This window comes from Raphanus sativus, chromosome 6 (genome assembly GCF_000801105.2).
Source record: "Raphanus sativus cultivar WK10039 chromosome 6, ASM80110v3, whole genome shotgun sequence".
Taxonomy (NCBI): Eukaryota; Viridiplantae; Streptophyta; class Magnoliopsida; order Brassicales; family Brassicaceae; genus Raphanus; species Raphanus sativus.
In genome coordinates, this window is record NC_079516.1 from 4,978,483 (window position 1) to 5,046,051 (window position 67,569).

Here is a 67,569-nt window from a genome sequence, read left to right on the forward strand (position 1 = left end):
AATCAATGATTGGCTCGATATAGACGAGATGAATTAAAAAAATAATAATGATTGAGCTTACCGGTGAGAAGATCAGTGTACACCAACATGGTCGCTTTATTGAATTATTCTCTCTCTCTCCGATCGATGGGGGAAAGAAACGAATCTGTAAGGTTGCGGGAGAGAGACGCAGCGACGAGGGGATTAGCAATAGGACGTAACTTCGTTATTTATACTCGAGCGTAACGAGGGTTTCCGATTCAGAGATAAAAGGCGATATTAAAATTACTTTTCTACCCTTCTCTTTTTATTGAAAAAGGATTGAAATATTAACCGCCCCGATCACTTTACGGGTGGGGGATCCCAGAGTTAGTTAACGTGTAAATAAGGATCCGATTCCATCTTTGGGTCAGATAAATTAATTTCCCTCTCTTTTTGAATTAGCATAAACGTTTTGTTAATGATAGATTCAAGTTGCCATACGTAAGGCTGACCATAACAATGAGCAGATAGCTCCCATCCAATGCCCTTGGCCTTCCAGGTGAGAACGTTTCCACCTTTCTAGTTTTGTTTTAATCTTGTATCATCGAAGGTGATAATGGAAGCTTATGGTTCGGGGTTTGGAAGAGTGGTGAGGTCATAGTTTCCAACAGGCAGACCTCATACTGTTTCTTGAGTTTATAGGGAACTAAGGAAGCTCTCGAGTATGAAGTAGGAATCTGAGTCGTTTTATTATTTACGTTTGGTAGGTTCGCTGGAGAGTGAAGCTGGTATATATGCAGCGTGTTACGATCAGACGGGTTCAAGACTGGTAACGTGTGAGGCAGACAAGACCATAAAGATGTGGAAGAAGACGAGAACGCAACTCCTGAAACTCATCCTCTCAGCTTCAGACCTTCAAATAGATCAGACGCTTCTGATGTCTCTCTCTCGCACACACCTCTCTAGTTATCTCAAACTCAAGTCAGAGGAAGATGCTTTTACCAGTTTCTTCCCCAAGAATCCAAGATAAAGTAATTCATAATTGTAGTTTTACAAAAGTGTTGAAGCCATTATTGTCGACGAGGGCATATCTCAGTATGAAGAATTTCTCCAATAAATATTAATAAATATATCCCATGTTTATGAATTATGATAGGCATCATATGAAATTAATGGCCATAGATGAGTTTGAAAGATCACAGGAATTTTTTTGTTGTTTATGGGAACTAATTCTTTGATTTATAAGTTAAACTAGACCTTGACCCGTCCGACCGGACGGGTGTTTATTTTATATTTTTAGTTTTTTTGTTTATATTAAATGATGAATTTACGATATTTTAAACATAAATTTTAGACTAAAAATAAATTTTGGTAGTAATAATAAAAAGTTAAAATTAAAAATTTAATTAAATATTCAGATATATAATTTAAATTTTCTAACTAAAATAATATAAAAGCGGGTCATATTTTTTTTTAATTCTAAAATCTTAGCATCTCTTATAAACAAATAAAATAAATTTATAAAAATATAAAATATATAAACATATTTAGAACTATAATTTCTATTAAAATAAATTTATTAAAGAAAATAATCTTGCGCTGTTGTTATTTATTTATAGATTCGACCCGTAACTGTATAAATATTTTTTTCACTTTAATTTTTTCTGTGTACTAATGATATAATATATATATGTACATTAAACTCTATAACATTATTGTTAATATTACATTTTTAAAAAATATTTTTTTAATTTATTATGTTAAATAATTATATTTTATGATTTTAATTGTCTGTTATATCACAGTATATCATATAAACAAATCTAATACTTATAACTAATTGAACTTATATTTTGAAACCATTATACTAATAATATATGAATAAATTATTTTATATTATATTTATATGTTATATAAATTGATTATGTTATGTGATTTTAATATTTAATAAGTTAATACAAAATATATAGAGAAATCGATTTTGGTTAATATATGATTAAGGAAATTTATTATTTAAATTAGAAAAAATATTAAATGTTTAAATCTGTTATTTAAATTCAAATTAGGAAAATACATTTATTAATCAGAAAAGACAACAATAATTAAGGAATCTAAATCAGAAAAGACAACAATAATTTTGGAAAACACATTAAATAAACTGAAAAAAACAAGCATTAAAATAGGAAACTTAGTTAATTCTCAGTGGCATGCCATTGTAAATAAAACTGAAAATTAATGGGTATTTTTTATTGGTACTTCTCTTTTAATAAGATAGATGATTAAAGATAAAAGAGTAGTTTAATCTTCTGAGATTTATGAAACAAGATTCTAATCGTTTATAAACTTTCAGCAAGGTAAGGTAAGTTTAAATCAATTCTTTCATTATCGAATTGGTTTGGTAATTTATCCCAGAAATAGAACTTGATGTTTGATTTAATTTGTGTTCAACGTAAACTCATAAATCTCTTGTTTTATAGAGAACATCTCACGTATATATTTATGTTTTGTAATTTACTTATAAAGTAGATTACATCATTTTATAATATAGGTGTTTGTAATAACTTTTTAGTACATAATATTGTATTAAAAAATTTATAACTTCATGTAATTTGATGTAACTATACTGTTCAGATATTAACATATTGTTTTTTTGTTAAATTATTTTAAAATAAAACAACATACTAAAATTTTAATTTTTTGCATTAGTTTTCTATGAGTTATTATTAATTTTATGATATTTGTTTTCTTGAAAACTGAACTCTTGAAATTTTTATATTTGACTAAACTAAATAAGATAATACTATATCTAAAATTGTTTTATATAATATATACTATATATTCAGTTTATATTTTTATTTTATCCATAAAAAACAACAATCATTGTAATTATTTAATTTAAATTGATTTTAAATGCAGTGGTAGAATTTGTAAATAAATAAAAATACAAAAATGAAGTACTTAATTTTTGTAAATGTAATGACTAAATGTGTAAATAAAAGAAATACTTAATTTGCTATTTGATGTTTCCAAATAATTTTCATTTATTTTGTTTTGATGTTTTCAAACATTACCAAAAGATACTTCAGTTTTAATAATAGAGATACCAAATCGTATATATTTATGTATATATATACAAGAGCATGATTTCACAAGAGAAAGAATATAAGATGAACAATTGATTAACTAAAGTTACAAGGGAGGCTATGACGAGCGTAAGAATGTGAAGCAAACGCTCTGAAATATCCTAGCCATGCATAATGCACTTAACCAGCAGCGACACGTGAGAACAAGTTCAAAAATATACTTGCAGTACTATGTTGATGAAAACCTCACGTTTCCAAGACTCTTGTCTAATCGTTACTGTCTACTTGAGTTTCTTGGTTACTATCAGTATACTCTAGAATGACTTTCTTACGGTTTCGTGGTGTCTATCAAACGATTATTCTGAACATTTACCGTGCCCAAGAGGGCAAGCAACTTGATATACGACTAATCCCTTGGATGGATCTATCCTGGTCCCCTGGAGTTAACGTTGAATTCACTGCTAACATACATTTACATTTACCTCTTAAGTGATAACTCTTTGCTATGGCTATAAAACGCGCGATCCAACACAAAGTTGAAGATTAATAATAGGTTCAGTGGACCAATCTATATAACAGAAGTGATGGGTGGTGGATTTTCCCTTATCTCATTATATCAAGAGCTACTTGTGTAAGTTTGATTTGTTTTTATATATAAGAAAATATTTAAGCAGGAAAAAAGAGCCAAATCTATAGGAGAGCCCTCCTATGATTTGGAGTTTAGGAGTTAAGACCACTCAATGATGCAAATGGTTAGATTTCGAACTTTGACAAAACTGAACTCACCATATCTTTCTTGACCCAATACTTTAGGATACACTTAAAGACAAAACTGTATTCCAATATTCTGTCTTTCTTTCTTGATCTGTCTCTTTACCTTGTGGGTTCCGATATCTTGACTAGTTATTAAAAGGAATAAAACAATCGACATGTTAAATTTTTTTTTTTGCAGGAGAATGAGTTTTCTTTTTGTTTCTTTATTTTTTCACTCAATTAAGTTTTTAAAAAACTTTTGTTGTCATACAATAGGAAACATTCTTTTGTTATTATTGTGTTGATCTATTTAGTAGTTAAGAAACTTCATCCCATTAAATATTTTTAGTATTGAAGAAACTTCACTAACTCAAGTCAGACGAATCACTAGTCTCACAATAATAAACTTTTGTTGTCATACAATAGGAAACTTCATGCCATCAAATATTTTTCTTACCGATTGTGAGATTTAAAATTCTGGTACGTTCGCAAAAGTTTGAACACCAGATTTATTTTAATATATTGTGGAAGTAACAAGTTGTATTACGATACTGAATTATTTATGATGCTAGTTTCTGTCTGGATGCTGATTAGTAAATAGGGATGTATAGTTCATAATCATAATTGATTATACCATGTTATACCTTTCGTCCGACTACTTATATATATATATATATATATATATACATATAAGGAATTTCTCAATACAAGTTATACAATAAGGTCGAGTTTTGAAACTAATATATACCTCACGCATGCATGGTTTGAATGCAAGCAAAAACGACCTGTGCAGTTTTAAATTTCAAAATATTATAACTTACCGAGAATGGCATGATTGAACTCATGCGATTAGTTAATTATCGTACTATTATCACCTCGGTTAGTTTTCAATTAAACCCTTCTAATCTCTAATTCCTGAAAATACTAAAAAATGCATGGATTCTATGATAAACTAATACAATGTCTAGGAAAGATAATAATAATTGATTGCTTGTGCATAGCTTGTAACTAAATTTTAGGATTCTGGTTTATGAAACCTATGGACGTATTTCACTTAAAATATGATAAAATTACATAATTAAAACATCAGTGACATCATCACCGACTCGTTCTATAAATAGAACTGCATGGGAAGACACTTTATCACATCCAAAACCAAAAGCAACACAGAAGAAAAACATTTCTTTACTGTCTACTCTGTAATTTCATACACAGTTGTTCCAAGAACATATGACAATGCTTAAGAACAAACGCATAACCTTTTCACTGATCTTCGTGTGTCTCGTGATGGTGTCTCCAATGGCTAAGGCTCAGCTGCTTGGTGGTCTAGGTGGCCTTCTCGGTGGTGGTGGTGGTGGTGGTGGTGGTGGCCTTCTTGGTGGGGTGGCCTAGGGGGCCTTCTTGTAACGGTGGTCTTGGGGGCCTTCTTGGTGGTGGTGGTGGTGGTGGTGGCCTAGGGGGCTTCTTGGTGGTGGAGGTGGTGGTGGTGTCCTTGGAGGATTTTAGGTCTCATCAATATTCAAGGCGTACTTCGTTGCTCTGCCAATGGCAATGTCTCCGCTCCTGCTTTCGTTAGTAAGCTTTCCAGACTTCTCCTGTTACCTATATGAATCAATCATTTGAAATTAATAACGGCCAGGCAACAATATTTGTACCGGTTCCGTAAACCAACACAAATTGGCGAGGCTGATTTTGTTACAAATGGTATAAGAAAGCGACATGTTAAAGATTTTGTGTAAAATAAATATGGTATAATTATACACGCCTGTAAGTTCAGCAGTATTGTGAAAATGCGATATGAAATATATATATTTCGACTGATTCCTAAAGGTATTTGTATATGTTACATATTTATTCATGTACGGATCTATAAATCCACCACTTATTCACGTTATTTCATAAATTTTACAGTTCACAACAATCATTAGTTTTTAAATTGCACAGATGCCGGCGTTCAGCTCCAGTGCGGAGGACAGAACAACGTCGTTTCAACGGCGACTACAAACGGTGCCGGATTATTCTCGATGCTTGTAAACCCAATACAGCTTGTGCTTTCTCAACTCCTCTCCGATTGTCAGGTCGCAGTCACAACCCCTCTCGCCACCTGCAACGCCGCACTTCCTACCGGCCAACTCCTCTCATCACCGTTGGCCCTCGTCGGAGAAACCGTCTCTGGTCTCCTCCGCGTCGCCAACCTCCGCCCCACTGGCTTTACCCTCGCTAATTAGTGACTCCAAATTATACTTTAAGTTTGGTGACTGTACGTGTTGTTTTATTTTGTGTCGTGACCAGTTTATGTTTGCTTGCGTGTGGGTTACCCGTATGCATGAATAAGGTCTAGGTTTGTGTCTCAATCTTCAAAGTCGTGCACCTGTTGTCGCTTGTATCTCCAATGTTTGATATGTATAATGCTGTTATGAAATGTAAGAAATAATTTTCCGTCTTTAATTATGTGTCTTTGTATAATAATACATGTACGTGTATTAGATATTTTCTTTCTTGCTCTTATAACCTAGATATCTAGGAAAGCACTTTTTAAATCATTTAAAAGTTGAAACCCAATGTTTCAAACATTTCTAATAACAATGAACTTGAAGTTGTGTTTAAAAGTCATTAGCTCAGTTGGTTTAAGCGGAGACATTAGTGTTGTTGCGCTTCTGGATTCGATCTACCGTGGAAGGGATACTTTACGTCATGGCCTTGTTTCCATGGTATTAGTACCTGCCGAATTCCGGATCTGGAGGATTATGGGTGTTATCCCCAGAACCTCCAGATAGTTAAAAGAAAAATATTTAGATTCAATAGGCATTTATAAAAACCAAGTAATAACACTGATCATAGAAAACTTGTTGACATTCATCATTAAATATATGAGATTTGTTGTTTTAACACAATCTTTAAAAAAAATTGATTGGTTAAGAAATTTTGGACAATTTAACAACAATCTCTAGATTCATTTATATCTTCCAAAAACATATTTATAATCAAATCATTCAATGTCACACTCGGGATGAGAAAAAAAAAAAAAAATTAGATACTATCAAAATGAACACTCGCCAAAAGAAAAAAAAATATTTTTTATTCATTCATACAATTTATATATTAAAATGGTTAAGTGAGGAGAGGTTGGCTTGGTGCGAGGGCTTCCTCTTCATCTTTTACGTTAGGCTTGGCATTTCTGTAAAACGCATAAATTAGGAGTTGCATTGTCCCAAAGAAGAAGCCCATTCCATTGGGCACCTACACACACCAAAATATTAATCAGTTTACTCTCTCATATAATTAATACAATTTTTGTTATGTTTCCTAAAAAAGTTGTATATATCAAAACAATGATACTTACTAGTAGAAAAACATCGTGTACGAGTAAAGCGTAGAAACCCCAAATCGCGCCGTTTAGGAAGAGGAAAAACGATAGCCAAAACGGCATGTACTGCACACTCTTCGTTGTCACAACTGTTTTCTGATCAGATCAATAATTTAAGTGATTTGGATTAGAACGACACTACGTGTATATCAAAAGGGCCATCTAATGAAAAGACATCAAATGATTTGTTTCTTTGTGGTGGTTCATTTGATAGGTTTATTGTCGAATGGGGACATAAGATTTCTATTAAATAGTCATGAAAATTTTAAAATGAAAGAACAAAAACTAAAGTTATTGGTGTCCTATGTTTTTGTTTTGTTTTGCTTAAGGTGTCCTATGTGAATATCATTTGTTTGTAGCAAATTTGTATAATTAATAATTTAATATAGTTTGATAAAAAGAAAGTAGAGAGACTTACAATAGCGGAAAGAGGAGAACCATACATGATAATGTTGAGAGTAGCACAAATGAAACCCATTGAGTTAGAACGCGTTTTTGCATCTCCAAACGCAGTTCTTGTTCCCGCAATTGCTATAGCTGGGAAAAGAATGTTCAGAGCTAGAACCAAAGTAATTGTTTTTAACTGCAAAAACGTATAATTGAAAAGATGAGAGAAATCAATTAGTTATAAGTTATAAATGCGTACGAGTGGACTATATATATTATAGTTTATATGACAAATCAACTTATTGATCAAATGTCACAATAAAATGTTTATATATACATATCTGCTGATCAGATCTGAAACTGAGTCAGACCAATGATTTCCCTTATCTGTCCATTAATTAAAAATGCAGATTTCAACTAGTAACCAAAAGAAAACACATAAGATCTCACTATCAAAATACAATTAAAGATGTCAAATGGATTGTCCACTTTGTAAGGAAAATAAAATGGGTCGAACCAGTTGGTCATTAGACGGTCCAAGTAACTTATAACTAGATCATGACCCGCGCGACCGCGCGGGTTTTTTTTTTTTTTTTTTTTTAACATATAACATATATTCTATAATAGTTGATACAATTTGGAATTTGTCATTTTCACATAATGTGGTTTTATATAATTTTGAGTTTGTCTAAAACATATTGTTTAAGAACAATGTTAAAACTGTTTTTCCTATTAATAATTTTTCATTGGTGTATTAGAGATATAAAGTGAAACCTCTATAAATTAATAATGTTGGGACTATACCAAAACTATAATTTTTTATTAATTTATAGAGATTATTAATTTATCTAGATACTAATTGAACCAAAAACTCAATTTGAGACTATGGAATTATACTAATTTATAGAGATATTAATTTATAGATTATTAATTTAAAGATGTTATACTGTAACTGTATAGTGAAAACACTAATATAATATCAACCAATACGATTTGGTTTTGACATTGTGCTTTTTGGGATTTTTTTCTAAAATTTTTGTGAATGTCCAATGATGAATACGAAGACAAGTACTTGTACACACATTTTAGTGGGAGAAAATGAATATTTTCTAACCTATTAAGTCAGATATAATAAATACAAAATCTCTTGACATCGAGATTTTATGTATAGTAGAATAAACTTGGAGAAGAGGGTTTTCCATATTCATGATTTTTCAAATCTGACAATTTGATTGTGAATATTTGATTGTAGCCGAGATTTTAGGCATAGTAGACTCAACTTGGTGAAGAGGTTTTCCAATAATCGTTTTTTTAAGTATAAATTGATGTTTTTGTTATTTAAGTAAGAATATACGTTAGTATATTCTATTTAGTGTATATTCAAAGCAAACCTCGATTATTTGAACATCTAAGAAAATTTGTTCTGATATCTTTATTATTGAGTTTCAAAAATTATATATCAAGCTATTTAAAATTTTAAGATTCATCAGTATTTGATTCCAAATAATTGTTTTTTAATTAAAAGGGGTTTTGTGTTTAAGATAATTATAGTTTAATAATGGGAGGAAACGTGTTCTTAAGTTATTTGGTTAATTGAATCAATTGTTTAGGAAATAACCAGACCAAAAAAGTCAAAATTGTATAATGACTGGTTAAGGATTCGTGTAAAAAAAAGGATTCATATAATATTTGTATCTTTTTGTCAACCTACTCACTTTAAGTTTGTATAAGTTGATGGAAAAAAAAGGATTAGCGTAATATTTGTATTTTTTGTCAACCTATTCGTGTAATATTTATATTTTTAATAACATGTGTAATATTTATTTTTGTTTCTATCTATTTATATTTTTATTTTTAAGAATTTAGACTCGTGTTATATTTATATTGGAGACATTTATTGTATTCATTTGACTATAATAAAGGAGAGGGATTATTATATTTTACTATGATATATTATAAATATGATAATGTGAGTATACTCTAACGAAAAGAACATATATTTTGTTTAATAGATGCATAGACATAGATCTTATAGTGAAGTTAAATGATAGATAGTTGATATTAAGCTATTTAAGGAAATATTTAAATGAAAGATTAGACTAAGAATAATAATGTGATGTCCAATTTAAAAATCTACCTAGAAGAAGTTATAATGTTTCTGTTTTAATAAGATAGATTTTAAGTCAAAATCGACTTGGGGGAAACATTATCAATTCTAGTCAAAATGATAACTTCGTATATAGACTTATCCATAACCGACCCATTATGTTTTAGAGCGGAGTCACCCATGGACAAGACCTTTAAATACAAGGCAAATTAAGAAAACTATATTATTGAAATACGTGAATGAAAATTAAAAACTTACGAATCTAGGTTTTGGAACAAAGAAGAGGAAAATGAGAACATAGGTGGATTCAGCAAGAACTCCAAATCCATTGACCGTCGAAACCAAGTATTCTCCAGGGGTCACTATTCCATAATATGTCCATAACGACGAACTCAACAACGTACAAATGTACGGCAGACACTCATACTCCTCCGTTGATCTCCGATTCACTATCTTCAAAAACGCCTCCCTATTAACAATTTTGATGTAGTACACAACCCACTTCTTATAATTCAGTCATTTGTTATTAGATTAGTCAAGATTAGCTAAAAAATCATGTAGAGAAGAGATAACTTACACAGGAGAGAGGAAAACAAGCACTGATATTACATTTCCTGCATCGATCATATATACGTAAAACTACTCAGCTATATAATATATAGATACAACTATGGATATGAATGAATAATATGATCATTTGATCTAGATTGATAAGTTAAATCACGTGCAAAGAAGATGATAAGGTTACCTATGACTCCAACATAAAAACTTAGTTCTGCCATATCTCTGGGGATGAGTTTTTGAATAAGATAGCGAAGGAAATACTAGTCAAAGAGAGGAGGCGACTTTGTGTTTATCTATCACATGATGGATATATATATATATATATATATATATATATATACACACATATATATATATATATACATACAGGATATATGTGAGTTTGTGGTAAAGTATTAATCAAATATAAATTCTCTTTCAGACAGCAAAACACGTATATGACAGGACGCTAATGTGAAAATAAAAGGGCTCATGTATCTCGTGAATATTTGATTAAGGATAAGAGTAGTATCGTGCATACCATATTCTTCACGCTGATCTCTTTTTCAGGTTGAATAGTTCCTTTCCTCCTATTATAATCTTTTTATACCCTTGTTGTAATTGAATTAAGTGATTTACTAAAGATTTGAAATGGATGTAATAGCATTGACTAAATCAATTTAGTGTAAAACTAATACAAATACAAATACAAATACATCTATCTATCTTATTAAAGTTGAAGTACCCATTGAAAGTGTTTGGAAACAAGGATATGAGAATTAATGAGATATGTGTTTGGAAACAAGGATAAGTGAATTAATGAAATATGTTTGGAAACATGGATAGTAGAGATATGTATTTTTTTTATTTACACATTTAGTCATTGTATTTCCAGTAAATTAATAACAAATAAGAATTGTTTAGCAACATGAATAACATATTTAATACTTCTTTTTAGTTAAACATTTAGCCACTGTTTTACAATAAATTAAACAACATTCTTACTATATTTTCTTTTATTTACAATTCTGTCACTATATTTACAATTCTTTTTATTTACAATTCTTTATGGTGAAAATAAAAACACAAACTGAAATATAAATAGTATATTATATAAAACAATTTAAAAACACAATATTATTACCTTATTTAGCTTAGTCAAATATAAAAATTTCAAGAGTTCAATTTTCAAAAAAATATATCATAAAATTAATAATAATTCATAAAAAACTAATGCAAAAAAATTAAAAATTTAAAACATGGATAAAAGTATGTCAAGAAGAAAAAAGTAATTGCTTATGTTATTAAAAAAATTGGAAATCCATTATATCAGTTTAAAAATATACAAAATTGACTAATCTAATTACCTAAAAACATTGTTTTTCTAAAATAATCATAAAACAAAATTTAATGGTATATATACATATTTAAAATCAAAATAATAATTTAAAATTGATTTATATCAAAAATTAATCTAAAATATGCATATATTCAAAAATTTATCTTTACTAAAATATTTTCCAATAACCATTATTAAAAAATATTTTCAATATATACAAGAAAAATTCAACAAAAAGATTAATTTCATATACCAACTTAAATTATGGTTTTATATTTCACATTAAAATTTAAGAATATAATATATGTGATTATTTATAAGATGGTACATATAAAATACTATTAATTATATGACTATTTATATGATGGACCAATACAATTAGTTACATGATGACATATATATATATATATAATACATAATAGTGACTAGGGCTAGGTGTTCATGTATCCATTCCGGTTAGTTTCAGTTCTGTTTGGGTTTCGGGTTTCCGGGATCAAAGATTTTAGTCTCATTCATATATTTCTAAATTTCAAATCGAATTATGACTAGGCTGGGCGTTCAGGTATCCATTCGGGTTCGTTTCAGATCTGTTTGAGTTTTGGGTTTTAATGGTCAAAAATTTCAGCTCCATACAAATATTTCTAAATTCCAGTTCAAATTATATTCGGATCTTTGCGGGTTTAGTTCGGGTTCGGATAACCCATTTAAATTATTTTTTAAAATTCATTATATATTTAAAATTTCTTAAAATCTATAAATAAAATAATATATTGTATATATATCTGAATAACATATGTGGGAATACCTAAACTTAACATATAAATTGGTTTGGTTTAAAGTTTGGATCAAAAATCAATAATTATTTTAAATATTTTTGGTGTTTTGAGTGTACTTCCACTATGTTAGATATTTGTATTTGACTATTTATATATAATATTTATATATAAATATATATATATATTTCAAGTATTTAAACCAACCTAAAAGTATCATATATATTCTGAATTTTTATATACATTAAAAATAAAAATAATTAATATATAAGTATATAAATAATTTTCAGATACATTTTGATATCCAATTCGAATTGGTTATGGTTTCGGTTGTCTAAATATCAAAATTTGGAATAATTTGGATATTTAATCAACTTTGATTTGGGTTTGGTATTACTCTTTCGGATCGTGATCGGTTCGGTTCTTCAGATTTTAATTTTTTATCCAGCTTTGATATTGACATAAAAAAAAAATAGCAATATATTTTTAAAATATATACCCGCACAGGCGTGCGGGTCAAAATCTAGTATATTATTAAAAGAGAAGTACTCATATAAAATACCCCTTATTTTCACTTTTATTTACAATGGTATGCCACTGACATTAAATAATATTTCCTATTTTAATGCTGTCTTTTCCACTTCAATTAATGTGTTTTCCAAATTAAATTTAAACTAAATACAAAATTAAATAATCCTTCATATTTTAATGCTTTGTCTTTTCCACTTATATTAATGTGTTTTCCAAAATTAAATTTGAATTAAATACACTTCATTAAATTCTCCATTAAATCAATGTCAAATTCAAAAAAAATATATTTTTATTAGACAAACGATTCTGGAAATTATAATATCAACTCTTCATTTAAAAATTTGAACAAAAAAGTATTAGCAAATTTGAACCGAAATTAGATAATATCCAAACGGATTTACCATTTTGGTATCTAGAGAACCATAACCAAACTTCATCCGAACGAAATATTTCGGATATTCAAATGTATTTAAATCATATTTATATACTTCGATATGTTAGCTATTTTTCGAATTAATATCCAAGATATAAGCTATTTTAAGTTGGTTAAAATATTTGAAATATAAAAAATAATCAAAAGTAAACATTTTAAAGTAGATAAACAACAATCAAAACTCCAAAAATATTTAAAATATATATTTATTCTTCATCCAAATATTCAAGTTAAATCTATTTTAATTTTTAATTTAGGTACTTTGGCTTACATTACTCAAATTTACATGTTATATTATTTTTATTTTTAGATTTAGGGAAATTTAATGATATATAAATTTTGAAAATTCAAAAATAGTTTAAACGGGTTATTAAACCCGCAAAGATCTGAATCAAACCGGAACCAAAATTTATAAATACCCGAATAGAGCTAGAATCTTTAAACTCAAAAAACTCAAATCCGAATAGATTTTAACCGAATTCGAGTGGATACCCAAATACCCACCCCTAACTTAGTCAATATAAAACGATTAAATATTATAAATATATTATTTAGTATAAAAAAAACTAAAACTGAAAATTAATACCCGTGCGGTCGCACGGGTCAAGATCTAGTTAGGAGTATTTCTTAAGAAAACATTTGACAATAGCATTCTTGAGCACGTAATTGATGTTTAGTTCAAGTCTAGTCCAAAACAGCTCAACATCGGCTTTTAGACCCAACTCAGGGCTACACTCATTAAAAGAACCAAAAGAAAATAACTTCAACGAAAAGTAGCACATACTTCTGATTTTATACTTTGAGAGATATGAGTGTTTCAAAAAAAATTGTGCAGCAAGATTTTGTTATCCTTCAACTTTTCTAAAATATTTGACAAAGACATTTTAAATCTTATGCATACATTTTTCATTTTAGAAAGATTGTTTTTACATATTAATTGTGTTTTGGTGAGTGATTACGTTTGTTCTAAAAACTCTGTGCTAAATTTACTTTAAATGAGATATTTGACCGAGCATTTAGTTCAATAAGAATTATATATGCATTTCTCATTTTGGATAAGTTGTTTTCTTTATTGGATTAAATAAACATATTTTAATAATTAATGAAGTTGTTTAAAAAAAGAAGTTTATTTAAAAAAACGTGCGATACATTTAAATTTAAACTTTAGGCTAAATGTTTGACGTGGACATTTAAGTCAGTGAAAGTTGGATATGCATCTCTCATCTTAGATAAATTGTTTATTTTACGGATTAAACATGTTTTGGTAATTCATAATAGTTACTTTAAAAAATATATGCTAATTCTAAAATGTGAAAAATGCTCAGTTTATCTGCCTTCATAGAAAAGAAATCTGTAGATCTGCAAAAATGATTTTGACTGAGGATATAGACAATTTCCAACGTCTGTTCATTATTCGAGATTTTGATTAATCATGTTGACACGTTTTCAAAAAAAAAGAAGCTCGTTATTTGATAATTGATCATGTGAGTTGCGAGGTCAAGTTAATTAATCTTTTTTTTTGAAAACAAAGTCAAATTAATCTTTAAAGATAATTTAAATAATAAAAAAAATTTGTACATGTGCAGACCAGCTACAATTGAGTCTTGACTAGAAATTCCACGTCGTCATGTGATGTCGTCTTAATTTGCGAATCATAGCTATTTGCAGTATTAGGTCCATACATTATACGTCTGTTACACTTTTAGCCACTTACTTTTAGAGCTCCACACTTTGACCCTTAGTCTAGGAGACATCATCTCCATTACCCTTGAAAGGGAAATTTAAATCACTTATATCCCTTACTAATCTTCATATCCTTCATATTCATTAAACCATATAAAATTACGAAATTAGCCTCAGAATAAAGAAAACATCAAAATTAGAAAAAAAAAAAATCAAACCGACGAAATGAGATGGAGATATCGATCTCCTATACCGACCGTACGGACAGCAGCTCGATTGCACGATTGCGGTTTGAGGAGATTGCGTTTTGGAAAAGGGAACCCGATCGCTCGATTGATTGCTACTCCGGCAAACTCCGGCCTCACTCTGATTCGGTCCTCCGTCGTCTTCCGGCGCTGTTTAAGGGTCGAAGAGGTAGGTTTTAGAGGAGAACGAGGCTCTCGGTTTTAGGGTTCCAAAGCTCCTCTCTTGAATGAGCTTAGAAACCAGATTGAAATGGATTTAGATGTTGCATCCTGGTATCTATTATTATACGATTCCATTATTAGTTGAATTGAGTAGGAGAATGGTTGTATTGTTTGATTCTAGTGCGCTGAATGTATATTCAACCTCAAATTCAAAACGGGTACGACAGTAGAACTAGAAAAAACTAGTATTACTGATGATTATTGTAGAACTAGTAAAACAGGTATAACTTCGAATGTATAATGGATGGTATTGAATGGTTTTGGCAGGCTACAATGAGCCACAACGTCATCATACACTTCAGATGCGAAGGTCGCATGTATTGTTTAGTGTTGAAGCATGCTGTGGAGGAGATAGATCTTTCAATGGTAGAAGCACGCATATGCAAAAAGGTGGGGCTTGATGAATGTAATGTGAAGTTGAAATTGAGTTACATTCCACTGCTGGTTGGGAGTGACGAGAAATTCGTCATTTGTGATGAGGAGGATCTTTGTGGTTATCTTTTGTCCCTTGATAAAAACAACCGTAGGTGCATTTTGTTGGTGGAGGTCATCGAAAGGTTGGAACTCTCGAGCAACTTTCAAGAGCGGGCAAACCAAGTTCAAAACGAAGTTCAAAAGCGGGGAAACGAAATTCTGTAGGTATGAACTATGAGGTGTGTCATTCGAATGATGATGAAATCGGAGATAAAGCCATAACTCGATATGGTAGCGACAATCAAGTTAATAAACAATATGAGTAGAGGATTGTGGCGATTGAAGATGGAACCTCCTGTTTTATTGAAAAGTTTTACTTTGTTTTATTTGACTTTACTTTATTTGTCCTTTAATACCATATAAATTTTTTTTATCAAAGACTTAAAAATAGATACATTGAAAAATTTTACTTTGTTTTATTTTACTTTGTTTTATTTGACTTTGCTTTATTTGTCATTTAGTATAAATACTAGTTTCTAGAATAAAAAAATTAAGAAAAAATACAAATACTAATTTCTAGAATAAAAAATAAATACATAAAAATAAATATAAATACTAGTTTCTAGAATAAAAATACAAATATACTACTGTGGATAACTGTTTTCTGATTTTGTATTACTAGTATGACTTTCTTTAATCGAATTTCGAAATCAAAATGTTTGAAATTGGAAATCAGAATAAGAAATATTATCTTTAGTAGTCGAAAAATGTTATATTCAACATGAAAAAAATATATTATACTCTGCAATCAAAAAAACAACCCATCACACTACATACACTTTCATAGACATTTTGTAAAATATGTGATTACTCAATATTAGATTCCATTATAAAATATGTTTTCACACTTTTATTACGTAAAACACCAATATTCATCTTTTCGAATCTTATATTTTATTGTACAACTAAAAAAATGTTTTATAATTACATGTAATACTAAAATTATTGAAAATCACCGAAAGTACAACTATTTGGTAATTTTGTACAACTACTATCTTGAGTAGAACTACGTGTATATATTAGGCGGGATTTCGAAAAAATTTAGAATTTTTGGCAGACTTTTATGAGTCAAGGCGGGATTTTCGAGGGGAAAATAGATTCCCACTTCCCTCTCTCTTCTCTCTCTCCTCTCTTCTCTCTCTCTTTTCCTCGATTCCTCTCCTTCCTTCTCCTCTCCCAGAGAATCCCCTCGTCTCTCTATCACCTTTTGCGAACAAATGGATCCATGGGTTGAGAATCAGGAAAGGAAGGAGATGAAGAAGATGAAGAAACATTTTGACATGCTTCAGTTTATTTGCGATGTTGAACACGGGATTCCAACTTCGTGCCCATGTGGGGGACGAATCGTCGACGAGGTTTCTACTAATCCAACATATAAGGATTTTCTACCAGGCCGAAGATACTTCACTTGTAATGAGTACAAGGTAATTTACATTTTTTCTACTTCCTTAACTTATGCAAAATGTCAAACTGAGTGCAACCATGTGAAACTTGCATAATGATGGGTTCCACTTCCGTCAACCATGGGTTCTCGGGGTTGAGGAAGAGGTTCGCTCCTTAAGGCAGGATGTGGACAAAATGGCTGAAGAGATGCACAAAATGGCTGAAGAAATTGCTCAGCTTAAGGACCTTCTTACCCGTAAATGAGAAGCCTTATGTTGTTTGGATTTGTGTCTTTAGTTTGAGATCTCCTTTAGTTTCTGCAATAAGCCTTATGTTTGGATTTGTGGAATTGTGTGATGTTGTGTTAAAGACTATCTCCTAATTAATGTGATGTTGTGTTAAGATTACTGGTTTTCCGTAGTAATACCAAGATTTTCCGTAGTAATACCAAGGTTTTCCGTAGTCCAAGGTTTTCCGTAGTAATACCAAAGTTTTCCGTAGTAATACCAAAGTTTTCTGTAGTCATACCAAGGTTTTCCGTAGTAATACCAAAGTTTTCCGTAGTAATCCATAGTTCTCGAACAAAACACTTAAAGTTAAAATACAACAAAATAAAGTTTTCCGAAGCATACAACACGATAAAGTAGCTAAATTCATCACTCCAAATTCATCACTTCAAATTCATCCAACTCTTTTCCTTCCCTTCCTCCTGATGCGATCCGGAGGTATGATCTTCACCTCCTTAATCTGATCTGGTACATTCCAAGAAGATATGTCGGGCACAACACAAAGTGTCCTGTCATACGCCAAAGCTCACAATTCCGTCCAGTAGTATTTTGAGCACAACTCATGGATATTAAGGCCGCCATCAACATTCGTAGTGAAATAGATGTAAGCTGCCAGTCCGTGCAGGCAAGGAAACTTTTCATAATCCCACACCTTGCAAGTACAAGATTTTTCAACCAAGCTCGCCCAAAACATCTTTCCAGCAGTGTCAGTGATCTTGTACTTAAGCTCATAACTATTAATCTCCCGTACAGATAGCTTTTGTGCAACACCCCATAGACCGTGCAAGTAGTTCTCAACCAGAGGCACCATGCTTGTATCGATTGATCTAGAAACAACTTACTTCCGTTGAGTGAACCAATCAGAGAATTTCCTGACGATACAATCCAACATTGGTATTAATGCCCACGTCGTTGCCTCTTTAAACACGCTCTTCATTGATTCCACATTGTTGATTGTATCGAAGTTGTACCTGTCACGTGGGAAAAAAACTCTTGCCCATTTGTCCTTTTCAGTATGTTCCTGCACATACTTGTACACAGCAGGATATCTTTTTTCAAATGAGTCGTAAGCAGAGTTGAAGTCATCCACCGTGTAATATCTGCCCAACTCCATAAATGTATGCCCGACTATAACCTTGTTGACGTTACCAGCATGCCATTTCACCTTTTCCTTCAAATGCCATAAACAATGCCCATGGTGAGCCTCTGGAAACACGCTTCCTATAGCGAAGATCAGACTCTGATTTCTTTCACTCATGAAAACCAGTTCAGAAGAGTCTGGTATAACACTTTTAAGCATCTCGAAAAACCAAGTCCAACTAGTAAGATTCTCACTATCTAGTACTGCAAACGCAAGTGGATAACTTTGACCATTAGGATCTTGAGCTTCCGCGAAAACTAGAACACCACCATATTTGTTCTTCAGCGATGTCGCATCCACATCTATCATTTTCCTCATAAATGCAAACCCTTCAATGCAAGCTCCCAAAGCTATGAACATGTACTTGAATTTACTTGCATCATTCAATTTCACACAAGTTTTTGTTCCTGGATTCACTTGCTTTAACATGTACAAATAACTATACATCATCATGTAGCTCTCTTCCGGACTACCAGGTATACCACTTACATGATTGCTCATTGTATCCTGCCCAAACCAGAACAAACCAAGTTATCCACAGTTCTATTAGTTGTCCCGAGTTATACATTTATACTACAATTATCATGAACAAGGTCGATCTAAGTCCAATGAGAAACGAGATGCCTATACATTCTCCAATTCTACTGCCTATACATTCTAATTCAACCATTGGAATGCATTATATACCAATGCATTTCAATTGCAAATCCATTAGAACCTACTTCCAAAAGAAAGCTCAAAGCGGAGATCTGAAACCACAACTTACGGATACGTCAGGTGATTGGTTTAAGCAGACAACGGCGGCGGTAGAGAAGCGGCAGGAGAGAAGAGTGGAGGTCGAGCTGAGCTGGGGGAGAGGCGAAGGAGGAGGAATCGTCTTAGCCTCTTGTCATAGTTTCTCTTTCGCGATAGAGATAAGGAGGAAAAGAAAAAAAGAGGTGAGATAAGCGATTTCGATCAGAAATCGCGTTTGCTTTTAGGGATTTTATTGGTTTAGTTGGTTTAGTTGGTTTACCCATATAAATCGGACGGATCATTGGATGAGTGGGTCTCGGGTGGATTTGACCCTGATTTCCTTTGTAAATATCATCACTTCTGTTGGCTTATTAGTATTTCACTCATTTTTCGATTTAAATTTAATTGTAAAATGAAATCTCGTTATATCAAGGATATCATGGCTTTGAATTTTTCTTCCACGGGCATTGGAGACGATTTCTCCTTAGTCTAGTCTCACCTAGTGGACTCGGAAACTCGGTCAACAACGAATCTTTCCCAGACGACGACGACTTAGATGGCGAGTTCGATGATCCAGAGGATGTTCAAGCAAGGCACGAAGATCGTAGGCGTTGGTCTCAATTACGCTTCACACGCCAAAGAACTTGGCAACGCACTCCCGAAGGTAGTACACACACTTTGTTGCAATCTTCACTTCCTCTTCTTTGATCTTGATTTCTTGTTACTTTTGTCTGTTTGTGATCCGACTGGAAGTAGGATCCGATTGTGTTCTTGAAGCCAACATCTTCGTATTTAGAAAACGGTGGAACGATAGAGATCCCTCATCCTCTGGATTCACTTCACCACGAGGTTGAACTCGCTGTAGTGATTGGACACAAGGCTAGAGATGTCCCTGAACGGTTAGCCATGGATTACATCGGAGGTACTTTAAACACACAAACACATTTGTCTGCATTAAGGTTCTTGATGGTTATAAAAGTATGTGATGATTCTTGTGTTTGTAGGTTTGGTATGTATAGTTGTTTGTGACATTGTTCTTCATCTTAGTATCTATTTATATCATTACTAATGTGTATATATGTTATCATTTTGGTAGGATATGCGCTTGCTCTTGATATGACTGCTAAGGAATACCACGCTACTGCCATGGTACAAACAGCTTATGTGATTCTTTACTTAGTTATCATACATCGTTTTATCATGAGGGTTGTTTAAACTATCGTTTTCTCTAGGCATCTGGTCTGCCATGTACACTTGCTAAAGCACAGGATACCTTCACTCCCATCAGCTCTGTTGTAAGTCATTATCTGGAACTTGTTACCCATATGTACAGAACAAACATAACCTATTACTATTAGCTTAACTAATAGCAAACAGTTTGGCGTCTAATCTTGAGTTTTGTTTCCTTTGTTGGGTTTAAGCTACCAAAGGCAATGGTGGTCGATCCAAATAACCTGGAACTCTGGCTAAAGGTTTGGTTCTTCTACTCTGTTGTCACTATGAAGTGATGTTTAATCCCTTTTTATATGATTCCAATCTCTGTGATAGGTTGATGATGAGATAAGACAAAAAGGTTGGACAAAGGACATGATCTACAAGGTCCCATATCTCATCAGCTACATAAGTTCTGTAATGACCCTTTTCAGAGGAGATGTCATCTTGACAGGTAATAATAGATGGAACCCAACACTTGTAACATCGGAGTCAGTGTTTGATTTCACTGTATCTGAGAACCGAGAACATTCAGGATAGTATTGTGAAGAAAGTTGGTGAATTATGTATGTGTAGGTACACCAGAAGGTATTGGACCTGTAAAGATTGGTCAGAAGATAAACGCTGGAATCACCGGTCTTTCTGAAGTTCAGTTCGATGTCGGTAGGCGTGTAAGGCCATTGTTGAGCTCCTAGTGTTTGTTTGTGAATCTTTTACAGTGATTTGTTATTGTATAATCTTCAGTGATAGAGCATTCAACTTGATTTCTTCTCTGGCTATTGATCATGTCTTGTTAACTTGTTGATCACTAAGAATGATGTATATCAATATTCTTTAATCAAAGTATAAACAGTACACCAAGAAATGGATTCATCAACTAAAGGTCTTACAACTACTTTGGAGTTTGGAAGAAGATTGGTTGGTCAAAAGAGCCTTAATATCTACCTATCACAGGTAAACTTTTTTAATCAATCAAATATTTAGAGTTTTGTGGTACTCAGACATCAGTATTTTAACAGCAAAAAAAAAAGTATAATACGGAATTTAGAACTCAAAATTCCAAATAATACGATTTAGTATCAATTATGCAAAGTAGTAAAAAATTACAGAAACTTTAGTATAAATATTTATAAGATATTTTCATAAAATAAAAATAGAATTTTTAGACATGAGTTCTCACAACCTTAAATTGAAATTATTGAATTGTTGTAGTTGATAAAAAAAAAATTGTTGTAAAATGATGATGTAATAAATCTCATTTGTAATAAAATAATAAATAGTATTAAATTTGAAAAGAAAAAAAGAAAAAGAAAAATTTAGACGCCTCTCTTCCCACTAGGGAGTTAGGTTTATCGTCTTCTTCCAGCTTTCTCCCTCTCCCTCAGAGAACGATTTAACTGTAGGGTTTAGGGTTTTACAGCGAAATGACTTCTGAGTCATAGCTAGTGAATGCGTAGTTCCATTGCGAAAAGGTTCCTTCTTCTTCCTCTTCATAAACATCGCCTGCATACAGGAGCTCCTCCCTCCACTAGACTCTGCGCTTCACGAGCTTTCTCCAATCACCGACAAACTCTGAGAACCGATCTCAACAATCTCCACAATCTCAACGAAGCTCTCGATCTATTCACTCGAATGTCTCTCTCCCGCCCCCTCCCTTCCCTCGGCGATTTCACCAGACTCCTCACCGCAATCGCCGCAATGGAGGACGACGAAGAAGACAGAAACGACGTCGTGATCTCCCTCTTCGACCAAATGCGAAACCTCGGAGTCTCCCCTCTTCTCTACACCTGCAACATCGTAATCAACTCTCTATCCAAATCCTCTCTCCCTCACCACACTCCCTTCGCCTTTCTCGGCAAAATGACCAAGCTCGGGTTCGAACCCGACGTCTTCACCTTCACTTCTCTCCTCACCGGCCTCTGTTACAGGAACAGACTCGACGATGCAGTAGCTTTGTTTGTTAAGATGGTGGAGATCGGGTGTTGTTGTAAGCCTAACGTCGTTACCTACACCACTCTGATCCACTGCCTTTGCAAGAACAGACACGTGGATCACGCGCTTGACCTTTTTAACCAGATGGAAACTAACGGTGTTAGAGCGAATGTTGTTACTTTTAACGCTTTAGTAACAGGACTTTGCGATTGTGGTAGATGGGGAGACTTAGCTCTGCTTCTGAGAGAGATGATTGAGAGGAGAGTTAGACCGAACGTGGTCACTTTCACTGCGTTGATCGACGCGTTTGCGAAAGCTGGGAAGGTTTTAGATGCTGTGGAACTGTTCCAGGGGATGTCTGTAGAACCTAATGTGGTCACTTACAACTCGCTAATCAACGGGTTTTGCAAGCACGGTCGGTTAGATGAGGGTATGAAGATGTTGGATTTGATGGAGAGGAAGGGCTGTGTCCCGGATATGGTGACTTATACTACTCTCATACATGGATTCTGCAAGTCCAAGAGGGTAGAGGACGGCGTGAGGCTCTTTAACGAGATGTCTCTGAAAGGATTAGCTGCCAACACGGTCACTTACACGGTCTTTATCCAGGGTTATTGTCTAGTGGGCAAACCCGATGTTGCGCAAGAAGTGTTTAACCAGATGGGTTCTTCTCGCGATATCAGGACCTACAACGTTCTGCTAGATGGGCTGTGTTGTAACGGGAAGGTGGAGAAGGCGTTGATGATATTTGAGGAGATGCGGGAGAGAGAAATGGATGTTAGTATTGTTACGTATACTATTGTTATTCAAGGGATGTGCAAGGTTGGTAAGGTGGAAGATGCTTTTGATTTGTTTTGTAGCCTTTTCTCCAAGGGGATGAGGCCTAATGTTGTGACGTACACTGCAATGATAACGGGGTTTTGTAGGCGAGGGCTAATTCATGAAGCTGATGCGTTGTTTAGGAAAATGAAAGAAGATGGGTTCTTACCAAATGAGCGTGTGTCTTGAGTAGGTGACATCGGGAGTTGAACTCATGAGGAGTTAGAGATACTTTGATGCTTTTGATCTCAAGCATATGTGATGGTACAGTTGCAGTTTGGGGAGAGGACACACAGCTAATAGCATATTACAGGTTACAAACTCATTGCTTCAGGATAATGTATGTTGTATTGGTTATAGTTAAATAGTAAACCTCCAATATTGTTGTGGATTTGTAACTTTGCAGGTGCAATTAAGATTTTGCCATACCTTCGTCAGCTACATGAGTTCTGTAATGATTCATGTACAAGGAGATGGCATCTGGACAGTTTTTTTTTTTCCCTTGAAGACTGGTAATTTCTATCTTTAAGATTATGCATTGAAGCAGACTTGTACATTGGAGTATTGAAGTGGAATAGTATTCTTAAGAAATATAATCAATTTATAGATAGATAGTCTGAGAATGTATGTGTGTAGGACATGTAAAGATTGGTCAAGAAGCTTGTTGAGCTTTGTGTCTTATGAATCTCTACTTGTGTAAAGGGATCTAGATTTTGTGAAGAAATTATCTGATTTAAACCAAAAAAAACCCGGTTTGATCCCAATTTCTTAATAATGTGGCTTTAATATGCTAAGAAATCTCTGTTCTTTCATCAAATCTATGATTTAGCCATAAAAGGGAGGTATATATTTATTTTTCTAATAAAAAAGGAATATTTTTGGTGAATATAATTATGAATACAATTATTAGCGTTTTTCCTTGAATTTGAGTTTGTTTGTAACTTTGTACAAACTAAGTATTGATGAAACAAAATAAATAAATAAATCACAAAAGGAAGTCAATTTCGCAGTCATCTGTCTCATGAAACTCTCTCTCACGACAGTATAAAAACACGAACTGTCTTCACACTTCTTCCTTCGCTATTTAACTCTCTCTCTCTCTCTCTCTCTCTCGGAAGCTCTCAGTTGCGGCCAGAATCATGAACTCCGACGAGCATAACCCGATGGAAAACTGGCCCGGGGAAGACATCTCTGACTCTCAGACCTACGACGCGAACGTCAGACTCACGCTACTCGCCATTGTAACCCTCTCCACCTTAGGCATAATAATGGCCTTCTCCTATCTCTACGATCGCTACTCCAGGAGTCGTCACCACGCTCGCCATAACCACCAACGCCGCCGCACAATGTTTCTCTTTGCCGCCGATCCTTCTCCTCCCGCTTCCGTAACCCCTTCAACCGGCCTCGATCCCGCCGTCTTGAAATCTCTCCCCGTTTTCGCTTTCTCCGCCGCGAAGGATCCGATCGAATGCGCCGTTTGTCTCTCGGAGTTCGAGGAGGGCGAGACGGGTCGGGTTTTGCCCGGTTGTAAACACGCGTTTCACGTTGAGTGTATTGATATGTGGTTTCATTCTCACTCGACTTGTCCTCTCTGCCGCTCCCTCGTTGAGCTTCCTCCCGCGGCGACGATGACGACGGTGGAGGAGAAGGGAGTCACGGTCATCATGATTTCTCGTGAACCGGTATCGGGTCGGATATAAAGCGGGGAGGAGAAGAACTTAAGTGATTTCCGCCACGTGGATGTTTTTAGTGGTGTTGATCATTGATATATTAACATAAAGGATAACCATGATTTGTAGTTTCTTTGTTTTTTGGACAACAAGAGATGCACTGATGTATAGCATTTTTATTGCTAAGAAATCAAATTAAATATATTAACAATTCAGTTGCAACTCACTGATCAACGGGTTCTGCATTTACGGTTTCGCCTATATGAAGCTATGAGAATGTTTTATTTCATGGAGACTTACCAAATGTTTAGTGACTTATACTACCTCTCATGCATGGATTTTGCAAGTCCAAGAGGGCAGATGACGGTGTGAGGCTCTTTAACGAGATGTCCCAGAAAGGATTGGCTGCCAACGCAGTCACTTACACCGTTTTTATCCAGGGTTATTGTCTAGTGTGCAAACCCAATGTTGCACAAGAAGTGTTCAACCATATGGGTTCTCACAATGAGCCTCGCCTCCCGATATCAGGACCTACAACGTTCTGCTAGATGGTCTGTGTTATAACCGGAAAGTAGAGAAAGCACTGATGAAATTTGAGTACATGCGGAAGAGAAAAATGGATGTTAGTATTGTAACATACACTACAATGATACAGTACAAGGTTGGTGGAAGATGCTTTTGATTTAATTTGTAGCTTTTTCTCCAAGGGAATGAAGCCTAATGTTACAATGATATCGGGATTTTGTAGGCGAGGCCTAATTCATGAAGCTGATGCGTTGTTTAGGAGAATGAAAGAAGATGGGTTCTTACAAAACGAGCGTAGGTGAGAGAATCATGAGGAGTTGGAGATACTTTGATCTCAGAGCATATGATGGCGCAGTTGCAGTTAGGGGCAGAGTATACACGGGTTACTTAGAAACTGATATTGCTTCAGGGTGATGTATGTTTAGTGGATAAACTAATATTAAATCTATGGTATTGTTGTGGATTGTAACTTTTCAGGTGCAATATAATTAAGTTTTGCTATACCTCGTCAGCTACATAAGTTGTGTAATGATTTATGTCCAAGGACATGTCTTCTTGACAGGCATTTTTTTTTTGCGTTGAAGACTTGTTTCTATCTTCAAGATACTGCATTGAAGCAGAGTTGTACATTGGCGTATTGAACTGGAATAGTATTCTCTAGAAATAGAATCAATGTATAGATAGATAGTCGAGAAGGTATATGTGTATAGAACTTATAAAGATTGGTCAAGAAGCTTGTTGAGCTTTGTGTCTTATGAATCTTTATTTGTCTAAGGGGATTTTAGATTTTGTGAAGAAATCCTTTTGGACTTCACTGAATGTTAATCTACATCAAGAGGGGATACGATAAAATGAATTATCCGATTTAAACCAAACTAAACCCGGTTCATTCATAATTCTTTTTCTTTAATGCTGATTAATGTATATGATAAAAAAATAAGAACAATTACATAAATGATATTACATCCAACAATTCTATGTGTTTTATTAGGATTCATGTTTAGGTGCATCAGTTTGAACTTTTTCTTAAGCTTGTTTTCCAATATTATGCATAATTTTTTATTTTTCAGATTCGAAATTCATTCGTAATGTAGAAACATTAATAAACTATTAGTCAAACAAATAAATTAGATGGACTTCCAGGTCCTAGTTTCCTTATAATGTAACATTAAAAATGATAAGAAATCTATAATTTAGTCATAGAAGGATTTATAAAATTATTTATTTTAATAAAATAGTATATTTTTGGTGAAGATAAGAATACAGTTATTTCGTCAAAAAGAAGATGAAATTTTATTTGGAATTTTGGCAAAAGGGAGTGTTTTTGTAGTATTTTCCCTTGAATTTGAGTACCTCTAAATTAAATATCGAAGTAACAAAAGGAAAAAAAAGTACAAATGGTCAAAGAGAACATTTACGTGTCAACTGTGACGCCATCTTTCTCATGAACCTTTTTTACGTCATGATAATGTACTATAAAAACCACACTTCTTGTTCCTTCACATGTTCTCTGAATCTCTCATTCGCCGTCAGAATCATGCTGGCCATCGAGCATGACATATTCACGACAATCTCCATTGCATTCTCCCTCTTATTCCTCATATATTTCACCATCCACTCTCTTTGCGATCTCTGGTGTCTCCGCCGTTCTAGGAGTCACCACATTCGCCGTACAATGTTTTTCTTCGCCGCCACCGATCCTTCTCCTGCTTCTTGTGGCCTCGATCCCGCCGTCTTGAAATCTCTCCCCGTTTTCACTTTCTCCGACGCGACGCACAAGAACCCGATCGAATGCGCCGTTTGTCTCTCGGAGTTCGAGGAGGGCGAGACGGGTCGGGTTTTGCCCGGTTGTAAACACGCTTTTCACGTTGAGTGTATTGATATGTGGTTTCACTCTCATTCGACTTGTCCTCTTTGTCGCTCTCTCGTCGAGATTGCGACGATGGTGGAGGAGGAGGAGGAGGAGCAAATCGTGATCGCGATTTCTCATGGACCGGTTTCTGCAACTGAACCGGACTCGACCTCAGGGACTGGATCTTCTTTTGCTGGAGCTCCGTCTCAGTCGCGGTCGTCAAGCTGCCAGATAGTGATGAACGAGTCTGATATTGAGCGGGGAAGAGAAGAGATTAAATGACTTCTGCTACGTGGATGTTCCTTAGTGGTCTTGATTGTTGATATTTATTTACAGCGAATATAAACAATATTTAGATCATTTTCATTGCTAAAATATATTAACAATTCAATATCAAAACTTTAATATAGTTATTTATATAACTAGTTTTAAATTTTAAAAAGGACGGAATCATTTAGAAAATAGTACTCAAATAGACAAATGGGATAAGAATTTTGTTTCTATTGTTCTAATATAATTTATTTCTAGTTATTTCTATTTTTTTCTCCATTTCTACAAAAACTTTATATAATACTAATTCAACGATTGACAGTCTGTTCGTTAATTTGAAAATGGCGTAATTTTTTTTATTGATTTTACAATCACTATATGAGATTTTTTTTGTATTTTAGCTTTATTCAACTATCGCAAATCTGTTTTTGCTAGATCATAATTTTTTTTAACTATTTCAGGTCAAATGGGTTTAGTTTTTTTTGATGTGTGAGCATAAAAATAAATACAATTTAATAATGTAGGTAATTTAATCAATTCTCTAAATTTTGGACGTATAGTGAAATCTAAATATTACAAAATCGTAGTATAAACTTCACGTAAGTTTATTTGAATTATCCAGTTTAAACCAAAACCAATTTAAAATTATTTATTTGAATAGCAAGGTATATTTTTGGTGAAGATAAAAATACAGTTGGTCAAACGGAAGGTGATATTTTGTTTGGAATTTTGGCAAAACAGAGTATTTTTGTAGCATTTTCCCTTGAATTTGAGTATATCCAAATTAAATAGGGAGAATTACCAATTGTGACTCAAAACTTGGAGTCAAACCCAAAAGAGTACCCCAACTTGGGTCAAAGGCAAAAGTAACTTAAAAGGCTATTGAAATTACAACTATCTCCTTGTGAACAAACAAAAAAACGGATTTTTTTTACGTTTCTACCCCTCGCAAGTCGTCTGTAAACAGACGACTTGAAAATAAGTCGTCCAGACGACTTTAAGTTAAGTCGTCTGGACAGTTATTCTTAAACATAATTTAAAAATTTTGTAGAAAATATTTTGATAAGTGAAAAATTGGAATTATGTAATTAACATATGTCTTAAGAGATATAAATTAATATATAACAAATTTCAATTGTTTTCAGCCCAGATGAGTGAAAGTAGTGAGTCATGATATTCTTTAGTTTATGTTTCATCAACATATGTTGTAGTATTGTATGTGTTCTTAGGGTTAGATTTTGGAAAGCATTAAAACCGTTTTTGAAAATTTTTAAAATTACCTAGGCGTGTTCGTTTCTGTGTATAGTAAACACTATTGAAGTATAATTTGATTTTATAACGTGGTTAGTAAGTTAATTTAGTCATTTTAGTTTAGGGGTTCATTTTAGGGTATTGGACGACTTAATATTTAGTCTTCTGTTCCCAGACGACTAAATATTAGGTCGTCTGATGTACATTATCAGCCAGAATAAGTCGTCTAAACCGGACCAAACCTTAAAGTTTACCAATGTACTTTTAAAGCTAACCGGATTATTTACCCAATATATAAGGTGATTTTTTTTTTTTTTTTTTTCATTTTCCGCGAACAGAAACCCTAACAGTTCTCTCTCACCGGCGATATCAAAGGCGATTCGAATTCCCACTATTTCCGAACAACCATCGTTCTCAACGTCGGCTATCTATCTCACTTCATTCTCACCGTTGTCGCCGCAGCTTCTTCTAACCCTAGCGCCGCCGATTCCTCTAAACCCTAGCGCCCCCGCTTCCACTATTTCCGAACAAACCGTCGCCCTCGCCACCGTGCTCACCAACGTTCTCACCGCCGCTTACTCTAAACACTAGCTAGCACCGCCGTTTCTTCTAAACCCTAGCGCCGCCGCTTCTTCTAAACCCTAGCGCCGCCGCTTCTTCTCTGTAAACCGTAGCGCCGTTTCTCTGTAAACCCTAACGCCGGTAAGTCATCAAACTCGTGGAAAAGATGAACATAAAACGTTGTCTCTTTCAATTTACTCATTCTCACCGTTTCACGTTTATTTTTTCAGATCTATAACCACAATGACGAGTACTCGAACTCCTTCTGCGACTAATCAGGTCCGCTTGAAATTTTTCTACTGGAAGACTTGTAAGTAAGTCGTCTGGAAAGTCTTCAACCTGGACGACTTAGTACGTCCATTTGGAAGACTTTCCAGACGACTTAAATATAAGTCGTCAACTAAGTCGTCCAGTTGGACGACTTTCTAGACGACTTATATTTAAGTCGTCTACTAAGTCGTCTGGAGTAACAATTAAGGCGTGATTGATTTAGCTTGTGTTCTGACTTCTATTGTTGTCTTTGATTATTTTGCAGACAAAAAGGATGGATATTCCAGAACTCCCCCGTAGGTTATACACATTAGGGGAAGAGCCAGAACCCCACAATAGCATTTCGTATCATACGGATAACACGAAGTTGCATACTGCTCTTAGGGAAGCTCTCACTGATGCTGAATTTGAAGAGCTCAAGGAGTCGAGATTGGGAGTTTTCATCAAGTTCAAGGAGCAGGGATTTGGTTGGGCTTCAAGGCTGGTTCACCACTTGCTCGGTTTAAAGCTGGACATTAAGAAGAAGTACGAGATGTGGTGTCTCGTTGGTCCAGAACCTGCGAGGTTTTCACTGTTAGAGTTTGAAAACATCACTGGTCTAAACTGCGACTACATCGAGGACCTTGAGACACCAGAATGTGAAGTTACCCCACAGATGGTTTCTTTCTGGGAGATGATGGGAGTTCATCGGGAAGCTGGGCCAAGTACTGATCAGATAATAGCAGCACTGAAGAGATGCGGGGATTGGTCCAGGGAAGATCGCAAGCGACTCGCGTACCTTTCCATCTTCACTGGATTCATTGAAGGGAAAAAGTTCTCAAGCGCTACACGAGCTACTCTCGCAAGGCTAGTGATGGATTTAGAAAGGTTTGAGAATTATCCATGGGGGAGAGTCGCGTTTAAGGTGCTGATGGACTCTTTGTGGAACAAAGATATTACTGGCTGTTACACCGTGGATGGCTTTATACAAGTTCTTCAGGTCTGGGCGTACGAAGCTATTCGGGATTGGGTGCTAGTATTGGTCTACCCAGAGCAAACAGTCCGTCTCCACCGATTCTGGCTTACGACGGCAGCAGAGGCCGCAGATTCATGAAAGCTGCTATCTTGAGTCAGGTACCTTTCCATCTTCACTTAATTAAGTCGTCCGGAAGGTCTTCCAGCTGGACGACTTAGTAGACGACTTATTATAAGTCGTCTGGAAGGTCTTCCAGCTGGACGACTTAGTAGACGACTTATTATAAGTCGTCTGGAAGGTCTTCCAGCTGGACGACTTAGTAGACGACTTATTATAAGTCGTCTGGAAGGTCTTCCAGCTGGACGACTTAGTAGACGACTTATTATAAGTCGTCTGGAAGGTCTTCCAGCTGGACGACTTAGTAGACGACTTATTATAAGTCGTCTGGAAGGTCGTCCAGCTGGACGACTTAGTAGACGACTTATAATAAGTCGTCTGGAAGGTCGTCCAGCTGGACGACTTAGTTGACGACTTATAATTAAGTCGTCTATTTAGTTATTTTGTTTCAAATATCTAACTCGATTCTTCTTCTATTTACTGCAGACCCGCGTGATCAACTTTGTTGAGAAGGACATTAGTGAAATGTGGCCAAATGGGACTCTGAGGTTGATGACGTGCCCGCGGAGAACATCATTAAAGTGATGTATGATCGGAGACCGTGGAAGGTTTTCCAGCTGGACGACTTACAAATAAGTCGTCTGGAAGGTTTTCGAGCTGGAAAACCTTCCAGACGACTTATTTGTAAGTCGTCCAGCTGGAAAACCTTCCAGACGACTTATTTGTAAGTCGTCTGGAAGGTTCTAACTGTATTATTTTATATGCAGCATATAGATGCTTGGATGAATGTGCTGAGGCAGAGGTATAAGGAGAACCCACAATGTTTCCGGAGCGAGCGAATGTGCTTCCTGGATCACAACTTTACCCAGTCTTGGAGAGAACAGTATCTGGTCTTCAAAACATCGTCGTCTGATCACAATGGTTTAGGAAAAATGCTACCTAGTGGGGCGGCGAGTTTGTATGACGGATCAATGCCTTCATTTTGCCAATCAAACAAGAAGTGGGGGAGGACATTGATGATATCTATGCGCCACTGAACTTGGACAACAAACATTGGGTGGCTATTTGGATATCGATCCCTAAGAGGCACATAGTCGTCTGGGACAGCATACCTTCAACTACCATACCAGAAAGATGGGATGAGATAATGGAGCCTTTTCTCGAGATGGTCCCTTATCTGATTGTGGAGTGCGGAGACCAGATGCATGGGTTGGAGCGATACACTTATGAGAGACTCCTCAAAGATGTACCCACGGCCAACAATGGTGATTGTGGCGTGTACGCTGCAAAGTACATTGAATGTCATGCTCTTGGGGTCCCCTTAGCCCTAAAGACTTTGCTAGGTCCAATGCGAAGACTATGAGGGATACTATGGCTTTGGCTATATGGACGGAGCTTGTTGATCAGCATCTGAAAGATAATGAGGATGGTGGTATGTTTGTAGGCATGTATGATTAGATACACAAATCAATTTGTATAGATTTTTTTAACTTGTATAGATTTTTTAACTTGTATAGATTTTTTAACTTGTATAGATACACAAATCAATTTGTATATTTGAACTATTTGTATACACAAATCTATTTGTATATTTGAACTATTTGTTTACACAAATCTATTTGTATGTTTGTGGGCATGTATGATTTATTTGATTTTCTAACTTGTATAGATTTTCTAACTTACAAATAAGTCGTCTGGAAGGTTTTCCAGCTGGACGACTTACAAATAAGTCGTCTGGAAGGTTTTCCAGCTGGACGACTTACAAATAAGTCGTCTGGAAGGTTTTCCAGCTGGACGACTTACAAATAAGTCGTCTGGAAGGTTTTCCAGCTGGACGACTTACAAATAAGTCGTCTGGAAGGTTTCCCAGCTGGACGACTTACAAATAAGTCGTCTGGAAGGTTTTCCAGCTGGACGACTTACAAAAATACACTTGAAGGGATAGTAGAAGGTAGTCTAAACACTGGACGACTTAAATACACTGGACGACTTAAATACACTGGACGACTTCGTAAAAGGTCGTCTAAAAAAATACACTTGAAGGGATAGTAGAAGGTAGTCTAATACACTGGACGACTTCGTAGAAGGTAGACGAAACACTGGACGACTTAGAAATTAGTCGTCTGGACGGGTAATCAAGACTGGACGACTTATATTTAGGTCGTCTGGACAACTAGTCAACTGGTTGTGTACATTGTGGTTTCGTATGGCCAGTTTCCTTGCAGTTTGAGCATCTCCGTGCCCTGTGTTTCTTCCTGGGTTTGTGTCCCCTCATCCTAGATAGCTCCAACCAAGATTGCCATCTTGATTTCTTCTGTCTCCCCGGACCACGCTTTACGTTTGGAGGAAAGCATTCTCGTTCCTCAATATGTTGTGACACGATAGGATATATATTCTCTGAGTATCCTGCATACAGATGATTCTTTGAGTAAAGTGGACATACAAGTGTGTCGATATGCACACCAGCATGTGTTCCAGCTGCTATAGCATGAGAGCAAGGTATTTTCTCCACTCCATAGACACCACAACCACACTTTACATGTTCCAAATCAACCGCACAGTCCATTTTGCCACCTTTGACAAAGAAACGCCATCCATCAATTGGTTCGACCGTCATCGTATCCGCTATCTCTGATCGAACAGCAAGCAAGTATTCAACACCCCGGCTATGTACAGTTGGGAGACTCAAAGCATCTTGTCTCCTTTTCCAATACCATTTTCCTAACTTCTGCCTTATGAACTCCAGCAGGAACGGAATCGGAAATCCTCTTGCTCGCTTCAGTGCGGAATTAATAGATTCAGCGATGTTGCTTGTTTTTATGTTGAACCTGTTCCCCTTACAATAAACCCTTGACCATAGCTTGGCGTCGGCCTTCTCCAAATACGTTGCAAGTTCCGGGTTTGCACTCCGTATCTCAGCCATGTACCGGTTAAAATCGTGAACCGTGTGCGCATAAGCAGCCCCTTTCACCAAGTACATGAGATGTTTCCCTTAAACTTTTTGACAATGTTATCTTGAAGGTGATAATAACATATTCCTCGGGTTGCCCAAGGAAACACCTTCTCACACGCACTTTTAATGGCCGCGTGCCGGTCAGAGACTATCACCAGAGGCTTGTCATGAGATATACAACTAGCCAATTTTGTGAAAACCATTCCCAAGAAGGTTCATCTTCAGCATCCACGATCCCAAAGCCAATGGGAATATCTGAAAATTGCCATCTTGTGCGGCTGCAACTAACATAACACCTCCATACTTTCCACTTAGGTGAGTTCCATCCACCACAATGACCCTTCTCTGATACTTAAAACCTTTGATAGAAGCTCCAAAAGAGAGAAATAGATACTTAAATCTTTTCTCAGAATCAAGTTCTATAGCCGTGATAGAATCAGGATTTGCAATGGAGATTTGCTCGAGATATGAAGGCAGACGCGAATACCCTTCTTCTGCTGATCCTCTCACCAATTTCTGTGCATATAACAGTGCTCTGTATGAAGTGGTGTAATCAAGCGTCATGCCAAACATGTTCTTCATTGCATCAGTGATATGCTGTGGAGTTATCCCATCAATGATCCCAACACGATCAATGAAAAGACTACCAACATACTTTGGAGTACAGTGTCTCCGCTGAGCGATTCGGTCTCCAATTGAGCATAAATGTTTTTCCACATACTTTGTTACCCAAAACGTGTTTGACCCATGTTTCACACTCGCTCTGATCTTCCATCCACAACCGCTAACCCGACATATTGCCACAAGGAGAGTTTTTGTTGATTTGTATATTCTGAAAGAAAACCTACCCCTCACTGCTGTCAACCGCAGCTCTGAAAGCAGTGCATCCTTGCTAACAAAACTCTGGTTGACATAGATGCTGGTACAATCCGATTTTCCTCCTTCAATAGCATTTGTCTTAGCATATGTCTTTTCAATTTCTTCAAAACAAATATTATCATCATCTTCCTCGTCCTCATCTAGAACCTTTCCATAAAGACTGTAATCCCCACCATTCTGATCCGTTTCACCAACAATAGTGTTATCAGCATCCTCCTCCCCATTTTCCTCCTCCCCATTTTCCTCCTCCCCATCTTGATTTTCATCTTCAACAGACTCATTATCACCAACATCTTCAAAACATTCATCAGCCTCATCATTATCACCAACATCTTCTTCCCATTCACCAGCTTCATCATTATCACCAACATCTTCTTCCCATTCACCAGCTTCATCATTATCACCAGCTTCTTCTCTTTTCTCTGAAACCGTTTCCACCTTGCTGCGGCTTGATACACAAAGACATACTCTATGCGTTTTGAGTATCTCGAGCAAGTTTCGAACTTGTCTATCACTTGTAACATGAATGGGAGGACTGCTTGGAGTCATCATCATTTCTGCTGGTAATGAGTAGCTAATCTCCACAGTCACTGATCTCATGTCCAGGTTATAATCTTCTTGAGCCATTGCAACAAGTTCAGCATGTGTTGAATCTTCATTCAATAAAAACAATCTTGCTCCTTTGAGATCATCAACCACAAAATCCCAACGGAAATCTCTCAACAACCATTCTCCATACACTGCATGTAACTTAAAAATCATCTGCAAATATTCAAAATAAAACACATTAGTAAACATAGAGAAAATGAAGAAGTTCAACAAACATTATCGCAGACGACTTAGATTTAAGTCGTCCAGAAGACTTAAAGGTAAGTCGTCTAAAGAGGTCACTTTTGCAATTGAAAATTAAAAGGGACGACTTAATTCTAAGTCGTCCGGCTTTGTTTGTTAAAAAAAAAAATTCAGACGACTTATATATAAGTCGTCTACGAAAAACGGGCTAGTTTTGCATTTGACCGAATCGTGTCAGATCTTTGACTATTTCTGGACGACTTATAAATCAGTCGTCTCTGGAAAGTAAAAATTTCAATATTTTATTCAAACTAGACGACTTACACGTAAGTCGTCCCAGGTTAGTTTTGTAATTGAAAAATAAAACTTGAAATTTAACTTTCTCCAGACGACTTAACTAAAAGTCGTCCAGCTAGACGACTTAATTTAAGGTCGTCCGGGATAAGCAAGGTTTGGACGACTTAATTGGGAAAAATTCTGGACGACTTTGCTTTCCCCGGACGACTTTAAATTAAGTCTTCTGACGGGACGACTTTATATTATGTCGTCTGGTAAAAATTAAATTATGAAGTTTTATTTTTCAACTACAAAACTAACCTAAGACGACTTACACGTAAGTCGTCTAGTTTAATAAAATATTGAAATTTTAACTTTCCGAGAGACGACTGAATTATAAGTCGTCCAGAAATAGTCAAAGATCTGACACGATTCGGTCAAATGCAAAACTAGCCTGTTTCTCGTAGACGACTTATATATAAGTCGTCTGGACTGTTTTTTTTCACCAAACAAAGCTGGACGACTTAGTTTAAGTCGTCCGTTTGACCAGAAGACTCATCAGTAAGTCTTCTACATACAGATGACTTACTTGTAAGTCTTCTACGCGAACAGATTTTGAAAAAAATTCAAATTCGTACCTTCAACTAGGTGAGATGACTTTGTTTGCACACAGGGTCTTCTCCAACCACCCAGAACCTCAAACGAAAGCAACCGTAAGTCAAAACGAAAGAAATATGGCTCCAAACAATTTTGAATCAAAAGCTTCAGTTTTTTGGATGAATATGGAGAGAAAGTGAAAGAAATGTTGTTTTTAGTTCATAACAATTGAAACAGAGAGAGTGTAAAGAGATTTACGTGCATTAAAGGGCATTAAAAGCTCCAAACAGTTCGTACAAGGTTGTTCCCACTATTCATGGCAGTGGCAATATTGTAAATACTTGAAGAAAATGAGGTTGAGACAGTAAAGAAGCCATTTTCGAAAAAAAAAAAAAAAAAGGGTTAATGGCATTTTCGTAGATAAAATGCAGATGTGGGGTTAAAAACTCAAAAAAAAAATGAGTCAAAAGAAAAGGTTAGTTTTCTGTTTGAATTCAAGTTTTGAGTCACTTTTGCAATAACCCCAATTAAATATTGATGGAACAAAAGGAAAAAAAAGTGCAAATGGTCAATGAGAAAATCTTCACCTGTCAACTTTGACGTCATCTTTCTCATGATGAGTCATGAACCTCTCTTGACTCTCATGATAATAGTACTCTAAAAACCACACTTCTTATCTGAATCTCTCTCATTGGCCATCAGAATCATGCACTCCGACGAGGAGCATGACCCGTTCATAACAGTCTTTGTTGCAATCATCTTCTTATTCTTCATTTATGTCACCCTCTACTCTCTTTACGATCTCTGCTGTCTCCGCCGTTCTAGGAGTAATCACATCCGCAGTAGCCGCAGCCTCAGCCCTGCAATGGTTTTCGTCCCCATCGATCCTTCTCATATCCCCTCGCGCGGCGGCCTCGATCCCGCCGTCGTTAAATCTCTCCCCGTTTTCACTTTCTCCGGCGCGGCGGAGGATCCGATCGATTGCGCCGTTTGTCTCTCCGAGTTCGAGGAGGGAGAGTCGGGTCGGGTTTTGCCCGGTTGCGAACACGCTTTTCACGTGGAATGTATCGATATGTGGTTTCACTCTCACTCCACTTGTCCTCTCTGCCGCTCTCTCGTCGAGCCTCTCGTCGACCAAACCGTGATCGCGATTTCTCCTGAACCGGTTTCTGAAACTGAACCGGCGGTTGAGATGTCGAGAAGGAGTTTCAGAGAGTTGGAAGATGGTTTTTTGACAGGGGATTCGTTGGCGAATCATCACTCGTTGCCGTTGCCGCCGAGGAGTCGTAGGATGTTATCTTTTACTCGGATGTTGAGCAGAGATCGAAGAAGTGCACCGTCTTCTTTTGCCGGAGCTCCGCATCAATCGTCGCCGAGCTGCGGGATAGTGATGAACGAATTGGATATTGAGCGGGGAGGAGAAGAGATTAAAAGTGATTTCCGTCACGTGGAGTTTTCTTGATTATTATTGATTATTGTATTTCAGGTAGATTTTTATAATTTTTTTTTCTAATACTTATTTGGAACAAGGGGCAGGGTGTATCCATGTTTGTTCAAAATTCGATTTAGAATCGACTGGATCAGCCAATATGTATAAAAAGTTTATTTATTTGGAACATAACTCATTTTAGGCTCTGGTTAATATAATATATGGAGTGTATGTATTTTGTTGTCTAGTATTTAGAATATTTAACTAAATTTGACCAACAAACATATACAAAGAAAATGACCAAAATTATTTCGTTAAAAAGGTCTTTTCAAGAAGATACATTTTTTAATTCAAACTTTTTTTTATCTTTTTTGAATTTTGTTTTTAAAATCATAAACTACATCTTAAACCATTTTCTCTTAAATCTAAACACTAACTATAGATTAGTTAATCTTAAGGGAATATGTGGTATTTTACCTCTTTTATTAAATATTTTTGTCATTTTAAACTTTGTTTACTATATTTATAATAAAATCTTTTTGTGCTGTATCTTAAAGAATTTCTCTTTACATTTTGCAGCTCATTTCTTAAACTAATTATAATTCGAAAACTAATTCGGTTGAAGTTGGTACAATTTTGAGTTACAAGTTGAAATGGATCGAACAAGGCATCTAAATGTATCCAAAAGCAATGCGTTAAAAGATCCTCAAAAGTGGAATTTTCATAGTTATTACAACATACACTAATACTACTACTTCAGACAAGGCCTTCATCATAAATTACATAACAGACACTTACAAGAGTTTCCTAACTGTCTGATAGAAATACCCACACACCTAAACTACATTCTACATTTCTAATCTGTTCACACACAATATCACTAGCCTTCCTCAGCTTCCCACAGAGCTTTTAACTGAAGAAACTTCACTTCCCTCGCCTACTACTGCCACCTCATCAGATCGACCTTTTCCTCTCTTCTTGCCGTTAGGTTTGCATCTTGCCCCCACGCTGTTGATCTTCAGCGAAACTTTCCTCCTCTGGCTAGAGACAGAAGACGACGTTGTTGTGTTTGCCTTCTTCGGTGGTGGTGACTCGTGAGTTTTCCCTTTGGCTACTGGAGACTTAGCTCGTTTCCTAGGTAAATCCATTCCTCTTTTCTCAGTCTCTCTGTTACCATCGTTAAGCAACCGTACGCTGAAAGGATTAGCCGCTGTGTAGCAAACTGGCTCGCCTACCGAATTGCCAGGTTTCTCGAGATCAACCTCTCCATTGTTCACCTGAATCAACATTAAATATATCAAATGATGGTTTCTTGTTCTTTTAAGGTGAACATACAGAAACTTACTAACTGGAGAAGTGCAGAGAAAGCTCGAGCTACATCGTGCTTTTCTTGATCTTTCATGAGATCGGTAAAGGCCTCCACGTGTCCACTCTCTTCAACAGTTAGCTTATTGAGAATCCTTTCACCGTATTCTCGAATGTCAAAAGGAGGGTGTAGCTCCTAATCATATATATAATAAACACATCAGAATCTCTCTCTTGACTTCAAACACAGAAACTATAGGAAGAAAGAGATTTTATTACTTGCTCTTCTAGGTTTTGCTCGATTTTCTGTTTCCACGATGAAACCCTAGCAGCCAGATCCGTTTGCTTCTCATTTTTAGCTATGTTTGCAAGAAGAGCATCCTACAAAAATATATACAAAAGAACATTTTCAGCTTTTTTTTTTCTCAGTCTTGTTAGTACATTGTTGACATAGGATTGATTACCAGGTGAGAGCGGCAAAGATCTTCCAAGCTTTCTTGACAATGTGAGTCCTCTTCGTTTCCAAATCCATCGTAGTTTGTGAAACCACCATCATCATTCTGCATGAATTTTCAGATTAAAGCGGATAAGGGTTGCATATAATGTCAATCAAACTAGTGAACTAACTACTCACCATAACGGGACCATCTTCATCCATGAACGCAGGCTCATGATCATCACCAAAATCATGGGAGTCGCTGCCGCCATCATGGTTGTTATCTTTAACGCCGTCCTTGTCATTGCCGTTAGCATCAGTAGTAGGTAGGTTTCCTCCGTTAACAAGCAATGCTCGAAGCTGAAACCAAAAACTTATCAGTTTTTGTTGTTGTCTGCATTACTTATCACAGGTAAAAGGTTTAGAGCAAACAAAGACCTTCTCGTAACAGGGAATGTCTTGTGGTTCTCTGCGGCGCTTCTCCCAAACTCCGGTGAGCTCTGTACTGATGGGACCGTTGGGTCTGGCAAGAGGATACATGGAAGTGATATGGTCTTTGGTAAGGCTCCCTCCAAACTTTCTCAAATTTTTCACTGCTCAAGAAATATAAAAAAAGTAAAACATGAGGTTAGAAGAAGTTAAGGTAACATGAATCAAGAAAACAATATTCATCTACCAACCTTTTTTGAAAGGCTTCACTTTCAACTTCCCTGGTTCGTAGGGATTCAACGGCTTCCATGGATCATCTTCATCATCATCAGCATCTGTATCACACAAATCCATGGCTCCTCCTCCATGGTCATCATTATCCATGTCAAAACCATGATCATCATCTCCAAAAACAGGAGGAGGAGGAGGGGAAGACCCTTGGTCACAGTTCTGAGCATCTTGAACCTTGGTGCCCTGATTCGTTCCCAAAGATGATCTACGGCCACTACCTCCTCCAGAACGTCCTACTGGTGAGTGAAAACTTCTACGACCTGAGCTGCCTCTGCGAGAACTTGTCTTTCCTTTACTACTGGCATTGCTACCACCTAAAAATTCATTCACCGCTACAGCATCACAAGGGTCTAATAGAATAAAGTCTCGGTAGAGATGTGTAGTTGCTAACTGCAAGACGAAGGAAAGTTAACAAAAACGGAGTTTAAACCCATAAGCTATTTCTATTCTAAGGGATGGAAGAATAATGCTATATACCAGATAGGATTCCAATTCTCCTCCGTCACCACTAGTATCCAAACAGTCACCTTCAAGAACAACTAGATTTGCTGGAGGCTTGACAAACTGACTCGGACATGAATCTGCGCCACCCGAGTTGTCCAAGCTATTCTTTGCATCAACTAACACTATCTAGGGTTAGAAATCAGTCTCTTTTGAGTGAACTTAAAAAATTTAAGAACTTGAACTACCTGGGATGTCATCCACATTCCAGAAGAGGTCATTTTCTTCTTCATCAACCAGACGAGAGGAGCTCTCCTCAGCCTCGTTTGATGTACCTTTGGACTCTTCTTGCTCTCTGCTTATTAAAAAAAAAATAGCAAAGAACAATTGAATCAATCAGAGAACATTTCTTAACTCATTAATCTGTAGCCGTTTGTTAGATTTAGATACTATCATTTACTCAAATAATTGCAAAACGAGGCTGAGAGGCAAATAAAATCACTCTCTAAAAGGCATTTTAGATATGCAGCCACTTTTATAGATTCACTTCATTTATGAGCACACAAAAAACAAACTCTCAGAGTTAGCCCCTAAACACTAAGACGTTTAGAGTATCTAACAAAAAGGAGGAACCTTTGGTTGGATAGAAACTCCAAAGTACGTAAGACCAAGTTGTACAAGTACTCCACTTTCTTGCTGTAAACCTGGACCGAACCCTGAAGCAGCAAAGCAGCTTACATACCCATCACCACAACAAACAAACACATCAAAATCCAATCTTTCGTTGACCCATATAAATCAAATTGGTACCTTCGGCGAAATTGACAGGCGAGTCTTCTTCTTCGTTTCCGGTGAGTTCGCCGGAGCAGATTTTGAGGAGGTACTCCTCTAGCTTCTCCGACAAATCGACTTCCCAATTCGCGACCAAATCTCTCTCCGGCTGTACCCTATGAATCCTCTCGACGCCGTGGCTCGTCATTTTCTGTACGCGAGATTGGGATAGTTCAGTTCATTAACCCTAGAAACAGTGGATTGGGGAATTTAAATGAGAAACTTCCACATGAATCAGAGGCTTTCTTTCAGATGAAACTTTCTAGGAGGGTAAGGGAGGTAAGGAATTAAACACAAGAGTTCAACTCAGGAACAGTGAGAGACTGAAGAGATTTGAGAGAGAGAGATAAGAGTTTGGGAGAAGAGAGAGAGAGAGAGAACGAAATATTTTGACTTCTCAAGATTTTTTTCCCGCTTTGCATTAGAGTTGGAAACTGTGTGTTGTGGGCCTTATTCATTTGGGCTTTGTCCGTCTATTATCAGGCTCATATTTATAAAATTCAGGAATATATATATATATTTAACAACATACTTCATATGGATTTGTATCAGTGGGCCCGTAACATATTCAACAAGCCTAATTGGAGGAACTGTAAATTAAGAACGAAACATACATTCCATCAATAGCTTTCTTTGCCAGCCGCGCATTTCTTTCACGATTGATAACTCCCAAAGAGCATAATGGTAACAATGACATTTTTGAGTTTACGAAAACTCTATGTTGGAGTTGTGAGTTTCAGCATTTTTGTAGGCGATCTCGTCTTTGTTTATTTGTAATATCTACGTTCTTTATTTTGCTTTTATACGGGCATACCCATTTCTGGAAGTTTGTTACATGTGTAAGTGAAAAAATAAAACTTGTTATTTTTATATGGTGCTTAATCAATTGTGTCTGATTATCAAGATACACTGTTCTTGTTCGATTTTTTTTCTAATCAAGCTACACTAGTTAGACTCATTGGTCAGTGTTATAGAACCAGACCGACCCAATAGTTGAACCAGGATCGACAATAAAACCAATTGTATAGTCGGGCGAGATTATAATTGGTTCGGTATTGGACCTGTCACTTAGCTGGATTAAGTTTCAAAGGCGCTATTAAACTAAATAAAAACTATTACTTAAAAAAAACTATTACAATCATCAAAGTTTGTAAACCAACCATACGAATAAAAAGTTAGTTTATATTTACAAAGTTTTATATTGAATATTTATTTATATTTTAGGTATGTATCAAATTTACTACCGTTATTTTTAAATTTGTATATTAAACTAATCAGATTTGACCCAATTGAACTATATTGGCTTCGTGTATGTATGTTTAAAGATTTGATCATACTCTGTGAGGATATCTATCCGTACAGAGTTTTGCTCTCGTGATCGGTTCTTTTGCAAGAGAGAGAGTCCGCACGAAGATTGAAAGATCGAGGGAGATAAACAAATCCGAGATTCTCTAAAGAGAGTTTTAAGGTATTTAATCTCATCAAGCTCGGGTGCAAGAGTAGGCTAAGGCCAACACATTTTCATGCGCGGACTCTCCGTTTATGCAATCTTTTTTTGGTATTCTGTGAGAGCCTTATATATCTTCTGAAGAGACGACCCTACTTTCGTAATGACGGATATAAACTAGACTTTCCAATAGGGCTATGGGGTAACACAAAACTTTGGAGAGATGCAAACTTTTAGAATGTTAAACCAACGAGACAATATGTCTTTTTAGTTTGGGATTAAACAAAAATGCAATACGACTTTATTGTGCTTGGACATTTTCTGGGTGTTTGTCACAAGTCTCTAGACAGTTAGCAACTAAGTATCTAAAAGGTAAGCATACTTTCGAAATGACAAATAAAAAACTTAAGACTGAAGTGCGATGTTTAAACAAAACAATCAGGATAAACAAGAGATAACACAATACCAAGTAGTTTTATTTATTTTACAATCGAAACACCCTTTTCTCGCTTGATCTCCCAGCTTATCCTTCTTCAAATGTTTTTTTTTTTTTTTTTTTTTTTTTTCCTTCTTCAAATGTTCCTTTCAATACTTTAGAATAAAACCCAAGTCAAGGTAAAACCAAAACTCATAGCTAAGTAAATTAGTTGGGACTCAAAAGAGGTCAAGTCTGGTTTGAGGACTACGTAAGCCGTGGCTATGCTCCTTCCTTTTCATAAGACGCCATTCCATGTCTTCGATAAGCAGTACGTCCATCTCCTGCCAGTGGAAATCAGTGTTAGAGATTTTACAAATACCAACTTTGAGATGAGACTGGATGAATTGTAACATATATATACCTTTGATCGACCCAAGGGCAAGTTTTCACGGATAGTACGATCCACACCGTTTTTACTAGCATAACTGTCCCACTCCTGCTTGATAACACATATACAATAATAAGAAAATGGCATAATGACACAAGCAGCAGCGCACAGAGAGAGAGAAAGAGATGCTTACACCATACTCATGTTCTACACTCTTGAGATGGGCGGTGAAATCTTCAAAGGTTTTGACAGCAACAAAGCATACTTCGCAAGCAAAGGGAAATTCATCATTGTACTTGCCCTGACTAAAAACAAGGCTCGTTGTTGTTGTTGTTGTCTCCTGTCCATCATCAAAGACTAAGGCATCCCAATCCCACTGTTTAGAAAAGGAACGTGGAAAGGGTGTGGCTGCTAGGTCACGCTGAGGAGGATATGCAAGAAGAATTCTGTATCCAGCATCTTCAAGATCGGAAAGTTGAGAAGCCATCCATCCGATTCGCTCATGCTCATCTATGATCATCATAGTACACGGAGGAGGATTCGCATCGGCCCACTCATCCAAATCATATGTATAGACTGCGCGAGGGAAAGCTGAATCTAAACCCTAATCCATGAAAAAAATATATACACAAGACAAAAGAGGAAGAGAAAGACTAACGGTGGGAATGTTTAAAAGAGATTTCAAACGAAGAGAGTATCCTCATGACGTCTTCACCAGGGATCTCTCTTAGTTTGCTGCCGATGGCAGTGATGGAGATCTCACCATTGCGGCTGACGTGGCCTGACTTTTCCACCGCCATTTGTATTTTCCTAACCACCGTAAGAGGATCGTGACCATCTGGAATCGGACAGTTGCCCATGTCCCATAGCACAAAAGCTTTCTCTACCTCTTTCTCCTCATGCTGCTGCTGCGTTGTCATGTTCTCTACTTCGTTCATTCCCCTGCAAATATCAAACAAACAGAATCAAGATCATAATATCAAACCAGGCAATATGTCATTTTGTCACAAGCAGCCTTGTTGTATATGTGAGCAGCATGACAAATATAAAACTTTGGATAACAAAAGGTATATGTATGTGTTTTAAGACTGAATTGCCCATGTTTAACAAAAGATAACACATTAGTAGGTAGTTTTATTTATTAACATTCAACCAGTTAAACTTATTCTTCTTCTTGTCTTCAAATGTTCCTTCAATACTTTAGAATCAAACCCCCTAAGTCAGTAAATCCAAAATCATGATATATGGACATTAGATGCAAGGAAAAGAAATGTCAACTTGCCTTGGATCGACTCTTTCTAAGGTTACAGGTCTGTCTTTAGGCTTAAAGCCACCGAGCCGGCACTGCTGAAGCATCTCTTGACATCTAAGCATCTCTTGAGTAAGCAGCAAGTCCAACTCCTGCGGTGGAAAAGTTCAGTGTTAAGAGATTACAAATATCAACTTTGAAATGAGATCGGATGATTTAAGCACATATACCTGTGATCGACCAAACGGCAAGTTATTACGGTTAGTACGATCCAGGCCGTATTTTCTAGCATGCCTGTCCCACTCCTGCTTGACAAACATATTTAAGACAAATGGCAAAATGACACAAATCCAAAGAGAGAGAGATGCTTACACGAAATTCATGTTCTACAGACTTGAGATGGGTGGTGAAATCTTCAAAGCTTGGGGCAGCACCAGAGCATACTGAGCAAGACCAGGGAGATTCACCATAGAACTTGTCGTGCTTAACAACAAGGCTTGTTGTTGGTGTTGTCACCTCCTGTTCATCTGAGATTAAGGCATCCCAATCCCACTCAACGGCGGATCTAGACACGTTTTCAGCTGGGGGCGGACTAATAAAAATAACAAAAACAATTTTGAATTGGGAGCAATTTTTATGCTTATTTATTAAGCTACAATTTATGAATTTATTCAAGAAAAAACTAAAAAGAGTAGGGGACATGTGACACCTTACCCATTATATGTATACGTCTGCCTCTGATCCCACAGTTTAGAAAAGATACGTGGAAAAGGTGTGGCTAGGTCACGCTGAGGGTATGCAAGAATAATTCTATATCCATTATCTTCAAAGTGGGAAAGTGTAAAAGCTAACCATCCCAGTTGCTCATGACCGTCTATGACCATCATAGTACCCGGAGGAGGATTCTTTTCGGCCCAGTCATACAAATCCTTTTGATGATAACCTACAGAAAGCAAAGCTGAATATATAAAAAAAAAGCTGAATATATAAACCCTAATCCAAATTACTTGCTCTAAAAGTATACACAGACAAGGAGGAAGAAGACTAACCGTGGGAGTGTTTAAGAGAGATTCCAATGGAAGAGAGCTTCCTCATGACGTCTTCACCAGGGATCTCTGTTAGGTTGTTGCCAATGGCAGTGATGGAGATTTCACCATAGCGGCGGACGTGACCTGAGTTTTCCACCGCCGTTTGTATTCTCTGGACCACCGTAAGAGGGTCATGACCATCTGGAATCGGACAGTTGCTGATGTTCCATAGCACCAAAGCTTTCTCCACCTCCTCCTCCCCACGATGCTGCTGCGTCGCCATGCTCTCGATTTTGTTCATTCCCCTGAAAAATATCAATCCATAATTCATAAACAAAATCTCGCACAGTTAGGTCTCTGATCTAATCGACGACGTACACTTTCTCAGAGATTGAAACAGATTGAATCAAGATCACCCACCTCGATTCTGAAACGGCAAAAGATGACCAAACGACTGATGAATGTGTGAAAGAGAGAGGACTAGGTTTAGGGGATATATAAATTTTGATTAGTTTATATAGGCCGAAAAGCGTGGCACACACGGATCCCACAGTTCTGCATTAAATATTGAGATACACATTATATTATGAAATTTAACTTATTTTTATCGTAGAAATATCAACCAAATTAAAATAATAGTTTTATAAAATTTAACCAAAAAAATAATTTACCACATACATCTGTTAAAGAATTTCCATGTGTATTTATATCTCAAATCAGTCCAACTTTATTTTAAGATTAAACTTAAGTTTTTGTTTTGTTTTAAGATGAAATCATTCTATGAATGACATTTAGCTAAAAAAATCTAAAAATACATCACAAATATATTTCTCTCTTTAACTTTTTGAGTTGTTTTCAATTTACGAGATCCTTGTTAAAAAGCCTGATGAACCGTTCTTAACCGGACGAATCAATTATATAGTAAGTAAATTGAGTTTATGTCTTTAAACAATAATAATTATAAAATTGTTTAGTGTGTGTAAGATAAACAATGTAATCCCATTCTAAATTGTTGAGATTTAGACAATATATAACTCAGTTTTTATATAAAGTAATCGAGTCTAATAACTGGTGCGGCTATAGAATGTCACGTAGTCGGATTAAGTCTCAAAACTTTTGAACTAAACAATTAAAATCATCAAAAAGTTCGTAAATCAATCATATGAACAAAAATAGTTTATATTTACAAAATTTTATATTGGAAAGTTGTCTATATTTTACTAATGTATCATGATTTTAAATTTAATATTACAATATATTAAATCAAGTTATTGAACTAAATTTAATCTAATAATTATTCAAATAATTATCTGGTTTAGTTTTCACTCCGGTTTAAAAACATTGGTTATAGACTTATAGCCTATAGGAATAGAAAACAGCCTAGGCCTCTTTTTCTTTGTCACAATCAGCCGAGGCCTCTTAAATGAACAAAGAGGAAAGCACAAATCAAACTGTAGTGGTAGTAAAACTTAATGGGGGTAAATTGAATAGAAACTCAAACAATAGGGGCTTTTTTTGTAAAAGTTTTATTTCTATTTTCCCCTTTGTTGGCTCTGGAACAACAATCCCAAAAAGAGATCTCTATATCCCCTTGTAAATCCGAATCATCATCTCTCCCACGGTCGCTTCTTCACGACGGATCTACGCCGGTAATCATCTCTTCTCACCTCTCGCGCATTCCACCTCTTCTGATTCTCTAACCATCTTCCGCTTATTTGTAAATCCGAAAGTTCCCCGATCATGAATTCGAACTACGGGAAGAGATCATCGGGATCCTCGACCAACAACGCCTTCGATTTCGATCTCGGCCTCGGATCTAACCAAGGAGGCAGACCTCTGAATGCGCAGAAGAGCCAAACGCCTTCTTATTCTCAGCAGCCGAGACCCGCGTTCCAGCCTGGGAAGCCTTCGTGGACGCATCAGCCCGCGCCTAAGCAGACGACGATCAGATCTGAGATCGGTGGACCGACTTCGATGGTGGGAGATATCCACGGGAAGACGTGGAGCAGCAGCAGCTCGTCTTCCGGATCCGGTTCGGGTATTGGGATCGTTAACAAGGATCCGAGCTTGTTCGGAGATCTGGTTGGATCGGTTATTGGTAAATCCAGCGGAAACGTGCCGCTGAAGAAAGCTCCGCCTGCTAAGGGATCTTATTCCATGGGGAATCTTGCTGATGCGTTGCCAAAAACAACAACGGGTAATTCGATGAACAGTGGTGGTGGTGGTTGGGGTTATAATGGTAATTCGGGTGGATACTCCAGTTCTGGTGGTGTTAATGCTAGTAGCAGTGTCAAGAATCCAAATCTTGGAGGTCCTTCGATGAAGAGTATGTCTGGGAGCAATCTAAGCGGCTCTGGGAACAGCGATCCGTTTGGTAATTTGGTTGGTTTCGGATCGAAACCATCAGGAAGTATCAATTCCGCCAAGGCTAAGAGTGATGGTGGTGATGCTTTTGGGACATTCCAATCTGGAGTGGCGAATCCTAGCGGTGGTTTTGCCGGAACAACAACAAACACTCAGAACGATGACTTTGGGGGTTTCCAGGACGCTGCGAAGTCAAGCACATTCTCAGCAGGAGGGTTTGCGAGTAGCTTTGATGCTTCCAACGCTGGTTTTGGTGTGCAGTCAAGTGTTAAAGATGATCCGTTAGGAATGTTTTCTACCTCCAATAATACTTCAGCGGCTGCGGCTGCTACGCCGCAGAGTGAGGACTGGGGGTTTGAAAGTTTCGACGGTGGGGCTGATTCTGGCGGCGGTTCAACCACCGAGCTTGATGGGTTGCCGCCACCTCCACCGGGTGTGTCGGCTGCATCAGCTAAGAGCAAGGGGATTGATAACCAGAGGCAGGGTCAGTATGCCGATGCCATCAAGTGGCTCTCTTGGGCTGTGATTCTCTTGGAGAGAGCTGGCGATGACGCTGGGTCTGCGGAGGTGCTTTCCACTAGGGCCTCGTGTTACAAAGAAGTCGGAGAGTATAAGAAGGCTGTATCAGATTGCACAAAGGTATGTGCTTATTGGTTGATTATTGCACGTTAAAGAAAGACTCTTTTGGCTTTGGATGCATTATAGCTATGGGTTGTATGTGTATTTTCGCTTTAGCTATGGCCTATGGGGTTAAGGACTCTTGACGAAATCGATACTGATGAGTTTTGGAGTCATGTTGTAGTTTTGTGGAAGCTAAGATATAATACGGCTTGAATTTGCTTTGTTAATATAGAGTCATCTTGTAGAAGAAAGATACCATTTCTGAACTGGTCTTTGGTCGCAGGATCTTTACATTTGTGGTAGTTGATTCAGATATGAGATATGAAACATATGTACTTTTTTGTTTGTTTCAAAATGTGATTGCAGGTACTTGACCATGACGAGAAGAATGTGACGATTCTGGTACAACGAGCACTCTTATACGAGAGCATGGAGAAATACAAGCTGGGAGCTGAAGATCTAAGGATGGTTCTGAAGATCGATCCCGGGAATAGAATCGCTAGAAGCACCGTTCACCGCCTAACCAAAATGGCTGGGTGATTGATCGATTCATTTGATCAACAACCTTCATATACAGATATTTCCTTAATTGTCTCGAAACGTAAACAAAAAAGACCCTTCAGAATCTTCTTCTGCTATCTTTCTCCCAATTCCGTTTCGTCTCTCATCGATGGACCTTGCGTATGTGTACTCTTTCTTGAGTTTTTTTTTTTTGATGGGTCAAGTTTATGAGTGTGTGTGGGTTATGAATGTATTGTCATAAATGTGGATTCTCTTATACATTACATTTTCTTTTTGAATTTATCACGGAATGTTTAACCACGAATGTTCTTATAGAGAAACTATGTAAGTTATTTTCTTAAAGAGCTACAGCCAACAACTTTCCGACAACATTAGTGGGGTTTTTTGTTATACGGTATATAATCGATAGCACCGTGAATAAAATGCAATATTACCTGTAAGTCAAGTCGTAAAAAAATATTACTTTTGAGGAACGCGGCATGATGAACATGAGGCGTTCAACGCAGATTAACCACTGAATATTATCACTAAAATAACTGTAACGTTAGGATTATTTATTCATATTTATTTATTTTCCAGTTAAAGATTATTTATTCAGAAACTGATAGAATACCCCTGTCACGTATAAAAAGTGATAACCATTAATTAGCCGACGCTCGTGGACGCAACACTCCAACTTCGTAATAAGATTAATGACGTTATTGTCATACGTTTTTTCATCAGAGCGCCAACCGAAGCTTATAGTTTTGTCGTTATCTAATCTATTAATTTAGAGATTATCTACTATTTGAAGTTTTCATTTAAATTTTGGACTCTTTCATAGTTGTTGCTAGAATATATCATGCCTTTTATACAATGCAACCTACCAACTTAAATTAAACCAAATCTTAACCAACATAGATTAGTTAAACCTAACCAGTAACACTTTTATAATATTTTTGGTTAATCTCTTAATATAATCAGATCATATAAAACTGAACCACTTTTAAATCAACGAGTTCCATATCATTCTAGACATAAGAGAAAAAATATCCGACTCATTTACAACGTAAGTATACAAAGACCGTGTATGATTATGCTCATTGATCTTCCAAAAACCAAATAATTGTGGCATAGACCAACATAGGCTCATGTTCGTATCACTAACTTTACTTCCATATATTTACTCTTCACCTACATCATATCACAACATACACAGTTCTGCAAGAACATAATTTTTTTTTGTTCAAACAACCAAATAATGGTGGCATATGATAAGTAGATTTTTTAAATATGTTTTTTATATATTACATTTTACGAGACTATGTGTATAAATTTTTTTTTTTTGAAAAATGACATAACTATGTGTATAAGTTAAAAGGTAAAAAGTGTGATAAGGCAAATTATTATACTAAAAATGAAAAAAGATTAAATACAAACTAATAACAAGTACAACACAAATTATAACACTATTAAATTCTATATATATTTAATAAAATATTATATATATGTCTAATATATATATATATAAATGTTACACAAAATATATATAATATTATATACACATATTATATATACCATATATTATTAATTGAAATTTGACAAATCAATTTCCGCCCTTTAGGGCGGGTCCTAATCTAGTTTAGATTAATTCTGTCCTAATCGGCGTGTATCGGGGAACATATAAAGTATTTATACATATTTTTTAACTTAAAAAAATCACCCGACTTTATATTATACAGGCTTTTATTTTATTTTTTCTCATCAACATAACATAGAGCATTTATTTCTCCTATAAAGGCGTTACATCTCCACCGCATTCATCTCCCTCTTGAAACCCAGCATCAGAAGAAAAAAAAAAGAGCAAACAGAGAAAATGTGTGGAGGTGCAATAATTTCCGATTTTGCCCCTAACGTCACCAAGGCCAAGGGTAGGAAACTCACGGCGGAGGAACTCTGGTCCGAACTCGATGCTTCCGCCGCCGACGATTTCTGGGGTTTCCACCCCACCTTCAAGACTCAATCCACCAACCAACAAGGTACTATTAAATTAAATTAATCACAACAGTAAATGAAATTCGAGAAAAAATAATTATTTGGAATATATACTTTAGTAAACTAAGAAAATGAAAATAATTATTTGGAATATATACTTTAGTAAATTAAGAAAATGAAAATAATATTCTAGAAGTTACACGAATACGATGATAAAAGATTCTTTAATTAATACTTGGGGTTGGTGGTGATATTTATTTGTAATTTATGGCTATATATGGGGTTAAATCTGTGATTTTGTACTTTAAACTTTTGTAGTGACGTTGGAAGAGGAGGAGACGGCGGAGAAGGAGCCGCCGACGGAGAAACGGAGGAAGAGGAAGAACGTTTACAGGGGGATACGTAAGCGACCGTGGGGAAAATGGGCGTCAGAGATTCGAGATCCAAGAAAAGGCGCAAGAGTCTGGCTTGGGACGTTCAACACGGCGGAGGAAGCCGCCATGGCTTACGACGTTGCGGCGAAGCGGATCCGCGGCCATAAAGCCAAACTCAACTTCCCCGACCATCCTCCTCCTACTCCTACTCCTAGTCCTATTGCTCCTCTAGCATCGTCTCCAGTGTCAGAAGTTCAGCCTCCGGCGAAGAAGCTCTGCGTTGTCTCTGAGAACGAGTTGACTCAGCCGAGCTTCCCGGTGGAGTGCGGTGGATTCGGGAACGGGGACGAGTTTCAACTGGACTACGATCTGAAACAGCAGATATCGAGTTTGGAGTCATTCCTTGAGCTGGATGGTGACACGGTGGAGCAAGCGGGTCAGCTGGACGAGTCCGTCTCCGAGGTGGATATGTGGATGATTGATGATGTCATCGCGTCGTATCAGTAGAAACGTTATATTATAAGTAGAAATAATTAAATAAAGTTTGTAATAATAACTGCCGTTACGTTCTAATAAGGTTTGTAATGTGATGACATGAGCGACTGATGTTATTAATCTGTTGTCGTTTGTAATGTGTGGGCGTTCTTGTGACTCATTTCGAGCGTTACATTTACGGTTTGTGGTATTGTTATTCTCTTTTTTTGTGTAGAAAATATATCATGCTGTAAATACAAAGTTGTAATCAAAGTAATTATATATAAAAACAATAATTTTGTTTTCTTTCTCTCGGTAACATATACGAAGAGTTGAATTTTGGAAGTGGGATGAAATGAGTTAAAATGGTTTATAAAAGTTTTGTTCATATGGTTTGATATTTCTAGGTGGAGTATTTCTAGGTTTTCGTTTTTGACATATGGTTTTGTTCATATGGTTTAATATTTGTAAGTTACTAAAACAAGAAGTTAATTACCAAAAAAATGTAATGAAACTAGACTTACTACTAAAAGACGAACTAGCTGTCTTTTTGTTTGTTTTCCCGATTCTTATGCATGCGTATTATTCTCGTGTACTTATATCATATGATTATTTCATTTTGAATAAAGGTAAATCTTAATGAAAAACGTCTGATCTGTTCCTACATGGAAAATTTGGAAAAATTTGAAATATCTTGCTTTTAACAATTTAAAAAGAAACGATCGATAGCAACAACTTATTTGTTTTCTTTTTAAAAATAACTCGCATATGAGATTGACTTTCAAGCTTGAAGGGGATTGCAAGATTTTGGTGGATCTAATCACTAAGAAACAAACTAGCTTGGGTATTACAATTTCATCCGGGACATATGGCAATGGAGCAAAAAGTTTGAAGATGTAAGGATCACATGGTGTCAAGAGAATACAATAAACCGGCGGATCTACTTTCAACCCAAGTTATACCAACGATCTTATCTTTTTCATTTCATTCATATGTTCTGCGTGTAGTCAATGATGCATTTTATTGTGACTTATATTGTTTCATCAATATAATTAAGTCTGGAGAGAAAGATAATAAAAGTATTTTGAGCGTAAATTGTTATAATTGCTTAACTTTCTGAAGTTTATAAACTCTATTCTGTGATTATTATGTGATAAACTTGTATAAACCGTGATGTAGTTAAGATGCTAAAATTTGTTACCGTGTAAAAATGTTTCATCCATAAACAAATTAAGCTTAACGATGTTTATTGGAATGCAGAATCACATAAAACATTTAAAATTATATTAATTTGAGAGTTATATAACTTATGTATATTAATTTAAAAAACATGAAAATCATAACAAATATTTTATTGTACTTTAAACAGGACCGACCATGTCCCCTGTCCTTAAACTAATCCTATCGTTTCTCGATTGTATAACGTGTAGGTGTAGTGTACAAAGCAATGTAGTTTGGTTTCTAGATGCATGAACCTCGAAGCCTAGTTGGTCTAATAAGAATTTAAGTGGGTCCCGACAATGTTTTCATAGATTGAAAGAATCTATACTATTAGTTTCGCGTGATTGTCTATTTGTTTCACGTTTAATTAGGAATCATTTACTCATCGCTTTTATCGGTGTGATTGATAATTTACTCGTATTAAATTAACAGAAATAATATCATCTAAGGATGTTTATCTTACCTAATACGATACATCATGATAATGTTCGACCGTATCGACATAATAACCACTGTTCACATGACCTATCACGTAGTACTCAAACTTGAGTTCAGTATAACTGAAACGTTTTGTGTTCATGTATATCCAACCAATCACCTCTCGATAAGAAGTTATATGTGTTAATTGTTATATAATACCAGTAGTCCACAGCTTACTAGTAAGGTCCCGTCTCGATTGATTTTTGTTGAGTTGCATTTTCTACATATATCACAATATGATGAACACGATGACATAGAGTACAATTGCTTTTCTCTAGCAGTTTCAATCGTTATCCTTTGCTCCCACTTGTAAGATGTCAGATCCGTACGTCGGTCTTTTCGAAAAAAGAAAGATCCGCACGTGTGTATTAATAATACGTAGGATAAGGTTAACGTATAGAGGTATAATACATGTATATTATATTGTCAAATACAATGAATATGTATCTATCTAAAAAAAATGCATATGTATAATGTATGTATTATACACAACCATTTTCCATTTATTTTGTCTTCTTCGGCAATCAGCCAATCATTGTAAACTTATTTTCTTGGACTAACCAGAGATTTGAATCTAAAATTATATTTTATGATATTTTAAAAGTTTAATTGCCACTTTCACCTTATAATAGAAAACCATTGCTCGTAGTATTTCCAGTTTCACAAGTAAAAAGTTGTAAACCTATCTACATTGACCTTATACAAAATTAATCATCTTAAGTTTATGAAATCACGACAAATCATCTTCTCTCGGTTTATGTTAGTGACATTATGAGGCTAAATGAGTCTTGTCACAATTTTTTCTTCTAAAATCTATCGCAAGAGAAGCTAAAATGTGAACTGATAGCCTATCCTATCATGCAGTATAAGCACAAAGCCATGTGTTAATTTTCTGTTGTGCTAAAATTACGGTTCATTAAAAGACGAGAAAGCCAAATTTAGCAACGAGTCGAGTGAAACATACTTCACTGACCCAAAACACTATAGTTCAATTTTCCGAGAGCTCACCTTACCAGTTAGTTTTTTATAAGCTAGATGATCGATCCAGATTCATGTCTTTTTCTTTCAAACTGGGTTCCATATATGGGACATGTTTGGTCAATATAGTATGGCTGATATATCCTTATTAATATACCGTAATTAGCATTTGTATCAGGACAGAATATTAGCTACGAAGCTTATGAAGGATGGTTTCATTATTAGGAAACCCTCCAGGATCCACTCCCGTGCTTGTGCAAGGAGTTTTAACGAGGCAAAGAGAAGGGGTCGTTATTCTCGATATGGTAAAAAGGTTTCATGAGATTTCCTACCTCAAAAAGTCTTTTTGTCGTGTTGAAAACCACTTTAACGTTTCTTAGTCTTTAGGCAAGAGAAAAAAGCATAATTGTTGATACTCTCAGAAGACATGGATGAAGACCCTCTCTTCTTAATTGTTATCCAAGCTTTGAAATTGAAAGGTTTCAATGTCGTTGTGCAAGGAGTTTATCTGGAGCCCGAAAAACATAATTTTGTATTTTAAATTTAGTACATGATTTATATTTAAATTTAGTTACATACTTTGTTTTCATTGTTATTTTTATTTGGATTTTGAGAAGAAATTTGATACAGCATTTATTCAGTATCTATATACAGTATTAGAAAGGAAAAATTTCCAGTGTCAGTATTGACCATGCAAATAAGTTAATGTATACATGGAACTTTTCTTTTTGGTAGCTCTACTGGGGTTAGAGCCTTGGGGGCCAATTGTCATGTTCCCAGGTTCGACGCAAGCCGGAGACTAACTACTTTTTCCATGTCATTATTAGTGGTACTGGGCCTCGGCCCAGGTTAATGCCCTCCCGGGTGAAGTGGACCGCTGCCTGACCGGGTCCAGAGAATGACCCGCTAAGCGGAGAACCCTGGATTATCAAAAAAAAAAAAACTTTTCTTTTTGGTAAAATGCATACATGGAACTTCATGCAAAGAACACATAATACGACCAATAAGCTTTGAAATTGAAAGGTTTCACTATCATTGTTCAAAGCCCTACTAAATTTAAAGCCCATTGGGCAATACAGAAGTGATCCTAATTGATGTCGTACGTAGACTGAAAGATGAAAGATGATCTAAAGTCTAAACCTCCTTAACTTGTACTTTCAAAAATTCAAATAGTGGTTGTGATTGAAGAGGGACTTAAGACTCTTACTGCTTGGCGCGCTAATGTTTACAAAAATGTGACCTTTTATTTATAGATTGATTTGATCCCAGTCTTAGATTCAACTTACAAGGAGATGTCGAGCTCAGTAACAAGGCTTGTGATCTAAAGGGACGGATCTAGAAAATAACTTGATATGTGGTATTAATATATAAATTTATGTTATATACATATAATTAAATTATTTAATTTCTAATATACTAAAAAAATAAATTAGTCACTAATTTTTCAAAATGAATAAAATATAAAAGAGATAATTTTTTTTGTAATTTTAAATATTCATTATCAATAATATGATTAAATTATATATGCACATGGTAATTTCATTATAAAATTTATTCTTTTAGTTTTTATTTTTTTAACTGTTGAAAACTTAATTACTGTCAAAGTTAAATATTAATTAATTATAAGTTTTTATTTGGAAAAGGTAATATTAGAAAAGTCACTGAAATACTATAAATTGAATACCATTTCTCAAAAAGAAAACCAAATAAAAATATTTTAGTATTTGGATCTATGGATTATTGTTTAGGGTTTAATATTTAAGGGATAAGTTTAGATTTGTAAATTTATATAAATAATTAAGAGATTTAGTTTAGTCATTTTTCACAAATTTAAAATATTTATGAAAATAATTATATTTTAAATATAAATTTGAAAAGTGACATCAAATTTGTGGTAAAATTAGAAATTTTCTATTAAAAACAGAAAATAAAACAGTTATTAACAAAATAGTTATGGTAGCAAGATCAAAAGAAAATATTTGATGCAATAGTAATTAAAAGTTGTAAAAAAACTGAAAATACAGAAGTGCAACACATTGGTTCGAACTTGGTACTGGGTGAGACACATGTAGCTTTCATTACCGGTTAGCTACATTGTTCTCTATCCATTGTTAGTTACATAAAAAATAATTTCAAGTTATATGTGCCACATATACGGACATTAAGATGGTGGAACATTGGCCCCGCCCACCCGGTCACAAAGAAAGAAAGAAAAAAAAAAAAGAACAAAGTCATTTTTTAAAAGTTAAAAATATTTACTATCTTATGCCTAACTTTTAAATTTGTTAGCCACCCACATAATCACATATGATTTGCAAGTATGCGAAAGAAGACTAGTGAATAAACTCATGTCGGTGTCGAGATCCACGAGGAGCCATGTGACATTGAGTTTGTGTCTTTTGTTGTTTGCCTCTGAATCAAACAACTCCATCTTTGCCACTTGCATCTCTTCGTTGTGTCATGTGTTTGTTTCGACTGTTTGTATCTATTTGTGTGTTATGTCCCAACTTACAAAAGAAAATTCAAAGATGAAAAGTTAAGTAATAACATGTGAAGGATTTGGTGGTCAATTGTACAGCTAAACACATACATATACAAGATACTACTGAAAGGGGGTATTTAGAGCTAAATTAAATTAAAATTTAGCTTAATAGTATGTCGTTAAATCATTGTACATAAATCTATTTTTGTTTCATCCTTCTTTCTCATATAGGAATAAGATATGGATCGTTAGCTTGCTCCATTGTGACCATGCATTTAGCATATTCCATCTACCACATAATAATTTATATTATCTCTCTCCATTTTTGTAGCTTTATTTCACTACAATATTATCACGAAGTACCGCCCACATCATTAAGTCCGCACTCTCTTAATTAATAATTATTCAAACTTAATTTTAATATGGAAGTCGTTAGCACTGATATCTATGGATACCTAATAAATCTAGCAAAATGGACATGTATAAAATCTAACATATGCTATTATGCATATATATATATATATATATATATGCCTAAATCATATATAGATGAATAAAGTTGATTTATAAATTGCAAGGAAAAGTAAAGCTTAAAAAAGCAAACTAAATGGTAGATAAAGTCCCCACTTAAATGTGATTATATACACACGTATTTCTTGTATGTTATTACTTTGAATGATAGGGACAAATCATCTGACTAAGGTGTAATAGAATAATTTTTAAAAGATAAGAGTTGTTTTGGATCAAAGGCACTTACCATTAGCTTTTAGATTCGAGAACCTCTCACAGCCACAACTTTATACGACAAGTGCTTATTGTTTAACAAACCCCATATGATATTATTTTATATTTCCACCAGATTCATTAATATATTGATTTGCTTCCACAACCAAATTTAATCTTGACGTTTTACTATTTCAAAGTATATTAATCTCTATCATAATGATGTATTAAGCAGCTATAATTGATTCAGTTGCCGGTTTTAAAACTTTATTTTATATCGTGATGAATTTTGATTGGTTATTCACTGTGGTTGTTGTAACGGGTTCCAGTCGTTTGACCTCAAAATTAGCATATGTCCATTTGATGATTGCGTTGAAATGACATTTTCGCCTAACACTTCTATAATACATGTTGTATAGATGCATATATCATTTTAAAGTCTGAAATATACAATTGGGCAGAAAATACATGTTTTATAGATACATACGCATATAGCACACCAAATTGACATATAAATAGTTTTTAAAGTAAATTTTTACTTGCCTATCCAATACGTATTTTGGGCTCTAGTACAGAAACTCGTGCATTTATAATTCTTTTACGAGTCTAAATACCTTATATATAACAAGTAAACAGAAAAGCTTGTGTGTTGTTCAAAAGAAAAAAAAAAGCAGAATACGTATTTTGGGCTCTAGTACAGAAACTCGTGCATTTATAATTCGTTTACGAGTCTAAATACCTTATATATAACAAGTAAACAGAAAAAGCTTGTGTGTTGTTCAAAAGAAAAAAAAAACAGAAAAGCTTGTGTTCTTATGATATAACTTTAGCCTTGTATATTTTAAGTTTATGTTGAGTTAGTCTATTCTTAGACTATTTTGTTTAGATACATTTGAGTTATTGTGATTTGTGTTATTGTGATTTGTTTATATATATTTGAGTTTAAACACATAATTTTCTTAGTTTTGTATCTCTTTTGAACTAAATAGGATGCAATTTTACCACTTATAATTCTTAAAAAAATACATACGTTTTTTAACCAATAACATACATATACGTTTCCTTAAATTGACCAAATATAAACCACTTGTTATAGCCTTCAACGATGTATATAAAAATTGTCGTCAACTTTATGCTTATCATATACGTGTCCTTATCGACATGCAAAAAAGAAACTCGTGCAAAAAAGAAACTCGTACAGAATAAAAGGCTTAGAATAGTCGAAGGAGAGAAAGAGAAAGATGATGACTCATTAGAGACCATTCACCAGCTTATAAGTAGTAAATCTAGCAACAGGAAAAGTTATCAACAGAGAAAATCCGATCGAGAATCCTCATCGGAGAGAGGGTAACATGCTAATTAAACCTTAAGTCTCTTTTTATTTTCTTAATTATATTTAAATATACTTAAGTTCGTATCACTTGGTATTACTTGGAAGTCGGAACAACTGAAACTTATTCATAAAGTTATTATCTATAGTTATTGTAGGATCGTAAGAGCACTAGAGAATGGTGCTTCTGCCTGCTTTCTTGGATGGGTTGGCGAGAAGTGTATCAATGAAGAAAGGAAAATATATATCAGAGGATGAAGATGGAGGGAGAGAGATCGCAAAATCGTTGATGAAAGATGCCAAGAAGAACTCGACTTTGCTTGGTTCATCAGGCTTTGTTAACTCAGAAAATTCTAAGAGATTCACCTCTATTTGTTCTAATAGAGGTGAGAAAGGAATTAACCAAGACCGTGCCATCGTTTGGGAGGTACAGTTTACATAAATACTATATATTATGATGTCTATATATTAGTGGAAAAAGTATATAGGATCCATGATCTTGTTAATAAGTTTATAATATGATAGTTGAGAAATTACAACTTGCTTTGTAATATAGGGGTTTGGGTGCCAAGAAGACATAACATTTTGTGGGATGTTCGATGGACATGGACCATGGGGACATGTGATAACCAAAAGAGTAAAAAAGCTATTTCCATCTTCATTGCTTTGCCAATGGCAACAAACTCTTGCAACCTTATCATCATCACCGGAATGTTTCTCTCCATTTGATATCTGGAAGCAATCTTGCTTGAAAACATTCTCCCTCATCGATCTTGATCTCAAGATCCATCCTTCCATTGATTCTTACTGCAGTGGCTGCACCGCTCTAACTGCCGTCTTGCAGGTACATATCTTGTAACCAGACACGCAAAACTCTTATCTAGATATTATGGGCGCCGGTTCTAAGATTTCAGGGGTGATAAACAATTTAGTAAGCATTTAATTAATTTTTTTTTTTAACAATTTAGAATTTGGAAGCCAATGTTTATATATATTGACTCAAAAAAAATTGAGACCCTAAACTAATGTTGCACTTGGCCCCGGTTTTTACTTACGGCCGTAGCGAAACTAACAAACCCTTTGAATGTAGAAAAGTGGCTAAATGTTGAAGTTTGATGTTTGCTTTTGAAGGGTGATCATCTTGTTGTAGCAAATGCCGGTGACTCACGAGCAGTAATAGCAACAACTTCTGACGACGGAAGCGGTTTAGTTCCGGTTCAGCTATCAGTAGACTTTAAACCGAACATTCCAGGTATATCTCCAAAAGCCTTTCCATATTTAACAGTTAAAGTATTCAGATGGAAAATTCTATACAACTGGACTTAACAATTGGTATATTTTAATTATATTTCCGGTTAAATAGAGGAAGCAGAACGAATAAAACAATCAGATGGACGATTGTTTTGCCTAGATGATGAACCGGGAGTGTACCGGGTGGGCATGCCAAACGGCAGATCGCTCGGTTTAGCTGTCTCAAGAGCGTTTGGAGACTACTGTCTTAAAGAATTTGGTTTAGTCTCTATACCGGAAGTGACATACAGAAAGATAACCGACAAGGACCAATTCCTCATCTTGGCCACAGATGGGGTAATATATCAATTGTTTATATACTTTATGAGCCAAATCAGGATATAGACACACTTACATTATCATGTATGTGTGTATGTAGATGTGGGATGTGATGACAAACGATGAGGCAGTGGAGATAGTAAGAGGAGTAAAAGAGAGAAGAAAGAGTGCAAAGAGATTGGTAGAGAGAGCTATGATACTTTGGCGTAGGAAGAGAAGAAGCATCGCCATGGATGATATCTCTGCTCTTTGTCTCTTCTTTCACCCTTCTTAGTTTCAATCTTCTTTAATCTCTAATACATATATCAATGTATTTTGAGCTTCATCAACAAAAATGTCATATATATAAACACATTTACATAGAATAATAGATGTTGTGAAGACAGTTGTTAATATTAGAAACGAGTGATTAAGAGTTCCATCATATTTTCGTAAAATGGTGTGTAATGGACATTGTTCTTCTTGTGTAACGTTGAAATGGCAGGCTGAACCAGTGGATCACATGCATGAATTAAAACGTATAAGATGAAACAGGTTTACATTGAGATACTCATATTATCGTCTGAAGTATTGTGGTTGGTGATTTGTATTTAAAAGCTGAGAAAACGGTGTGGTTGTGCATCGTTTCGGACTAAGATTGCAATATGAACCGAGCTTTAAAGCCAATAGTCATAAACAGCTTGATGAGTTTGTTTAAGTTTACAGGCTTTGTATACGATAGCCTAGCTCTTGTTTCTATATCTGATCTTAAAGTCTGTGTGTAGTCTGGCTTAACAAAGACTAAAAGACTAAATCCCACAGAGAAAGTAGTAAACCGAAAATGTAAAATAAGAAGTTGATAGAGGAAAAACAGAAACTCATTATAATAAGTGATATTCTTCAAAAGTAATAGTGAAGGACAAAGTCCCACAGAGAAAGAAATAAAACCATAATGTAAACAGAATTTGATAGAGATAACAAAAGAAACAGAACATAATAATAAACGTACACTGAATAAAAGACAGTGAATCTTTCACAGTTCACTATCTTTGTGTACTTATCTGCAATTCTGCATGAACTCTGTTTTGGGGTTCATAGGATGAATGCAATGAATTTCGCATCTGTTTGTAGTAGTAATATCTTCGACAGCAGGTGTCTAAGTCGTTGAGGAGACAGTTTTTTGGTAGTTTGTTCCTACTCATTGGTTGTATACTCATTCTTCACGGTGATGATGAAGTACAACTTATGGAAAGATGTCTCAGAAGTGAAAGTCCAGCTGCACACTACGTTGAGGGAATCAAACTATACTTCGTCCAAGACAGCACGACAATGGGGCTGTATCTTGATGATAATTTGTTTGCTCTCCAGGAACGATCACCCCTACGCTTGCTTGCCTCGAGGAAATCGAGATGAGGAAGCAAGCATCAAGGTGATCGTTGCTGGAGAGCAAACAAATTATCATTAAGATACAGCCCCATTGTCTTGCTGTCCTGGATGAAGTACAACTTGATTCTTTCAATATAATGTGCAGCTGGATTTTCACTCCTGAGACATCTTTCCATAAGCTGGTGGTAAGATGAGAGGATTCATGGCTTGTGGACGCAAGCTGAGATTTTCGAAGACACGATCATCTTGGGCATGATTCTAAGAGAGAGAGGTTGTCGGGATTTACCATGTTTTTTTAAGTGAGAGAGATAGTTTTGTTCCTTTATACTGTAACAACGTTCTGATTTTTTCCTGAACGTATATTTGTGAATTTAGTGTGCCTGTTACCTTATGCAGATTAAAGCGTTTGACTAATGGCATCATTATAGGGATTTGTTGAATGTCTATGATATGTTTTAAGATATTGTTTGATCTTATTTCGTAATTTTTGGGATTTGATTTAGGTATGATTTGATTTTTTATTCCTTTAGCTGCGCATTGTTTTATTGTGCAAGGAATAATAATATTTTGAGGTTTTCTTTTTAAATGAGTTTTCAGTGTAGATATCACTCGGTTGTGCTTTGAATACTATAACTAGATCTTGATCTTCATTTTATAAATGTATAACTAAAATTTTAAATATATAAATTATAATTTAGTGTTTGATGTTATTTACCATAATCTTATTGTTTTAATTTTCTTATTTGACATTATTAATATATAATAACTTGTTATACGATATTATTTTTTAAAAAATTGATATAGGATCTTTTTGATGTTATGGTATTAAGTTTTATATTTTTTACTAAATTAAGATTTCAAAATATTAACTATTTTAATATTTTTAGAATATTATTTTTACGTGTTTTATTTCAAAAATTATTCTTAAGGACCTATCATTTTATCTTTTGTAAAATTTGGAATATATAATTATGTGATTGGAATGTTTATTTTTAAAATTGTATATTTTAGTCAAAAACATTTGAATTACATAACTATTTTAAGTTTGAATATTATATGAATTTTAAATATTTTTGTTACTAAATTGATACGTTAATTTATAATAACAATATTTGAAATTTTGGTAATTTTTTTGTATTTTCAAAAAATATTGTTATAATTTTAAATAAACAATAAAGTTGTTAAATTATGTGTTATTAATATTTTTAATGAATATTAAAATTTCAAAAATTTTCTAATAGCATATTTTAATTAACACATAAATTAAAAGTTAGTTATTAAATTTATATTGTGTAAATAATTATTTTTTGTAGTATATTTCTGAGAGATTCAACATAAATAAAATAATGATATATAATTATTAGACAGTATATTTACGTGAGTTGAAAAATATATGTTAAAAAAATATTCTTGACAAAAAAATATTACATGATTTACAAATGTTAACTCATTTTAAGAGTGAATGATATTTATTTATTTATTTATTTAAATGAAAGCAATTTTAAAAGAAATTAGATTACTTTACTAATATAATATATATATTTTTATTAATAATCTATAAATTAATATATACTAAAAATCTCTATAAAAAAATATAATTTTATAGTCACAAATTGAATTTTTGATTTAATTATTATTCGATAAATTAATAATCTCTATAAATTAATAAAAAATTTATAGTTTTGGTTTAGTCCCCATTATTTAGTGTATAGAAGTTTCACTGTATATATATATATATATATATTGTTATATATATTCCATATAGCATATCTAATTAATACAGTATAGACTATAATAAAGTTTATAAAGTATAGCATATAATTTTATTTTAACTAAAATTAATTTATAATAATATTATAATGCTAATCACGAAATTAATTAATGTATTACTCTAAAAAAATCAATTTTTTTTGGTAAGATCTTGTTAGATTTTTCAATAGATTTGGTAGGCTAAGTGTCATTAAAGTTATGAATATATGGATTGTTTATAGTAAGTTATAAAATATATTGATAATAAATATAACATGATATTTTAGGAATATGTCAACTTAAAAATCACAGATGAATTAAGGGTTGTGAGTATGTTTTAATATATAAGGGATACCAAAGTTTCACACATATATGATCATGAGTACGGATTAATGACTTTATCCATAATAAACTTATATTTTAGTGAATAAAATCAATACAAATTTACTTTTTTAATACAAAATTTACATTACTAAAATAAAAGGGTTATATAAAGATTGTTTTCTTATCGGATAGCTTCGCGTTAACCCCTAGGGCAATATTGCTTTTCCCTCTTGCACGGGCGGTGATTGTGTTTCTCTGTGTGATTTGGCTGATTGACGATGGTTCCAAATTACAGGCAGAGGATGAGAAATCCTCAGAAGCACAGTCGTCCTCTGATTCTTCCCCACTTCCTGAAGATGTAATCATTGACATCTTAGCGCGTTTATCAGATTCGACTATCCAACACTCTCCTTGTTTCCAAGCACTTTCGGTCACTTGTTACTTTGCCTGAGCTATATGCAAGAAGATCCTTGTTGGACTGCACCGAGAACTATCTCTATGTTGTCCTCTGTGACATAAGCACCTCCTCTTTTTTTTACCGTTGGTGTATCCTCTGCCGGAAAGCCAACGACAGTCACAGCTTGGTCCGTGCCCCCTCGACGTTTCCTTATTTGTATTATCCTGAAAGCTCTGTGGCAGTGGGTTCGAGGATATATGTTTTTGGTGGGATTGACGATAAATATATGACGACAGAAGCGTTTAGCTTGGATTGTAGATCCCACACAGTGGAACCCATCCCAAGCATGCCTGTTGCTTTGGTTTGTAAAATTCGCTGCCTTCATCGACGGAAAATATATGTTATTGGAATTGGATGTTGCTATAGAAAGACTGAGATGGTGGTGTTCGATATAGAAAACGCAAAAGTGGGAGCATGCAATGATTAAGCCAGATATGGAGGAAGGTCTCAGAGGAAGCTATGCTTGTGCGGTGATGGCAGATAAAATATACCTAAATAATGGTAATAAAAGCTACGTGTACGAGCCAAGGGAAAGTAAATGGGAAACAGACGATATGCTGAGTTCCCATGTTTTGGGAGCATGCATGTGTGGTTGTGATTGTATTGTACTATCATGATCGGGCCATGAACACCTAAGAGCGTATGATCCAAATCAGAAGTCTTGGGGAGTGGTGGAAGGCTTGAAAGAACTGTTGGCTGAGACAAGAGATCTACAGTGGTGGTCGTATACTGTGAATTACGGTGGGAATATGGCTCTCCTTTTCAGTAGAAACAGGTAAGATTTGGTGCGCTGAGATTTCACTGGAAAGACGTCAAGGAGGGGAGATTTGGGGTAAAGTTAAGTGGCCTGATCATGTTTTCACTGGAAAATCTGGAATTAGTAAATCTCTAACTGTTATGGTTTGATGCATGAACTCTCTCCTTCACATATATATATATAATATATATTTGTGTTCTGTTTTTATTTTTAAGAAAAAATCATTATGTCCATCTGAACATCCAGATGGTAACATTATTGGTTGAGATTTAAGTTTATAACAAGATTTGACATGCGCTTTTATTTTTTTTTTATTTTTTTGATAATATGTATGAATTTATAACTTTTTATTAGGAAAATAACAATTTTAAAGTTTTTTTTGTGCTTAAAACTTTTTAAAATTGTTCTATTATAATATTTGAGTTTCAATCAGTGTTTTTATATTTGATCAAACTTGTGGTTGAACATATAATGTGGCATTTGATATATAACCCGCATTAATATGTGTTGACATAAATAATTTATTAATATTATTAATTTCTTGAATTTATTTTATTTAAATTCTATATAAATATACCTATATGAGAGTTAAAACTGTACAATTTGTCTATTTACAGTACTTCTCTATTATATTAAGTGATGGATATAATTTAGTTAATAAAATGTATTTGATAATATTTTGTTGAATAATATATTTTGTTAGACAAAATATATTAATAGATTGTTTTGTTAAAATATTGGTTTACATATTCTGGTATTTCTGACATATTATGATATCAAATTTACGTACTGAATTTTCATTTGTAAAAGAATAAATTCTTAAATATTTAATATAAAAAGTTATAGTGGATATGTTTTTAGAATAATAAATATAGTAGCACATTTTTGAAATGAAAATTATAAAAAAAGATTTTGCATTTCGTATTTACATTATTATATAATGGTCGACGTTTTTAACTGAATATATATGTTTTCAAACTTGACTAAACTAACCAAAAAGGAAAATGGAGAATAATGGAGAAAATAATTAAAAATATCTAATAAAAAATAACATAGCATAGTAAATAACTTAAAAATTAGGGTAAAATCCAATTTTTTAATAATAGGGTCCTGCTTTGATATTATAGAAGTGGTACAAACTATTAGTTTATTTCTGGAGGTGAATTTTAAACTTCGTAAAGAAACGTGAAACAGAAGCAAGCTATGAAACTTGTGAAACTTATAGAACCACTCTGTTTTGTACTTTTGTCTATCACACAAATCTGGCCATTAGTAATTTAGTACACACCCTATGTTGGTGAAAATTTGGCATAGTTTCTTGAAAATTCTTTGTGTACGCAAAGTGTAAGTTCCCTCAGTAAAATACAATTTTTTTTGTATTTTAAAAACATCTCAGTATTTTTAATCGAGCCTTACCCTACGTTTCAGTTGGGTTGATTTAGATATGCCCTTTATTGGGATCTTTGAGACAGAGATGTTCTGAGATCACGTTCTTATAACAGAGTTCAGATGTCATTCCGGTGGTTTAAGACTATTTGGTCTTGTTAATCAGGGTGTGGTTGGTCTAGGAGATGCCTGAACATTTGAGACACATATCTCGACCTTTAAATTTACTTTTAGATGTCAGCAAGTACAATATTAAATTTTACTTCATGAGTGGATACACGAAGCTGTGAACACATTTACTCCTCACTTTTGCATTGTTCTGGATGACATGATGAGTGATTATTACAGA

The 67,569-nt window shown here is 35.0% G+C and overlaps 15 protein-coding genes and 1 long non-coding RNA gene across 20 annotated transcripts in view; 10 read left to right on the forward strand and 6 right to left on the reverse strand.

The window, feature by feature from the left end:
• Window positions 1-219, reverse strand: part of LOC108807665 (translationally-controlled tumor protein homolog) — a 1,350-nt gene extending 1,131 nt beyond the window's left edge. The window contains exon 1 of the mRNA XM_056989602.1: window positions 62-219. Coding sequence (XP_056845582.1) covers window positions 62-89 — 28 coding nt within the window. The 5' untranslated portion in view covers window positions 90-219. The remainder of the gene's footprint in view (window positions 1-61) is intronic.
• A 4,729-nt stretch (window positions 220-4,948) lies between these two features.
• LOC108811590 (phylloplanin) lies at window positions 4,949-6,245 on the forward strand. Its single transcript, XM_056989603.1, is given in 3 exon segments — window positions 4,949-5,200; window positions 5,296-5,372; window positions 5,742-6,245. Coding segments are annotated over 3 exon segments (534 nt in total). The 5' UTR covers window positions 4,949-5,027; the 3' UTR covers window positions 6,026-6,245.
• A 485-nt stretch (window positions 6,246-6,730) lies between these two features.
• On the reverse strand, window positions 6,731-10,515 carry LOC108810347 (bidirectional sugar transporter SWEET16-like). Its single transcript, XM_056989598.1, has 6 exons — window positions 10,407-10,515; window positions 10,236-10,272; window positions 9,917-10,127; window positions 7,583-7,747; window positions 7,141-7,260; window positions 6,731-7,037 (listed from the first exon to the last, which is right to left on the reverse strand). Exons 1-6 carry the CDS (start codon window positions 10,438-10,440, stop codon window positions 6,909-6,911), a joined length of 696 nt encoding a protein of 231 aa, XP_056845578.1. The 5' UTR covers window positions 10,441-10,515; the 3' UTR covers window positions 6,731-6,908.
• Window positions 10,516-17,844: 7,329 nt separating this feature from the next.
• Window positions 17,845-19,634, reverse strand: LOC130496915 (protein FAR1-RELATED SEQUENCE 4-like). Its single transcript, XM_056989597.1, has 2 exons — window positions 19,479-19,634; window positions 17,845-19,219 (listed from the first exon to the last, which is right to left on the reverse strand). The coding sequence occupies exon 2, from the start codon at window positions 19,211-19,213 to the stop codon at window positions 18,410-18,412; it is 804 nt and encodes a 267-aa protein (XP_056845577.1). The 5' UTR covers window positions 19,214-19,219; window positions 19,479-19,634; the 3' UTR covers window positions 17,845-18,409.
• Window positions 19,635-19,890: 256 nt separating this feature from the next.
• LOC108809187 (probable acylpyruvase FAHD2, mitochondrial) lies at window positions 19,891-21,524 on the forward strand. Its single transcript, XM_018581322.2, has 7 exons — window positions 19,891-20,111; window positions 20,204-20,369; window positions 20,544-20,596; window positions 20,680-20,742; window positions 20,869-20,919; window positions 20,996-21,113; window positions 21,236-21,524. Exons 1-7 carry the CDS (start codon window positions 20,004-20,006, stop codon window positions 21,352-21,354), a joined length of 678 nt encoding a protein of 225 aa, XP_018436824.1. The 5' UTR covers window positions 19,891-20,003; the 3' UTR covers window positions 21,355-21,524.
• A 145-nt stretch (window positions 21,525-21,669) lies between these two features.
• On the forward strand, window positions 21,670-24,208 carry LOC130496914 (putative pentatricopeptide repeat-containing protein At3g16710, mitochondrial). Of its 2 annotated transcripts, none has more exons than XM_056989596.1 (2): window positions 21,670-23,413; window positions 23,518-23,670. In XM_056989596.1, the coding sequence occupies exons 1-2, from the start codon at window positions 22,109-22,111 to the stop codon at window positions 23,533-23,535; spliced, it is 1,323 nt and encodes a 440-aa protein (XP_056845576.1). In that variant the 5' UTR covers window positions 21,670-22,108; the 3' UTR covers window positions 23,536-23,670. The 2 variants fall into 2 exon arrangements, with proteins under 2 accessions (XP_056845576.1, XP_056845575.1); XM_056989595.1 differs by adding an exon at window positions 23,817-24,208 and having other exon boundaries at window positions 21,882-23,723.
• Window positions 24,209-24,281: 73 nt separating this feature from the next.
• Window positions 24,282-25,322, forward strand: LOC130496918 (RING-H2 finger protein ATL2-like). Its single transcript, XM_056989601.1, has one exon. The coding sequence runs from the start codon at window positions 24,550-24,552 to the stop codon at window positions 25,108-25,110; it is 561 nt and encodes a 186-aa protein (XP_056845581.1). The 5' UTR covers window positions 24,282-24,549; the 3' UTR covers window positions 25,111-25,322.
• Window positions 25,323-27,142: 1,820 nt separating this feature from the next.
• Window positions 27,143-27,739, forward strand: LOC130496917 (RING-H2 finger protein ATL2-like). The gene has a single exon (XM_056989600.1). It carries the CDS (start codon window positions 27,143-27,145, stop codon window positions 27,737-27,739), a length of 597 nt encoding a protein of 198 aa, XP_056845580.1.
• Window positions 27,740-36,978: 9,239 nt separating this feature from the next.
• Window positions 36,979-38,000, forward strand: LOC130496916 (RING-H2 finger protein ATL2-like). The gene has a single exon (XM_056989599.1). It carries the CDS (start codon window positions 37,085-37,087, stop codon window positions 37,838-37,840), a length of 756 nt encoding a protein of 251 aa, XP_056845579.1. The 5' UTR covers window positions 36,979-37,084; the 3' UTR covers window positions 37,841-38,000.
• Window positions 38,001-38,483: 483 nt separating this feature from the next.
• On the reverse strand, window positions 38,484-41,921 carry LOC108805922 (condensin-2 complex subunit H2). 2 transcript variants are annotated; one of them, XM_018577914.2, is made up of 11 exons: window positions 41,520-41,921; window positions 41,343-41,442; window positions 40,958-41,064; window positions 40,746-40,888; window positions 40,229-40,658; window positions 39,987-40,141; window positions 39,747-39,908; window positions 39,577-39,672; window positions 39,392-39,493; window positions 39,153-39,308; window positions 38,484-39,084 (listed from the first exon to the last, which is right to left on the reverse strand). In XM_018577914.2, exons 1-11 carry the CDS (start codon window positions 41,686-41,688, stop codon window positions 38,698-38,700), a joined length of 2,007 nt encoding a protein of 668 aa, XP_018433416.1. In that variant the 5' UTR covers window positions 41,689-41,921; the 3' UTR covers window positions 38,484-38,697. The 2 variants fall into 2 exon arrangements, with proteins under 2 accessions (XP_018433416.1, XP_018433415.1); XM_018577913.2 differs by having other exon boundaries at window positions 40,746-40,894.
• A 1,634-nt stretch (window positions 41,922-43,555) lies between these two features.
• On the reverse strand, window positions 43,556-44,372 carry LOC130495942 (uncharacterized). The gene is made up of 3 exons (XM_056987597.1): window positions 43,987-44,372; window positions 43,827-43,901; window positions 43,556-43,746 (listed from the first exon to the last, which is right to left on the reverse strand). Exons 1-3 carry the CDS (start codon window positions 44,314-44,316, stop codon window positions 43,642-43,644), a joined length of 510 nt encoding a protein of 169 aa, XP_056843577.1. The 5' UTR covers window positions 44,317-44,372; the 3' UTR covers window positions 43,556-43,641.
• Window positions 44,373-44,446: 74 nt separating this feature from the next.
• Window positions 44,447-46,611, reverse strand: LOC108807669 (uncharacterized). The gene is made up of 7 exons (XM_018579930.2): window positions 46,491-46,611; window positions 46,092-46,375; window positions 45,757-45,985; window positions 45,415-45,634; window positions 45,273-45,347; window positions 45,076-45,194; window positions 44,447-44,735 (listed from the first exon to the last, which is right to left on the reverse strand). The coding sequence occupies exons 2-7, from the start codon at window positions 46,369-46,371 to the stop codon at window positions 44,447-44,449; spliced, it is 1,212 nt and encodes a 403-aa protein (XP_018435432.2). The 5' UTR covers window positions 46,372-46,375; window positions 46,491-46,611.
• Window positions 46,612-47,570: 959 nt separating this feature from the next.
• Window positions 47,571-49,877, forward strand: LOC108813165 (uncharacterized). Of its 2 annotated transcripts, XM_018585638.2 has the most exons (3): window positions 47,571-47,719; window positions 47,801-49,073; window positions 49,422-49,877. In XM_018585638.2, exons 2-3 carry the CDS (start codon window positions 47,811-47,813, stop codon window positions 49,593-49,595), a joined length of 1,437 nt encoding a protein of 478 aa, XP_018441140.1. In that variant the 5' UTR covers window positions 47,571-47,719; window positions 47,801-47,810; the 3' UTR covers window positions 49,596-49,877. The 2 variants fall into 2 exon arrangements, with proteins under 2 accessions (XP_018441140.1, XP_018441139.1); XM_018585637.2 differs by having other exon boundaries at window positions 47,599-49,073.
• A 1,477-nt stretch (window positions 49,878-51,354) lies between these two features.
• Window positions 51,355-52,616, forward strand: LOC108805885 (ethylene-responsive transcription factor RAP2-3). The gene is made up of 2 exons (XM_018577872.2): window positions 51,355-51,595; window positions 51,870-52,616. Exons 1-2 carry the CDS (start codon window positions 51,433-51,435, stop codon window positions 52,430-52,432), a joined length of 726 nt encoding a protein of 241 aa, XP_018433374.2. The 5' UTR covers window positions 51,355-51,432; the 3' UTR covers window positions 52,433-52,616.
• Window positions 52,617-59,473: 6,857 nt separating this feature from the next.
• On the forward strand, window positions 59,474-61,603 carry LOC108811050 (probable protein phosphatase 2C 41). Of its 2 annotated transcripts, none has more exons than XM_018583113.2 (6): window positions 59,474-59,630; window positions 59,763-60,040; window positions 60,170-60,457; window positions 60,745-60,865; window positions 60,977-61,200; window positions 61,283-61,603. In XM_018583113.2, exons 2-6 carry the CDS (start codon window positions 59,792-59,794, stop codon window positions 61,454-61,456), a joined length of 1,056 nt encoding a protein of 351 aa, XP_018438615.1. In that variant the 5' UTR covers window positions 59,474-59,630; window positions 59,763-59,791; the 3' UTR covers window positions 61,457-61,603. The 2 variants fall into 2 exon arrangements, with proteins under 2 accessions (XP_018438615.1, XP_056844530.1); XM_056988550.1 differs by having other exon boundaries at window positions 59,483-59,630; window positions 59,772-60,040.
• Window positions 61,604-66,799: 5,196 nt separating this feature from the next.
• Window positions 66,800-67,569, forward strand: part of LOC130495956 (uncharacterized) — a 5,101-nt gene continuing 4,331 nt past the window's right edge. Inside the window, exon 1 of the long non-coding RNA XR_008935000.1 lies at window positions 66,800-67,569. This exon is cut by the window's right edge and continues 2,909 nt beyond it. This is a non-coding gene — a long non-coding RNA (uncharacterized LOC130495956).

What these genes read in the sequence shown, in the direction of transcription:
- LOC130496915 (XM_056989597.1), bottom strand. Translation starts at nt 19,213, where the DNA reads ATGAGCAATCATGTAAGTGGTATACCTGGTAGTCCGGAAGAGAGCTAC.
- LOC130495942 (XM_056987597.1), bottom strand. Translation starts at nt 44,316, where the DNA reads ATGATGATCATAGATGAGCATGAGCGAATCGGATGGATGGCTTCTCAA. An exon ending in GTGTAGAACATGAGTATGGT is followed by an intron (nt 43,902 to 43,986) that starts GTAAGCATCTCT and finishes GTTATCAAGCAG; the next exon opens with GAGTGGGACAGTTATGCTAG. An exon ending in TGCCCTTGGGTCGATCAAAG is followed by an intron (nt 43,747 to 43,826) that starts GTATATATATGT and finishes TTCCACTGGCAG; the next exon opens with GAGATGGACGTACTGCTTAT.
- LOC130496918 (XM_056989601.1), top strand. Translation starts at nt 24,550, where the DNA reads ATGAACTCCGACGAGCATAACCCGATGGAAAACTGGCCCGGGGAAGAC.
- LOC108807669 (XM_018579930.2), bottom strand. Translation starts at nt 46,371, where the DNA reads ATGAACAAAATCGAGAGCATGGCGACGCAGCAGCATCGTGGGGAGGAG. An exon ending in TGCCGTTTGGTCGATCACAG is followed by an intron (nt 45,195 to 45,272) that starts GTATATGTGCTT and finishes TTTCCACCGCAG; the next exon opens with GAGTTGGACTTGCTGCTTAC. An exon ending in TTAGAAAGAGTCGATCCAAG is followed by an intron (nt 44,736 to 45,075) that starts GCAAGTTGACAT and finishes TGATATTTGCAG; the next exon opens with GGGAATGAACGAAGTAGAGA.
- LOC108811050 (XM_018583113.2), top strand. Translation starts at nt 59,792, where the DNA reads ATGGTGCTTCTGCCTGCTTTCTTGGATGGGTTGGCGAGAAGTGTATCA. An exon ending in ACCGTGCCATCGTTTGGGAG is followed by an intron (nt 60,041 to 60,169) that starts GTACAGTTTACA and finishes TTTGTAATATAG; the next exon opens with GGGTTTGGGTGCCAAGAAGA. An exon ending in CTTTAAACCGAACATTCCAG is followed by an intron (nt 60,866 to 60,976) that starts GTATATCTCCAA and finishes CCGGTTAAATAG; the next exon opens with AGGAAGCAGAACGAATAAAA.
- LOC130496917 (XM_056989600.1), top strand. Translation starts at nt 27,143, where the DNA reads ATGCTGGCCATCGAGCATGACATATTCACGACAATCTCCATTGCATTC.
- LOC130496916 (XM_056989599.1), top strand. Translation starts at nt 37,085, where the DNA reads ATGCACTCCGACGAGGAGCATGACCCGTTCATAACAGTCTTTGTTGCA.
- LOC108813165 (XM_018585638.2), top strand. Translation starts at nt 47,811, where the DNA reads ATGAATTCGAACTACGGGAAGAGATCATCGGGATCCTCGACCAACAAC. An exon ending in CTGTATCAGATTGCACAAAG is followed by an intron (nt 49,074 to 49,421) that starts GTATGTGCTTAT and finishes ATGTGATTGCAG; the next exon opens with GTACTTGACCATGACGAGAA.
- LOC130496914 (XM_056989595.1), top strand. Translation starts at nt 22,109, where the DNA reads ATGCGTAGTTCCATTGCGAAAAGGTTCCTTCTTCTTCCTCTTCATAAA.
- LOC108805885 (XM_018577872.2), top strand. Translation starts at nt 51,433, where the DNA reads ATGTGTGGAGGTGCAATAATTTCCGATTTTGCCCCTAACGTCACCAAG. An exon ending in TCAATCCACCAACCAACAAG is followed by an intron (nt 51,596 to 51,869) that starts GTACTATTAAAT and finishes AAACTTTTGTAG; the next exon opens with TGACGTTGGAAGAGGAGGAG.
- LOC108805922 (XM_018577913.2), bottom strand. Translation starts at nt 41,688, where the DNA reads ATGACGAGCCACGGCGTCGAGAGGATTCATAGGGTACAGCCGGAGAGA. An exon ending in ATCTTTGCCGCTCTCACCTG is followed by an intron (nt 39,494 to 39,576) that starts GTAATCAATCCT and finishes ATATTTTTGTAG; the next exon opens with GATGCTCTTCTTGCAAACAT. An exon ending in TCTCTGCACTTCTCCAGTTA is followed by an intron (nt 39,085 to 39,152) that starts GTAAGTTTCTGT and finishes ATGTTGATTCAG; the next exon opens with GTGAACAATGGAGAGGTTGA.
- LOC108809187 (XM_018581322.2), top strand. Translation starts at nt 20,004, where the DNA reads ATGGCGAGTTCGATGATCCAGAGGATGTTCAAGCAAGGCACGAAGATC. An exon ending in AATACCACGCTACTGCCATG is followed by an intron (nt 20,597 to 20,679) that starts GTACAAACAGCT and finishes CGTTTTCTCTAG; the next exon opens with GCATCTGGTCTGCCATGTAC. An exon ending in AGGAGATGTCATCTTGACAG is followed by an intron (nt 21,114 to 21,235) that starts GTAATAATAGAT and finishes ATGTATGTGTAG; the next exon opens with GTACACCAGAAGGTATTGGA.
- LOC108810347 (XM_056989598.1), bottom strand. Translation starts at nt 10,440, where the DNA reads ATGGCAGAACTAAGTTTTTATGTTGGAGTCATAG. An exon ending in CTTGTTTTCCTCTCTCCTGT is followed by an intron (nt 10,128 to 10,235) that starts GTAAGTTATCTC and finishes AATTGTTAATAG; the next exon opens with GGAGGCGTTTTTGAAGATAG. An exon ending in TTGTTCCAAAACCTAGATTC is followed by an intron (nt 7,748 to 9,916) that starts GTAAGTTTTTAA and finishes ACGTTTTTGCAG; the next exon opens with TTAAAAACAATTACTTTGGT.